Source organism: Mytilus californianus, unplaced genomic scaffold (assembly GCF_021869535.1).
Source record: "Mytilus californianus isolate M0D057914Y unplaced genomic scaffold, xbMytCali1.0.p SCAF_10, whole genome shotgun sequence".
NCBI classification, from domain to species: Eukaryota; Metazoa; Mollusca; class Bivalvia; order Mytilida; family Mytilidae; genus Mytilus; species Mytilus californianus.
This window is the reverse complement of record NW_026262582.1, coordinates 54,170,689-54,242,777: the sequence shown is the minus strand read 5'-3', so window position 1 is coordinate 54,242,777 and position 72,089 is coordinate 54,170,689. Positions and strand designations below refer to the sequence as shown.

At 32.8% G+C, this 72,089-nt stretch overlaps 2 protein-coding genes across 5 annotated transcripts in view; both read right to left on the bottom strand.

Moving 5' to 3' along the window:
• LOC127718888 (uncharacterized) overlaps nt 1-8,755 on the bottom strand; it is a 19,943-nt gene extending 11,188 nt beyond the window's left edge. The window contains exon 1 of one of the 2 annotated variants that reach the window (XM_052224952.1): nt 8,605-8,755. The gene's annotated coding sequence lies outside the window, so the exon portion shown is untranslated. The remainder of the gene's footprint in view (nt 1-8,604) is intronic. The other variant, XM_052224953.1, reaches the window with a different exon arrangement.
• Nucleotides 8,756-24,233: 15,478 nt separating this feature from the next.
• Nucleotides 24,234-64,230, bottom strand: LOC127718893 (pleckstrin homology domain-containing family A member 8-like). Of its 3 annotated transcripts, none has more exons than XR_007989996.1 (13): nt 63,916-64,230; nt 56,296-56,412; nt 55,083-55,250; nt 52,739-52,857; nt 51,543-51,719; nt 50,561-50,598; nt 49,673-50,047; nt 47,176-47,261; nt 43,700-43,758; nt 43,359-43,489; nt 37,106-37,238; nt 31,002-35,083; nt 24,234-30,840 (listed from the first exon to the last, which is right to left on the bottom strand). XR_007989996.1 is itself a non-coding variant. In XM_052224978.1 (12 exons), exons 1-12 carry the CDS (start codon nt 63,953-63,955, stop codon nt 34,886-34,888), a joined length of 1,641 nt encoding a protein of 546 aa, XP_052080938.1. In that variant the 5' UTR covers nt 63,956-64,230; the 3' UTR covers nt 24,234-34,885. The 3 variants fall into 3 exon arrangements, 1 of the variants encoding a protein (XP_052080938.1); XR_007989997.1 differs by having other exon boundaries at nt 31,162-35,083; XM_052224978.1 differs by having other exon boundaries at nt 24,234-35,083.
• Between the last annotated feature and the right edge of the window lie 7,859 nt (nt 64,231-72,089).

Below are 72,089 nucleotides of genomic sequence, written 5' to 3'. Positions count from 1 at the left end.
GGTAGGTAGGAATTTTATTTTTTTTTAGCCAACAACATAAGTTACATGTTTTAGACAAGAAAACGATATAAGATCAGGAAAAAATCTTTGAAAAAAAAAATTTTTTTGGGGTACCGTCATGACCGTAGGCTGCTTTTTCAAATTTTTAGGTGGGTAGGTAGGCAACATCAAACAATTTAAATTTTATATCTTTGGCCCTACATATATCCATGAAATTTGGCATCCCTATAACAATTATGAATCCAGTCATGGACCAACACCCAATCAGAGTGACAGTGTGAAATACTACACTGTGTTTACAAGATTGATGGAAAACAGTTTACCATTGAAATTTTGAGTGTAAAAAAGAATAAAATTACAGGAAACTTTTCTGAAATATTATGGTGGCAATAATTTATTATAATGTAAGCCAGTGAAGACTGCTGGTTTAATAATTGTTGATTTGTATAATGTTACTTTTTTTTTAATTAAAACTGTTGTTTGGTCTTTGATATATAATTAATAATTTTCCCTATACATGTACTTTCTACCAAACACATTTTTCAGAGAGAGGTTTATATATCTAGTAGATATACGTTTTGAACTTAAAAAAAGACCATTATATTCTATATTCAATATATAGGGTTTTCTAATCCTGGCTATTCTATTAGTCCCGAGTCACACATACCAAAAAAATTATCACTGAAAATCCTTATTATCTAGAAACCAAATGTATTGAAGAATTTCATACTATGTATAGCTACATTTGTATTCTTAGCAACTGCTTATGACAATCAGACTTAAAAAAATAGGTTTCCTCAATTTTTTCTACTTTCAATCACTTCTATAAGTTTTATTAAAATTGAACAATTCTTCCTCAAATTATCACTCAGAAACAACAAATTTCAACTATTTTTTCAAGTCAATTTTACTAAGGAGGTTATATGAGAAGGAGAGCGAACACTCTGCTTGAAATAAAATTAGCATCCCCAGGATAGCAATTCGATCAGAGGAAAATGATTAAAATATAAAGAAACCAACATGTTTATCACCCACTTGATAGTGCCCTGAGATGTACCAGACTGTTACCGTGAACAGTCAATGTGATTGGGGGAATCGTGAATGTCACGTGATTCTTATCAGTGACTGTGTCATTAAAATACAGGTGTAATTATAGTAATAAATCAGTTCAAATGTGTTTTTAATGTGCAATAACATTTGACGTGAAATTCAATAGTATATTGTCTAACTACGACGAAAAACGACTAAGAAATGAAAAAGTTTTGAGGATATAATGAAATTTAATAATGCAATTTCTATTCAACCCCACCTTGCTTTAAACAAAGATTTTCGCTTCTCCTCTCTGGCCCCGTCTATGTTAACTGGTAGGTTATATCATAGTAAATAGAGGAATATGCGCGATACCTTTGTTACTGTGACCTGTAGCGACCGGAGCGAATATTTGTAATTAAAACGAAGAAAAGTTTGTTTTTCATGGCGTTAGGCTGTAGATATGAGCTAAGCCGCTGAGATTTTCACTTAACAAGTTGGCTCATAGAAATGAAAAATAGCATGTTATATCCTCGAAAGTAGAGGAATATGTGAGGTATCTTTGTTACGGTGACTTGTTGCGACTGGCACATTATTTTATTTCTTTTTCTAAACAGAGAAGAAATTATCAGAGAAAAGTTTCAGTCTTTCTCAGGGTGGAATATATTATGCTTTAAAGATCAGGAAACATGAAAAATTGTTTTATGTGGTAAATTTTACTTCAATATGTATTCATCAGTTATGAAGCAAATCAGGTCTGTCAAGTATTGTCTTGCAGATGCAGAATATTTCTAGATCAAATTCTTTTTAGAGCTCCAACGCTTCGGCATCGTTAATAAATAAATCATCGATGGCTGAAATACATCAACAGTAAACATTCGGTGTGTATGTTTTAGTAGCCTGGATTCCTGGCCAAACCTCCACTTTGCATAAGTAAGTCTATATATATATATTATTGTCGAGAATTGAACCAGGTTCCCATGCTTATTTTGTAAAACCTTGGATCCCGGTCCGTTTATAAAACTTCGGGTGTTTTCATTCTTACTCGGATGTGTAATTAGGACAAAGTCTCCCTCTGCGACCGTATCAATTTCAACTAATTAACACCCACTTACAGAAAAGGCGGTAACATTTTAAGTGTAATTATCGTCTTTCATGCTCTCTCCTTCCCATGAAACCTCTGATTTTACAAAGCTGTAGCCGAGACATTTAAACTTTTGACATGAAAATCAACTCTCTATATTTTCCATTTTTAACAAACAACTTAAGCAATGTTAAGTCACCATCCAGAATCCTAAAACCAATTTTTTTCCAAATATTTCTTAAATTTGAATATTTTAGCAAGTGACCTTGATCTTTGACATATTGACCTTAAAATCGCCCTCACTTTTAATATCTTCCATCTGTACAGGTTACAATCTCATCAAGTAAGGGAAGTGTTTAATGGTTGCAATCAATTGACATTTTTAACATCTTACAATGCTAATAATTGCTGAGTATATCGATATATAGCTATATAGTCAACTCGACATTTTTGTTGATTTTTTTATAGACAATTCACTATTTCAGTAATTTTCTGGACTGTAAAAATTCATTGCATCTAGATTCTGATCAATAAACATATACAATCTTTATATATAAATGTTAGAACACTTGTAAACTTACTTAATCATTTGTAAAATATAATAACAATTAAAGAAATGTCTAAACATACATTGTACATGTATCAATTCTTCACAACATGCACAATGGGACATAATCTTCAAATCTTTCAAGACAAAACCCATGTTTGATTGCATAATTTCAATAATTCACAATTTTCCTAATTTATTCTGGGTTAGTTCTTCTGTATATTGATTTTTCTGTATTTACAGAACAGTTTGTTGCTATGGCAATCTTTAATTATGATGTTTGATGACATACGTAAGAATTCCAAATCTGGTCATTTTAAATTATAACCAAGAGCAGCTCAGGACTTTGAGCAAACCCTTGAATTCTTGGTATACATATTTATGTACATCATTGCAAGTGGTAATATTTGCAAAATAATAGTACCAATATGTATGACTGGTAGATTTTTTTGTAAAAAAAGATTTAAGACCAATTCCCAGTGATTTTGGCAAATCTGTGCAGAACTGCAGATTATTATCCTAACTAAGTGAATTTGCATGTTCCTTATTATACATGTATGTGTTGCAGGGATAAAACATTTTTGCACTAAGATTGCTGTGTATTGCCTGCATCAATGACAAGGAAAGTGTGTCCGCTGGATAAACTAGATATTTGTGTACAGGTGCATTGCATTTGCGCCACAATTAGTGCTAAAAATAATTACTTATCATGCACCATTTTTCAGGTAATCTATATGAAGATAAGTTTCAATGTAAGTTGTTTCCAAAATATGAGGCTCGTATACAAATTTTGTAGAGTACCATATTAGAATTTAGTGAGTTCACATAAATTACTTAAAGAATTTGAGTATGCATGTGTTGACATATATATTTAAGTTGAGAAGATGGACAAAATTAAATTTTGCACAAACCAAGGAAAATGTGTTTGTATTTATATGACAACATATATATATGTACAAATTATCCAGTGTACAAAAATGTATTGAAGAATAAAGACAAGTCTTGTATATAAATCAGGTAGATGGTTATCTCATTTGAGTGAGAGCGAGATTTATGCACGGAGTGTGATACAAAAAAAAATGATACGAAAACCGAGTTAATTTGATTGGCTTATCCAGCATTATGAGACAATATTACAACATTTCCAATGGCTATTCGTTAGGTCATTGATGACTTTCAAAGGTTAAGACCATGTAGATTTTGACCAACGCAACAGACATATATGTGATTTCTTCGATAATATACAAAACACTCACCCTTTTCACTAAAAATTTTCTTTTTAACAAAAGTTATAACATTATGATGCGTACAAAAAGTTTTAAAATGTCTGATGTCAAAGTTTCGGAATAGGACATATGACGTCATACTGGTATGTGTAATAGACTAGATCAACAATTCATGGAATTTTACATTTAACAAAATGAGAGTGTTGATCATATGAGAAATAGGTTTAACAACTCATGAGAATTGGATATAGCATGATATCAACTCTCTTTAGTTAATTTAAATAGTAATAATAAACTCGCCAAAGACTCGTTTATTATCATATTGAAATTAAATAACTTGAGTTGATATCAAGCGATATCCAATTCTCATTCGTTATAAAACCTATTAATATATATTAATAAACCTTGATAAAAAATTATTGACAGTGTAGTTGATTAGTCATATGTTTGTAGTGTTTATAATCCAAAGAAGTAATTATATTTTCGAAAGTTCAATACCAGCTGTTAAATGAGTTATTTATAGTGGAATTAAAATTTTAAAATTGGTGTCCTAACAAACCACAACAGTTTGATATATTCTACTTTCCTGTTGATCTGTTTTTAAAGAATAATTGAAAACATAATTAAATTCTAACAAGTTGTCATGATCTTTTTTAATTTTGTAAAAAAATGTTGATGTCCATGGCCAGGACATCATGTTAGTTGTAACATGAATTCTGATGAATGATTGTAGGCCAAGTAATGACGACATCTGTCAAGCACATATTAAAGAGCTATTAAGTATTAATTTTAAAGATGTCTCTTATTCACGAATTGGTCATAGAAACAAAACAAACTGCTGATCCCTGTACATTGTCTTAAGTGTACATGAAATCAAAATTATTCGTCAGCTGTTTTTTTTTTTATTTTCATTTTCATTCTTATTAAAAAATAACCAGAAACCCCCATTAATTTCCTTCCCTTAACCAATTCAATTGATCAACGGGTCAACTTGTAATAAATGAAAATAAAACGAATCAGCTGAGTGATTACCAAAATCCTCGTAAAATAATACCTCAAAACAATGATACAATCGCTGTTTCCTGTTTGAATTGTTTTGAATTTTAAATCCAAGGAGGTACAAAGTCGCCGTTGTATTAATTTCATTTAATCATCGGCAGGGTAAGTCCTTAGTCACTTTGAAACATCTTCATTTTTCTAGCCAGTCCCCATTTTCCTTACCTGTGCGACTTGTAAATTACAAGTTGTTTCCCTCGAAACGATTAAGATGGCAAAAACATTTCGCGCTGAAGTCAGACAGTCGGTAATGTTTAGCAATTTCCTAATTTTTAGCAATTACATTGTCATTTTGCCAGCAAGATTATGCCCTGGGATTATGTCGGAAGCCCAAAGAATATTATTAATTTAAACCTAAACCAAATAATGTTTGACAGTTTTATTGTTTCACAATTCTTACTGTTTGTAATGTGGAATGTTAGGATTATTAGTTAATAACAGATCTTTTTTTTTTAAATGAACTCTATGTACATATTCTTTAAATAATCTAACATAGTCAAAATGTGATTGCCTTAATAAGGATATATTTGATTTTTGTGACAGTCACAGATGTCGACGGATATGTTCCAATTATTGAAACTACAATCCCATCCTCTTTTCCCCGAATGTAATCTACCAATTTAGACTTATCACCAGTTTGGACTTACATGAGCAATAATGTTTTCAACTTGATAAATTCCTACATTCAAATTGCTAGATGAACCTATTATTTGAAGAAAAATAACACAAGGCATACAGTTGATAAAATTGTACATATACATGTATATATATAATTCATTTTTAAATAAATTAATTTTAACTGTTTAAACGGGGGGCGGGGTGCTAGATTGGTGACAATTTATGCAATATTACATGTATAATATAACCATAAAGACATGACATTCTCAAAGACAACCTTATAAGAACCTAGAAATATGGGCAAACAACTGGGGAATGATGTTTAAAGCAGTTGAGGTATTATGATCCGAAATCCTCAGAGGGATCTGAATCCTGACGAACAATTACACTTTGTTTAGTGTAATTGAATTCCTGAGTAAAATCTGGATCCAAGTCCCAAGGAGGATTTAAATGCTCCATGGGTATCGGATATGCAGTTTACTTGTATAGTGTTTCCTGCAGGATGTTTTGGCGTGGTATGGCACCCTGCCATGTTTTCTTGACGCCATGCCCTTTTTAGGAAAAATATTTGACGCCATGCCCCTTTTCCATCGTATTTTAGAATGCCCCGCTGTAATTTAATATTGGTTCTGCAATTCATCTTTTAGCAAGACCATTTTGAGTTATTTCCCTCGGAACAAAAATAAATATTTAAATGGTCGACATCTTATTGAATTTTGAAAATTCGTAATGTTTGAACAGTTTTGAAGCGACAGAGTACAAATACGATTAATTACTTTACTTTATTGAAAAAGCACTTTACGCCCATATGGGCCAATGGCTTACAAACATTATACATGATATACATATAATACAGTAAACAATGAAAATAAACAATACAGACACTTTCTACTATAATCCTTTCTTTAAATCCGTATATATATAAGAGATTCAAATAATATAAAGGACTCCCTGCCCTCAGTCTTAGTGACGTTTTTAAAAAGGAGCCTAATTTGTTAGTGTCCTGTTTTGTTTCTGGATTGAGGATATGTTTTAATTTATCTATATCGTTCAAGTTATTATATACATTTTCATTTAAAAATTCTTTTCTTAATTGTTCATTTATTTTACATTTAAAAAAGAAATGGAACTCATCATCTAGTACATCACAATGTATACATACTTGTAGTCTTAAATCTCTGGGAATTTTCCTGTATCTACCAGTTTCTATTAATAAACAGTGGTCACTTATGATTGAATCTAATAGGGACAACATCGATTTGTACCTCTACGAAATTAAAATGTAGACAAATTAATAGGGAACCAGGCGATCGTTTTGAGTTATAATTTTACGATGAATGGGATGGACATTACATCTGTTTGTTTATATTTTCTATTTATACTATTCCGTCGGTCGCGACATCGGATTGGGTGTGAATTTACGACGGCTTTCATACTGTTGTTATCTTAATAAATTATAGTTAAGAATGTAGCTGATATAGTTTTGAATAGTACAAAAAATCAACGTTTCAATGAAAAAAAAAACACCAAATAACACAGATAGAAAAAAGATGAAAAGCAGGAGAATATGTTTAGTAAGTCTTGAAGTTGCTATACATATCTTTGAATATCCTAAAACTATTTGTACAGTTATGAGCCAAGGTAGCTTTGATTGGTACATGTATAAACTTGGGAGATCCATAGGGTATGTATTTGGCACTTCTTTTGTGCATTTAAAAAGCAATGCATTGCATATGCTCATGGTCATGCAAAGTCCACTTTCACAACAAGACAATCAGTCTCAGTGATCCAGTATTAAAGTTTATTACTGGAGTTATTGATTGAAATGAGGCAGTTGGACAATGAACATGATCAAGATTCTATTAGCTGAGTCTAGAAGTGATAATTTTATTACAAAAAAGAAATAAGTTAACAACCTAATACATGTTATATACATATCTTAATTTCTAACCAATAAATATGAAACAATGGTATATTCCATCAAGGATGTATATATGTTAGTTATACGTCCTTGATTCCATTAAATCCCTATCTATTACAGTGCCTTTATATCTATGTAAAGAGTGCCCTAAAAGTGTAGTCCACCATGTAAAGGGTGCCCTTAAAGTGTAGCCAATGGCACTAAGAGTGCCCTCTGAGAAAAAATTACCCTCTTCTTTTCAAAAGCTGCAGGAAACACTATTGTACCACCGTGTTGCAGTCTCATGTCATTGCTCCTTGGTGGATTTCAGATCAGGATACCCGGTGTGGTGCAAGTTCCTATTGAAGAACTAGATGAATATCCAAAGAGAATTACTGCCAGGAAATTTAAAAACTACATGTACCATATGCATTTAACAAATACATTAATATAATATAATATAAGCTTTATTTAGAGTCGGCAAGGTATACAAACAAAGACAAACATAAGCTCTAATGAGCTTTTAACGACATACATGTAGTACATTATGTACATGTATAGTGGATAAACAAATGAAATACATTATAAAGTGTTTCGACATTCCAAAGGCAAAGCACCACAACTAATGTTTTGTGAGAACAATGATTTAGTGGAGCCATCTTGTAGGCAATTGTAGGGCTGGCACAGAGTGATGATAGCTTTAAAACTGATCTCTAAATGACAGATAATGTAATGTATAAATATATATACCAATCACATATGTAAAATTTCCTTCTTCAATTTACTATAAGAGATGCAGTACAAAGAACACATCTGTACGCTGATTTAAATGATAACAGTTAAAATCAATTTGAACACAAATATTTAAATCTTATCATAATTTAATAATGTATATTATTGGAGAATTTTATCGAGATTCCTTTGTCCCCGGGAAGACTAAAAATCAATACATCAAATTTTCCACTAATTTATCTCGACATTATTTGCCATCCTTTTACAATATTACGAAGTATATTCTCTTGAATATAATCTGTTTTATGAATGAATGTGTATCAGGTTATAATAAATAGAAATATGAAACTGATCATCATGATTATACCATGCGTTTTTTTTTCTTTCCAATTCCGAGTATTTTTAAACTCACCTGCGACTTACAAGAAAAAAATCTGAATCAAAACAGAACACGTTATTATGTTATTTATAGTACAGTTCTGTACTTTGTGCTGTATACATTCGGTGGATAAGTAATCACTTGTATTACATTTGTGTACATTACATCTCAGTCGACCATAAGTAGCCTCATCACAAATTCGTACTTGTTTCTTTCGCCGTTAAGTAGGTCTATGACTATTTGTTTGGCGCATTTTACGAGTTCTTGGATTGTGCTTCTCTTTATTTTTGTGATAAATTGAAATAAAATAAACTTTGGGCAAAAAATTATTACCCATCAAGAACGTGAAATGTTCAGTGTTAATGATAAAATTCATCCGCATTTGAAGAAGTGCCAAAAAGATCGTGACGTCATGCATTTATCGTACAATTTTTTTAATAAAAATAGCAATTAAAGAACAGATATGGATTATGGATAGAAAGACTCTTAATTTTCCATTTTATGCATATGCTATTGTTAATACTAAATATATCTAAATATATATTTTAATATCCAATATCACGAATAGTTAAAATAAAATAAACACATTCATCGAATAAATATGTCAGCTTTCCAAAAAGCTTGTCTTATTTAAGCATCTGCAACATGCGAGATGTGCTTGCAAGTTCTGGTATAATCAGAGACATCTTCATGGTCACTTCATGGTCACATTCTCCAAACTGAAACAGCTACAAAATATTTAGGCATAACCATCCAATCTGATCTCAAATGGAATAAACACATAAATAATATAACAGCTAATGCAAATCGACAACTTAATTTCCTAAAACGTAACCTTAAAGTTTCATCCAAACAAATTAAAGAAAGGGCATACATGTCATTAGTTAGACCTAAGCTTGAGTACAGCTCTTGCGTCTGGGACCCTCACAACAAAAACCAAATCAATCAAATTGAGATGGTCCACTGTGACGAAGAGCTGCTCGCTATACATGTAATAGATATCACAATACCAGCTCAGTCTCAAATATGCTTGATCACTTACAGTGGCCTACATTAGAATTGAGACGTATACAAACAAGACTAGTGGTATTCTATAAGATCATACATCAACACATAGCAATCTACCCTAAAGATCTTCTCGTTAAATCAGACAGTAGAACAAGATATAAACATACCAACTACTTTAAACAAATTCAAACAAATAAAGATTCTTACAAGTTCTCATTTTATCCACATACAATAGTACAATGGAACCTACTTCCTACACCAGCAATCCTTTGTACAACAGTCGAAGGCTTCAAAGAGCAGATTTCTATATCTGCTCTTTCACAAATATTCTAAAAACTGCATAACATGTACATAGTTTTACCATGAAATATACATAGGATAACAATCCACAAAAAAATTTATTAAATCACTGTTATATTTTTACTTCATTTTCTATGCACCAATGCAATGTAACGTAAAATTACTGAAAATTTATTTCTTTTAAATTGCAAATAAGCCACGCATGCAACGGCACGTAATAGTCAAAGTTGTGACTGAGTGCGGAAATATGAAGATAGATAGATATATACATATGTGTATATATGTCTCTGGTATAATTTAAGAAATTCAATTTAGACGGACTTAGATTGATTTTTAGGTGGGGTTGTCATGTGTGACAAATATATAATATATAATATATAATATCGATAATATATAATATATAATATATAATATATAATATAATAATAGTAGCTAAAATCTGAGGCCATTTTTTTAAAGCATTCTAGGTAAAGATAATTTATTCAAAATACCCTATTACTTAATTAGCACACAGATGGAAATAATGTTTGTTCATTTAGTTTTCTTGTTTTCAAAGACTGCTTTTTAACACTGATAATTACTAGTAAAACATTTCTCTGTGTCCATGCCAATCAAGTCGTGTACCACTTAACAATTCAAAATTTTAAAAAGTTTTCAAATTTTTTTTAATTTTTGATGAAAGTTTCAAAATATCAACATTCCAAATTTTTTAAAATGATTGAAATTTTGAAAATTTCACAAAATAATTAAAATTCTAAAATTCGTTTCAAATTTGATAGTATATATATTATATCAAACTTTAAAAATACTAAACTGCACTCAAGTTAACAGTACTACAGTTGGTCGATACCTTTATTTTGGCATTGCACAAGGTCATGTTTTTCTCTGACTGTTAATGACGTCTTTACACTAAATCCATTGGATGTTGGATGTGTACTGATTGATATTTTAGTCTTAGATACATGCTTTTATTTTATTAGGTTGTTATTGGCTTTGAACTAGCTGTCAGTAACTGCGAGTACTCTCAGATCTGTACTTAGTGCCCTTTTTGTTGTTAGGGGTGATGGAAGGATACATAACCTGCCACGTCTGTGTTTTTGTTTTAAGTTTTTCTGCTTTGTATCGATCTGATGAGTTTAGCCTTTTTTCAACTGATTTTTATAGTTTGTTGTAGTGTTGTGCTGTAACATCACTCTCCCAGATTAGGGGAGGTTTTGAGCGCTCACAAACATGTTTAACCTGGCCACATTCTTTATGTGCCGTTCCCAAGTCAGGAGCCTGTATTTCAGTGGTTGTCGTTGGTTCATGCATCTGTCATATTTGTTTTTCGTTAATTGTTTTGTTATAAATTAGGCCGTTAGTTTTCTTAAATGAATTATTTCATATTTTTCATGTCGGGGCCTTTTATAGACAACTATACGGTATGGATTTTTCTCATTGTTGAAGGCCGTACGTTTGCCTATAATTGCTTACATCCACTTTATTTGAACTTTGGTGGATAGTTGTCTCATTGGCAATCATACCTCATCTCCTTATTTTTATATTAACGTGTAATTTTGATCATTTCGCTTTTTTAAAGATTGACTTTTTTTTTTTTTTTTTTATCAAAAAATGAAAAATAGAAAACGGGCGAGGAGAGAACATGTGTATCTTTATCAGGTACCTGTGAAGGGAGAAACAGAATAGAAACGGAATGGATCGAAACAAAATGTAATTTGCCAAAAGGGAACGAAACCAAACGAAACAAAACGAAATAAGACGAAACAAAACGAAATAAAAATCAAGGTCAAGTTACAGTAAATGGGCTATGTCACAGATTTTGATAAAATTTTGTATCCAATTTTGGCTAGTTGAACTACAACTGAAAGTCGAAAAAATAGTGCATTCATCTTTTTTATTCTCTGAAATTTTAATGATTGAATTCTTTCAAATTATGTGAACATTTGTATAGAAAGCACATCAAATCGGCGTAAACGTTCTTAAGTTTGTCTTAAAATCATCAAATCTCCAATTTCGAATTATATTTTCGTTTTCAGGTATGGCTCTTTGGTCGGGTTGTTGTCTCTTTGACATATTCCCCATTTCCATTCTCAATTTTACTTCAACTAGCTGTATGCAAAATTTTATCAAAATCCGTGACATATAGCCCATTTACTGATCATTTACCTTAAAAAAATAGAATACAAAAGAAGAGGCTAAGTTGGTTGATATACAGGGATAAAAAAATTATAAAATTAGCCTGTAATCAAGAATTAAAGTCGATAAGTAATTTCTGCATATGGTGTTTTCATTTACTAGATAACCAAAGTGTGTCTGAATCACTGTCTAACTAATTAGTTTTTACGATTTAAAGAAACAAAAGAGAGGCGAGAAATCCCAAAGAAACAATCAAACTCACAAGTCGAAAATAAACTGACAACGCCATGGCAAAAAAAGAAAAAGACCAAAAGACAAACAACAGTATACAAAACACAACAACAAAGAAAACTTAAGATCTTAGCAACGCGAACCCCGACAAAAACCGGAGGTGATCTGAGGTAAGCAGATCCTGATCCACATGTGGCATCCGTCGTGTTGAGTCATTCAGGTGCAAACCCGGTGGTAGGTCTAATCCGGTAGGTTACATTCGGGGAAATGGAGAACGGGATTGTGGTTACTACGATTGGAACATACACGTCGTCATCTGTGAAACATATATTCCATAACGGTTAACCAACTCGTGATGACGTCCGTAAAATTTTCGAAGGGATAATTGTAACTTTACCACTTTGAAATCTTGGTTTTATAGCTTTCTTGTAAGCAGCAATCCTCTATCAAGGAAATCATGATAGGAAACGCAAGCCCGGGAATTTTGTATCAACTGGGAGATATTATGCAGTCGCTGTTGGAATGTTGCTACATAGAAAAGGAAATTTCACAATAGGGAAGCCGCAATCATCTCTTTTGAAGTAAAAGTTTTTGTTCTCAACCGACCGTCATTGTCAATTTCTAGAGGCAAGTCAAGATATATGAAGCAGACTTAACTGTATCTGATGTATCTTTCAAGTTCAATGTGATAGATGCATTCAACATAGTCACCAAACGTTGAATTCCAGTGGCGTAGCTACCTAAGGCTCGACTAGGCACATGCCTATACATACATTTGCCAATTATAATATAGAGGTTTCCGATCTAACACTTTAACATTCTACACAGAAGACAGGCGCTAGGTTTTCAATATGATGGGCATATTTTTCTAAACAATGTAAATATTAATCATATTTCATTAAACTGGTCACAGAATCTTACCTGCACACAGAATATGAATATGCGTCGATTAAAATAAAAACATTTTTTTTCTCAATTAATGTGCTGCTTAACTCTGCTTGTTATTTTCTTTAGAAATCCGTTTGGTTGCACATCTTTCTCAAACAACCATTATCATGATGACAAAATAAAATTTGAAGAATGTCTAGGGCCTTTTACGTCTTCAATCATTTGTCCACTGCTGTTATATATGTGATTATCGCAACTGTCCAACAGCGGACAACTTTGTGTGTATATGCGTGTAGTCTATTTAACATAGACAAAACTTATTTAACCCTGCCACATTCTACACATACACCTGTCATAAACAATTAATACTAGTAATAAATAATTAAAGTACAATTGAGAATGGAAACGAGGAATGCGTCAAAGAGACAATAAACCGACCAAAGAGCAGAAAACAGACCAAGGCCACCAATGGGTCTTCAACACAGCGAGAAAATCCCGCACCCGGAGGCGGGCTTCAGCTGACCCCCAAACAATAATGTATATTACTTCAGTGAAAATGGACGTCACACTAAACTCCGAAACATATAAATGAACCAAAATAAAAAAACACATACAAGAATAACAAAGGTCAGAGGTTCCTGACTTGGGACAGGCGCAAAAATGCGATGGGGTTAAACATGTTTTGTGAGATCTCAACCCTGTCCGGCCTTTAGCCAATATGACATAAACAAAAACACAGCAATACGCACAGTAAAACTCAGTTTAAGAGAAGTCCGAGTCCGATGTTAGAATAGGTAACAGAAGAAACTAAACAAAATGACAATTATCAACATAAATTAACAAAGGACTATTAGCAGTTACTAACTGCTAACATGCCAGCTCCAGACCTCAAATAAACTGATTAAAAGATTATTTCCTCGTCACATGAAAATCAAGCACAATGAAAAATTTTGTCCTGCATTTTTTTTATGTTGTAATCTCTGTCCTGCCTTTTTATTCTTCACTCTATTCAGTCCTGCCTTTTTTATTAGTTTATCCTGACTTTTTTTACATAAATTGTAATCCTGCCTTTTTTTTTGCCAAGTTGCTCATCCTGCCTTTTTTTTTACTCAAAACTCTTGTCCTGCCTTTTTTTCAAATTTCATCCTAGCCCCCCCCCTAAAAATCAAATGGTAGCTCCCTAAGTGTCGTGGGGGTATATGTTGAGTTTCCAAGTGAATTGTCAATACCTTATTCATGTATTTATGACTAAAATCAGCAAAGACCTATCGAAACAACATCTGATACAAAAATTTAACAATACTTTTAGATATTTGGATGATGTATTGGCTCTCAATAATGACAACTTCAGTATGTATACTAAAGAAATTTATCCTGTTGAACTTACTTTAAATAAAGCTAATACTAACAATGACCACTGTCCTTTCCTCGATATTGATATCTATATCATTAACGGGAAGCTTAATACAAAAATTTATGATAAAAGAGATGATTTTTTTATTTCCTATCGTTAATTATCCATTTTTAGATGGTGACGTTCCCTTGTCACCATCTTATGGTGTTTATATATCTCAACTTGTACGATTCGCTCGTGTATGTAACAACGTATTAGATTTTAGCGAGAGAAATTTATATATTACTGAAAAATTATTACACCAGGGTTTTCGATATCATAAACTAGTCAAAACATTTACTAAATTTTATCATCGGTATAAGGACATCATTCGTAAATATAACTCAACATGCAGACATCTTATACGTTCGGGTATTTCATATCCAATCTTTTATGGTAATATTCTTTACAAAGCACAAAAATGTCAGTATTCACCTCAAAAGCTAACAAAACCTTTAAACAGACTTATTAAGAAGGGATATAGTTACGATACTGTTGTCAGGTCATTAAAGATTGCATATTTTGGCTTTAATATTGATTCACTTATTGGGTCTTTGCATCGGAATTAAACATATTTATTCTAAAACCAGTTGTTGGCATGACACGGGTTATGTTCTTCTCATATATTTTATGACGGTATAATACTAAACCCCCAACAGGAGGGATTGTGCCTGATATTCATATGATGAAGACATAATCTTTCAATCAGTTTAATTGAGGTCTGGAGCTGGCATGTCAGTAACTGCTAGTAGTCTGTTGATATTTGTGTATTATTGTCATTTTGTTTATTTTCTTTTGTTTCCTATTCTGACATCGGACTCTGACTTCTCTTAAACTGAGTTTTACTGTGCGTACTGTTGTACGTTTGTTTTTTCTACATTGGCTAGAGGTATAGGGGGAGGGTTGAGATCTCAAAAAACATGTTCAACCCCGCCGCATTTTTGCGCCTGTCCCAAGTCAGGAGCCTCTGGCCTTTGTTAGTCTTGTTTCATTTTTAATTTTAGTTTCTTGTGTATAATTTGGAGTTTAGTATGGCGTCCATTATCACTGAACTAGTATGCATATTTGTTTAGGGGGCAGCTTAAGGACGCCTCCGGGTGCGGGAGTTTCTCGCTGCATTGAAGACCCATCGGTGGCCTTCGGCTGTTGTCTGCTCTATGGTCGGGTTGATGTCTCTTTGGCACATTCCCCATTTCCATTCTCAATTTTATTAAGCTGTTTATGTCTGTGATTTATGAAAACTGCCAACCGAATTAAAAGGACCATCAACAGCACGTAATTTATCTAAAACATCCAAAGAATTTTAGACACTCCAAAACTAGAGGCTCTAAAGAGCCTGTATCGCTCACCTTGGTCTATGTGCATATTCAACAAAGGACACTCTCCAACATTGAAGACAATAGATTTCATAAGAAAAATCTCTGCTTTGTTGATCTTGTTTTGCTGATCATTTAGTCTGTTTTGTTTCTCTCTATTTTTCTTTAGTTTTTGCTCAGAACACAAAAGAGGGTACAAAAATCCTTATTTAAGGGGCTGGGCAATCACTCATATAAAGAGTGACAGCCTACTACCTTTATCAGCAAAATGTGACTTGTTAGTAGATCGGACGATTTCCTCTATTTGTCTTAATCGTAGATCTTGTCTTGCTGAACAATTTTTGCCTATTTAATTTTCTATCTATCTATTATAATTTTTAAGAAATAAGACAAAAAAGCAAAATATTGTAAAAATCATCATCAAAGGGCAATAACTCTCATACGAAGTAGGCTGACGATTTCGACAATGGAACTTATTTGTTGAACTTTTCTTGCTGATCATTTTTGCAATTTAATGTTTCTCTGTATCTATTATAGTTTTCAAGATAATAGGCAATAAAATGCTCCGCTGGGCGCAGCTTGATACGACCGCAGAGGTCGAACCCTGAACAGTTGAGGCAAGTATGGACACAACATTCAAGCTTGATACAGCTCTGAATTTGGATTGTGATTAAATATTTGACACAGCATAGGTTGAATGTGGTCTAAGAACTTAAAAAATTTAATTTACCTATTCAAACCATATCATTATTATTTGCTTTTATATATAAATCAGAAATAACCAATTTAAAATGGAAAATTTTAAAGAAAAAAAGGAAAAAAGGAAAAAAAAATCCCCCCCCCAAATTTTTTGAACCCCCTTATGATTCATCACCCCAAACTCAATCCAAGCCTTCCCTTTGTAGTATGGTACCTTGCAGTACAATTTCAGAGAGATCCATACACTTGAACACAAGTTATTGTCTGGAAACTAGAAAAATGCTTGTTTTTGGCCCCCTTTTGGCCCCAAATTTCGAAACGTTTAGGGCAATTACCCCCAAACTCAAACCCAGCTTTCCCTTTGTGATATGGAACCTTGTAGTACAATTTCATAAAGATCCATACACTTACACACAAGCTATTGTCCTGAAACTAGAAAAATGCTTGTTTTTTGCCCCTTTTTGGCCCCTAATTCCTAAAATTTTGAGGCAATTATCCCCAAAATCAATCCCAGCCTTCCCTTTGTGGTATGGTACCTTGCAGTACAATTTCAGAGAGATCCATACACTTGAACACAAGTTATTGTCAAAAACTAGAAAAATGCTTATTTTTGGCCCCTTATTCCTAAACGTTTTGGGCATTTACCCCCAAACTCAATTCCAGCTTTCCGTTTATGATATGGAACCTTGTAGTACAATTTCAGAAAGATCCATACACTTACACACAAGTTATTATCATGAAACTAGAAAAATGCTTGTTTTTTGCCCCTTTTTTTGCCCCTAATTCCTAAAATTTTGAGGCAATTACCCCCAAAATCAATTCCATAATTCCCTTTGTGATATGGAACCTTGTGATACAATGTCAGAGAGATCCATACACTAACACACAAGTTATGTCTGGAAACTACAAAAATGCTTATTTTTGGCCCCTTTTTGGCCCATATTCCTTAACTGTTGGTACCATAACCCCCAAAATCAATCCCAACCTTTCTTTTGTGGTATTGAACCTCATGGTAAAATTTTATAGAGATCCATTCACTTAAACTAAAGTTAGAGTGCGAAAACCAATGTGTCTTCGGACGACGACGACGACGACGCCAACGTCATACCAATATACGACCAAAAATCTTTTTGCGGTCGTATAAAAATTTGAAATGGGACATTTAATTTCTGATTTCCAAAAATCTAACAACATGGTTAGATTCAGCATATAAAAAAAAAACACCAAAAATTTAATTCTAGTTGAAATCAAACAAAGTTTAATTTTAGACCCTTCAAACCTTAATATGGACTAATTTGAAAACAGGGCCCAAAATAAAAAAATCTAAATGCATAATAAGATTCAGCATATCATACAGCCGCAACAATTAAGTTTTTGATGAAATCAAACACAGTTTAATTTTGGACCCTTTTGATCTCAATGTAGACCAATTTAAAAATGGGACCCAATATATCCAAAAAAGTAATAAAAGGTTAGAACACCCAAACATTAAAGACTTTAAATTAATCCCATTGAAATTGGTTAAAAGATTTGTATATATTTTCAATTGAAGATTTCTTGCTATTGCGCAATACTGTGCTATTGGGCAATACTGTGCTATTGCGCAATACTGTGCAATTGAAGATTTCTTGCTATTGGGCAATACTGTGCAGTTGGAGATTTCTTGCTATTGCGCAATACTGTGCAATTGAAGATTTCTTGCTATTTCGTAATACTGTGCAATTGAAGATTTCTTGCTATTGCCCAATACAGTGCAATTGAAGATTTCTTGCTATTGCGCAATACTGTGCTATTGCTCAATACTGTGCTATTGTGCAATACTGTGCCATTGCGCATTACTGTGCAATTGAAGATTTCTTACTATTGCGCAATACTGTGCAATTGAAGATTTCTTGCTTTTGCGCAATACTGTGCTATTGCGCAATACCGTGCAATTGAAGATTTCTTGCTATTGGCCAATACTGTGCAATTGGAGATTTCTTGCTATTGCGCAATACTGTGCAATTGAAGATTTCTTGCTATTCCGCAATACTGTGCAATTGAAAATTTTTTGCTATTGCCCAATACAGTGCAATTGAAGATTTCTTGCTGTTGCGCAATACTGTGCTATTGAAAATTTCTTGCTATTTTGCAATACTGTGCAATTGAAGATTTCTTGCTATTGCGCAATACTGTGGAATTGACGATTTCTTGCCATTGCCCATTACTGTGCTATTGCGCAATACTGTGGAATTGAAGATTTCTTGCCATTGCCCATTACTGTGCTATTGCGCAATACTGTGCAATTGAAGATTTCTTGTTATTTGCGCAAAACTGTGCATCATTTGAAATTTCAAAAATTTTGAAGAAAAAAAATATGAACCCCAAAAAAAAATTCGAAAAAAAAATCCCCCAAAATGTTTTGAACCCCTTCCCCTTGGAGTAATTACCACCAAATTAATCCCAGCCTTCCCTTTGTGGTATGGAACCTTGTAGTACAATTTTAAAGAGATCCATACACTTAAACACAAGTTACTGTCTTGTTTTTTGCCCCTTTTTTGCACCTAATTCCTGAACAGTTTGGACAATTACCCCCAAACTCAAACTGGACAGTTGGTAGAGCTCAACATTCTGAACATTTTTGCCCTTGTCAGATTTTCACTATTCATAAGGGTTTTCAAAATAATAGACAAAACTTGCATTTTACCTCTATGTTCTATTTTTAGCCATGTCGGCCATGTTGGTTGGCAGGCGGGGTAATCAGTCACATATTTTAAACCAGATACCATAAGGATGATTGTGGCCAACTTTGGTTAAATTTGTCTCAGTAGTTTCAGAGGAGAAGATTTTTGTAAAAGATTACAAAAATTTACGAAAAATTGTGAAAAATTGACTTTAAAGGGCAATAACTCCTTATGGGGTCAATTGACAATTTTGGTCATTTGACTTATTTGTAGATTTTTTTTTGCTGTCTACATTTTATCTCTATCTATTATTATATTCAAGATAACCAAAAACTGCAAAATTTCCTTAAAATTACCAATTCAGGGGCAGCAACCAAACAAAGGGTTGTCTGATGCGTTTGAAAATTTCAGGGCAGATAGATCTTGACCTGATGAACATTTTTACTTCGTCTCAGATTTGCTATAAATGCTTTAGTTTCAGAGATATAAGCCAAAAACTGCATTTTACCCACATATTATTTTTTTAGCCATGGCGGCCATCTTGGTTGATGGGCGGGGTCATCAGATACAATTTTTAAACTACATACCCTAAGGATGATTTAGGCCAAGTTTGGTTTAATTTGGCCCAGTAGTTTCAGAGGAGAAGATTTTTGTCGATTACAAAAATTTACGAAAAATTGTGAAAAATTGACTTTAAAGGGCAATAACTCCTTATGGGGTCAATTGACAATTTTGGTCATGTTGACTTATTTGTAGATCTTACTTTGCTGAAATATTTTGCTGTTTACATTTTATCTCTATTTATTATAATATTCAAGATAATGACCAAAAACTGCAAAATTTCTCTAAAATTCCCAATTCAGGGGCAGCAACCCAACAATGGGTTGTCTGATGTGTCTGAAAATTTCAGGGCAGATAGATCTTGACCTCATGAACATTTTTACCGCCTGTCAGATTTGCTGTAAATGCTTTAGTTTTAGAGATATAAGCCAAAAACTGCATTTTACCCCCATGTTCTATTTTTTGCCATGGCGGCCATCTTGGTTGATGGGCGCGATCATCGGATACCTTTTTAAAACTAAATACTGTTAGGATGATTTAGGCCAAGTTTGGTTTTATTTGGCCTAGTAGTTTCAGAGGAGAAGATTTTTTAAAAAAGTTAACAGACGAAGAGGACGACAGACGTCAAGTGATGAGAAAAGCTCACTTGGCCCTTTTGGTCCAGGTGAGCTAAAAAGTTAATTCCACTATTTTCATTTCAGGGCAGATAGATCTTGACCTGATGATCATTTTTACTTCTTCTCAGATTTGCTATAAATGCTTTAGTTTCAGAGATATAAGCCAAAAACTGCATTTTACCCACATATTCTTTTTTTAGCCATGGCGGCCATCTTGGTTGATGGGCGGGGTCATCAGATACATATTTTTAAATACATACCCTAAGGATGCTATAGGCCAAGTTTGGTTTAATTTGGCGCAGTAGTTTCAAAGAAGATTTTTGTAGAAGATTACAAAAATTTACGAAAAATTGACTTAAAAGGGCAATGACTCTTTAAGGGGTCAATTGACAATTTTGGTCATGTTGAATTATTTGTAGATCTTACTTTGCTGAACAATTTTGCTGTTTACAGATTATCTCTAATTATTATAATATTCAAGATAATAACCAATAAATTGCTTCGCCGAGCGCAGCTGGATACGACCGCAGAGGTCCAACCCTGAACAGTTGGGGCAAAAAAGGACACAATATTCGCGCTTGATACAGGTCTGAATTTGGATTGTAATTCAACATTTGACACATAATAGGTTTCTGACACAGAATAACTGTAGTCAAAGAACTTAGAATTGGTTATATGATTTGAATTTATATTCAATTTTTTGCTTTTGTGCAATACACTGTCCCTTTGTGAATTGACCCCCCCCCCCCCCCCCCCCAAAAAAAAAAAATAAATAAAAAGTAACCCATTATTTTTTTGCTTTTGTGCAATACACTATGCTGTTGCATATTGACCCCCCCCCCCCTACCTTTTTTTGTAAAAAAAAAATTTGTGAAGAAATTTTGTTTAATTTCTGAAATCTGAAATGAGAAAAAAATTGCCCCCCCCCCTTTTAAAAAAAAAAAAAATTCTTTCCCTCAAGATATGGTCATAATCTCAATTCAAATTACCAATGGAGTTTTCAACCATATTTACCCATTTAAATACATCATAAAAGTCTTAAATAGATAATTTAAAAGCAGTGTAAGGGACCTGATGAACATCTTTACCCATGTCAGATTTGCTCTAAATGCTTTAGTTTCAGAGATATAAGCCAAACTGCATTTTACCCCCTAAGTTCTATTTTTAGCCATGGCAGCCATCTTGGTTGATGGGCGGGGTCATCAGATACATTTTTAAAACTAAATACCCTAAGGATGATTTAGGCCAAGTTTGGTTTAATTTGGCCCAGTAGTTTCAGAGGAGAATTTTTTTGTCGATTACAAAAATTTACGAAAAATTGTGAAAAATTGACTTTAAAGGGCAATAACTCCTTATGGGGTCAATTGACAATTTTGGTCATGTTGACTTATTTGTAGATCTTACTTTGCTGAAATATTTTGCTGTTTACATTTTATCTCTATTTATTATAATATTCAAGATAATGACCAAAAACTGCAAAATTTCTCTAAAATTCCCAATTCAGGGGCAGCAACCCAACAATGGGTTGTCTGATGTGTCTGAAAATTTCAGGGCAGATAGATCTTGACCTCATGAACATTTTTACCACCTGTCAGATTTGCTGTAAATGCTTTAGTTTTAGAGATATAAGCCAAAAACTGCATTTTACCCCCATGTTCTATTTTTTGCCATGGCGGCCATCTTGGTTGATGGGCGCGGTCATTGGATACCTTTTTTAAACTAAATACTGTTAGGATGATTTAGGCCAAGTTTGGTTTTATTTGGCCTAGTAGTTTCAGAGGAGAAGATTTTTAAAAAAAGTTAACGGACAAAGAGGACGACAGACGCCAAGTGATGAGAAAAGCTCACTTGGCCCTTTTGGTCCAGGTGAGCTAAAAAGTTAATTCCACTATTTTCATATGTCTCATTACAAAAGATTAAGATAAGTTCTTTGATAGAAGTTAAGGAACTAGTTAAAAGCACTGAAATATTAGTTGTAGAACACATACTAGAGGCCAAGATGAATTGATTTTTTACAGGTTTTTCGTGTAGTATAGGTAACCAATACATAAGTTGATTTTAGAAATTAATAATCACGTTTTATTAGTGCCTTGCAATAACCAAAGACAAACCAACCAATGGTATCATTATGTCGCCTTTTTGAAGAAAAAGCATAAACAGGAAAGAAAAAATACTCAAGGAAAAAACAATCTGTATAAGTATCATTGAATAGATATAAGAGTGCCAATGAGACAACTCTCCATCCAAGTCACAAATTGTAAAAGTAAACCATTATAAGCACATTTACTTCTTTTAGCAAGCACTACTTCTCATTAGATATGCATACTGCATTCAGACATTTGTGCATTGTTTTTATTGCCAAAAATGAAACCCAAAGTTAAAATCTGATACCACTATTTGTATCCTGTAATCATCATAATTTATCTCACATTTTTGTCTATTGATCAACCATCTCAATAATAAATGCACCAAAAATTCTGAATTAACAGTTGATAAACATCTCAGGTTCCTTTCAATAAAATCAAAACAAAACATTTTTGTTATCCATCTTTATCACAAACAAAATATTTGTCCATTTGTATTATCACAATTACAATGTTTAACATTGAATTTCTACATACATATATAGAGAGTTTATAACTCATTATAGGAATTTAACAACAACTAAATAAATACTCTATTTATGTATATATTATTTTTTCTTCTTTAAACAATAAAATAATTTAGCATCAAAGAGGTAAGACCAATTCTCCCTGTATTCATTTCTTCAGCAAGGTCATTATCAAAAAGTCCTTGAATTTCTACTAAAATTCACTTGATATTTGTACTTTGATTGCGATTTCAGGAAAATCTGCATACTGATGTATGTATAAGATATTAGAATGCGAGTTCTAAATATTGCGATACTCACCTTATCGCATTATTTGCAATAATAATAAACTGTTATCACAGAGATATGTCTCGCCTTTTTGTAATTTTGATAGTGCAAATGTTGAAATTAAAATAGTAATACTTTAACATGTAAGTTATGCAAATATTCAGTCGATGAACCATGACTGAAGGTACTTGGCTAAACAATCTCCATGGAATGAGATGTACCAATGCTAATACAACTGCATACCAAATACCATTGACTTATCATAAGTCGTTCCCTTTAAACAAACCTAAACACAAACATTAACTTGTAAACTATGTAAAAGTTTCAAAGTCAATGAACCATGATCAGGGGTGGGGCTATATAATCTCCATGGAATCGATACTTGCAAATGCCAATAAATTTGCATACCAAATATCAGACTTAACATTAGCAGTTCATCTTAAACTGATCTAATCACAAACTAATACATGTAAACTAAGCAAAAGTTTCAAATAAATAGACCATGACTGAGGGGGCGGGGCCAAATATTCTCCATGGAAATGAGATGTGCTAATGCCACTGAACACCAATTAACATCTGCCTACCACTAATGGTTCCCCTTGAACTGACCTAATCACAAACTAATACATGTTAACTTAGCAAAATTTTCAAAGTCTATAGACCATGACTAAGGGGGCGGAGCCAAATAATCTCCATGGAAATGAGATATGCCAATGCTTATACAACTGCATACCAAATATCATTAACCTTACCAATAGTGGTTCCCCATAAATTGACCTAATCACAAACTAATACATGTAAACTATGAAAAGTTTCAAAGTCAATAGACCTTGACTGAGGGGGCGGGGCCAAATAATCTCCATGGTAATGAGATGTGCCAATATAAATACAACTGCATACCAAATATCATTGACCTACCACTAGTGGTTCACCATGAACTAGACCTAATCACAAACTAATACATTGTCGACGCCGCCGCCGGAAACAGCATACCTATGTCTCGCTTTTTGTTTCCGTCAAGGCGAGACAAAAACCTGGCAATAATTTCCGAATTTACAGTATGTAAAAATTTCCAAGTCAATGAACCATAATGAGGGGGTGGGACCATATAACCTTCATGGAAATGAGACTTGCAAATGCCAATTCAACTGCATACCAAATATCATTGACTTAATATTAGTCGTTCATCTTAAACTGATCTAATCACAAACATTAACATGTATATTCCCCATTTCCATTCTCAATTTTACATAATGCAAAACATTCTAAGTCAATGAACCATGACTGTAGGGGGGAGCCAAACAAGCTCCATGGAAATGAGATGTGCCAATGCTTATATACCTGCATACCAAATATCATTGATCTACCCCTAACAGTTCCCCTTAAACTGACCTAATCACAAACTAATACATGTAAACTAAGCAAGAGTTTCAAAGTAAATAGACCATGACTGAGGGGGCGGGCCAAATATTCTCCATGGAAATGAGATGTGCTAATGCTTATAAAACTGAACACCAATTAACATCTGCCTACCACTAATGGTTCCCCTTGAACTGACCTAATCACAAACTAATACATGTTAACTTAGCAAAATTTTCAAAGTCTATAGACCATGACTAAGGGGGGCGGAGCCAAATAATCTCCATGGAAATGAGATATGCCAATGCTTATACAACTGCATACCAAATATCATTAACCTACAACTAGTGGTTCCCCATAAATTGACCTCATCACAAACTAATACATGTAAACTATGAAAAGTTTCAAAGTCAATAGACCTTGACTGAGGGGGTGGGGCCAAATAATCTTCATGGTAATGAGATGTGCCAATGTTAATACAACTGCATACCAAATATCATTGACCTACCACTAGTGGTTCACCATGAACTAGACCAAATCACAAACTAATACATTGTTGACGCCGCCGCCCTGCCGCCGCCGGAAACAGCATACCTATGTCTCGCTTTTTGACTCCGTCAAGGCGAGACAAAAACCTGACAATAATTTCCGAATTTACAGTATGTAAAAATTTCCAAGTCAATGAACCATAATGAGGGGGTGGGACCATATAACCTTCATGGAAATGAGACTTGCAAATGCCAATTCAACTGCATACCAAATATCATTGACTTAATATTAGTCGTTCATCTTAAACTGATCTAATCACAAACATTAACATGTATATTCCCCATTTCCATTCTCAATTTTACATAATACAAAACATTCAAAGTCAATGAACCATGACTGTAGGGGGGAGCCAAACAAGCTCCATGGAAATGAGATGTGCCAATGCTTATATACCTGCATACCAAATATCATTGATCTACCCCTAACAGTTCCCCTTAAACTGACCTAATCACAAACTAATACATGTAAACTAAGCAAGAGTTTCAAAGTAAATAGACCATGACTGAGGGGGCGGGCCAAATATTCTCCATGGAAATGAGATGTGCTAATGCTTATAAAACTGAACACCAATTAACATCTGCCTACCACTAATGGTTCCCCTTGAACTGACCTAATCACAAACTAATACATGTTAACTTAGCAAAATTTTCAAAGTCTATAGACCATGACTAAGGGGGGCGGAGCCAAATAATCTCCATGGAAATGAGATATGCCAATGCTTATACAACTGCATACCAAATATCATTAACCTACAACTAGTGGTTCCCCATAAATTGACCTCATCACAAACTAATACATGTAAACTATGAAAAGTTTCAAAGTCAATAGACCTTGACTGAGGGGGTGGGGCCAAATAATCTTCATGGTAATGAGATGTGCCAATGTTAATACAACTGCATACCAAATATCATTGACCTACCACTAGTGGTTCACCATGAACTAGACCAAATCACAAACTAATACATTGTTGACGCCGCCGCCCTGCCGCCACCGGAAACAGCATACCTATGTCTCGCTTTTTGACTCCGTCAAGGCGAGACAAAAACCTGACAATAATTTCCGAATTTACAGTATGTAAAAATTTCCAAGTCAATGAACCATAATGAGGGGGTGGGACCATATAACCTTCATGGAAATGAGACTTGCAAATGCCAATTCAACTGCATACCAAATATCATTGACTTAATATTAGTCGTTCATCTTAAACTGATCTAATCACAAACATTAACATGTATATTCCCCATTTCCATTCTCAATTTTACATAATGCAATGAGATGTGCCAATGCTTATTCAACTGCACACTAAAAATCAGTGACCTAACACTAACAGTTCTCCTTAAACTTACATAATCACAAACTAATACATGTAAACTAAGCAAAAGTTTCTAAGTCAATAGACCATGACTAGGGGGAGGGGCAACATAATTCGCCATGGAAATGAGATGTGCCAATGCTAATACAACTGCATACCAAATATGACTGACCTACCACTAGTGGTTCACCATAAACTTGACCTAATTAAGAACTAATACATTATTGACTCACCACTGACGCCAAAACACTGCCAAAGTCTCACTTTTTTACGTGAGACAAAAAATCATAAAATTTACAATCAATATCATCTTCAACAACAATGTCAAGTAATAAATGACATTTTCATTTCATTGATATTTGTACATGGGTTGAAAAATCCTAAAATATGTCATTCACACCATCTAATTTTTGAATTTCACTTGAGTTCATCAACTTTCCAAAACTGACTCAGTGACTTAAACAAATACAGGGGAAAGCAGCCCTACCCTTTTAACCTTTATCAATATATTATTATTTCTATTTTTAAACAATTAAATTATTTTCAAAATACACACCTCTAAGATAAATTAACCCTCAAGAATAACCATTCTTAAACATACTTGAGAATATTCTACAACATTCAAGGAGATATCTGTGTTGGACTCTTAATGTCATAAAGGAGAAGGTATGACAAGGCCACCTTTTTTTTACCCTTGAAATTGAAAATCAAAAACTATTATTATCTACGAAATAACATGCTTCAGATGTTCATAAAACATTAGGCTGTCTGACATTTGTATTAATATTTTTCAAATTTGTTTTGCGTATTGGAATAAGGGCATTCAAACTTCTTACATTTAGTGCAAAACAACAATACCTGACAAAAAAGCCTTATCTGGAGATCCTTTCATTGATAATAAGATAGAACCCAAAAGATATTTTGCTCCAAAACGTATTTCATGATTTTAATGTGTGAAAAATACCTTTTTGGGTAAAGATCTTGCTTATATATATTTCTACCAAAAACTATGCCTGAAATGGTCATTTTAGGTAAATTTGTTAAAAACATAATGATAACATAAAAAATTACCATTCTGCATTAAAGTTTTCTGTTTAAAGCAACAGTTTCTTTTATCAATAAAATTAAAACAACTTTGAAAGACTTGAATAAGTTTACTTTTTTTTCAGGGGCCAAATAATTGCTCTTATCATTCCTCCTCCTTTATTTTATGACAAGCATTCACAAACCAAATTCTATGGTGACCTCTACATGTCTAGTTTTGTCTATTTGTGTTGTTGAGATGCTGCCTCATTTAAATTTACAGAATTCTCTTTTCAAACATCATTAAACATTAACACATGAAAGTTTCTCCATTTCTTATGCAAAAATAAATTTGTACTACTGAATAAAGTTTCACATGAGTACAACAGTCGTCTGCTGCTATTCATGGTATCAAAGAATTTTAACTACCTTTAACTTTATATGTTTTTGAATCAAAATTGATAGTTCAAAATGAATTGCTTGGTGATGAAACCTTTTTAACTTTTAAGCATCATTTTTGTTTAGTTTTTACAAAACAAATGGCAATTTTTCTTCTTTTTCACAAGTTAACCTGAAGTTAACCTGAAGTTAACCTAAGACAAAGGATACAGATTCAGTTCCTAATTCTCAACATTATGTAAACTAAATGTCAGTTAAAAGTCCATTTCAAGATTATTAAAATTGCAGTTCAATCACATTTGAATTCACTCATGATAAAGGTTTATTTTAACAGTTGAATACAACTTGTAAGATCAAGGAACTCAAGTAGACATAACATTGACTTATGGCAACTCTATCAATATTGCCTCTGATGTTAAACTTAACATAATGTCATTATAGTACATCAATGCCATAAATTTAAATTTTGTAATACAATGCGTATTACCAAAAAACAATTTAGTAACTTATTTCAGTGTTATATAATTATATATTGTATAAACTTTTTAACAAATATAATAACAAAAACTAACATGTATAATAAAATTAACAGCTTCTAAAACAGAAACATTATTTTAAATCAAACAACTTGTGACCATTTAATCAGACAATTAGCAATAATACAGATACTGTATCTACTTATATTGATAAACAGTTTATTTGTTAGATTATAATGTTGATCGACTGTGTGGATGGGTGGATTACATTGTTCAGCAAAGGACAAATTTCCTTTAGGTTTGTATGCAGAATTTGTCAAACCATAAAACCAAGTGTCCAGAAGATATAATTTTTCCTCAATCCACAAAAAATTGGAATCCCCTGATAATGAATCCACAGTAAAATAAAACAGTGCACAACTGCAATCAAATTGTATTAATGGAAGGAACATCTGTGATACACAGTAAACGATTGGATAAAGCTCTGTTTCAGAGTTTAACCATATATTTTTGTAATTTAACTTTTTATGTGAAATATAAAGAAATAATGCAAAACTTCACAAATATAGTTTATATTCAAAAGGTGCCATTTCAATTAAAATATAACCAAAACTGAACACAGCTTTACAAAGCACACAAAACATTCAGAGGCATGAGGGCTATTCCATCAAAATGGGTATAGGACTTTAATATTCTCCCACAATCTATATGCTTCCTATAAGTAACTTTGCATACATCTAACAGACTTACAATCACAAATGTCTCACAAAAAATGTCTCACAACAAATGTCCCAAAATAAAACCGTACTTCCTACCCTCCCACATCCATTTTAGTGGAATAACCATAAACTGAAACGTTTTCCATTACCATCATAGCCCCAAATAATTTTTAATGTTCACATTTGTTTTCGTCTTTTATTTTCATTCATCAGACATTCACAAATAAATAACTACAGGATTTGCACAATCATATCACAAAATAACAACATAAAACAAATAAAATGCTCCGCTGGGGCGCAGCTTGATACGACCGCAGAGGTCGAACCCTGAACAGTTGGGGCAAGTATGGACACAACATTCAAGCTTGATACAGCACTGAATTTGGATTGTAATTAAATATTTGACACAGCATAGGTTTCTGACACAGAATGAAAGTGGTCTAAGAACTTAAAAATTTTCAATTTACCTATTCATACATGTGATGGACTATGAAACTCAGATCAGGAGATTGGGAAATTTTGGTCAGGAGATTAGGACTCAGATCAGGAGGTTTTTAATCGACATTAATTTTGTTGTAAATGTAACCGTGTGCTGTAAAAATGGTCTTTTAAAGTGTGTTTTCTTCAACTTTCCATCCAATTTATTATGTTTATAGTACCCTTGTACTTATAAAGTTTCTCCATCTTTATATTCTACATGTTCAATCTAACATTGTTTTTTTCCAGTATGTTCTTTAAATTTTTTACTTCATATTCTATTAAACAATCATTGCAACCAGAACATTTGTTTAGCTATCTGCAAAAAGTTTTTATTTATTTTTTTTTCTCTTGCAAATAGTTTTTATTTGCAAACTCAGAAAATCATTCTATCTGTAAAATTAGGGTCATAGTTATTATATAAATTTCAATTTAAGCCTTGAAAGGAAGTATAGAATCCTCAAATAATTTTCAAATTATTATTTTTTTATTTGTCCTAAGACATTTAAAATCATTTAATAACCATCCTTTTATGATTATTTGTTCAATTTATATTTTATTTATATTCTTTTATAAATTTTCATTATTAAAAGGAAAGTAACTTAAAACAGGATAAATCAAGGGAAGTAACCCAATAAATACACAGTTTTTGTTACACAACGGCAGTTAGCCTGAGGTAAAAATCGTTGATTACCAGTATGTTTGACACCCAAGCTGACAAGTGAAGCCATATAATTATGCATGTTAATTGATTCACAGGTAAAATATAACTTCAGGTAATGTCAGTTACACCAGATGCCTGAGATGATATGTTGGGCAGAAATTTTTCATTCATGAAAAATTTCATACACGGGATTTTTTCCTCTTCAACGGGAGGTCGGGAGGAGACCCCTGAAAACGGGATTATTGTACTCCCGTCGGGAGGTTCACATGTATGCCTATTCAAACCATATCATTATTATTTGCTTTTATATATAAATCAGAAATAACCAATTTAAAATGGAAAATGTTAAAGAAAAAAAAGGAAAAAAAAAATCCCCCCCCAATTTTTTGAACCCCCTTATGATTCATCACCCCCAAACTCAATCCCAGCTTTCCCTTTGTGGTATGGTACCTTGCAGTACAATTTCAGAGAGATTCATACACTTGAACACAAGTTATTGTCTGGAAACTAGAAAAATGCTTGTTTTTTGGCCCCAAATTCCTAAACGTTTAGGGCAATTACCCCCAAACTCAATTCCAGCTTTCCCTTTGTGATATGGAACCTTGCAGTACAATTTCATAAAGATCCATACACTTACACACAAGTTATTGTCCTGAAACCAGAAAAATGCATGTTTTTTTTGCCCTTTTATGGCCCCTAATTACTAAATTTTGAGGGAAAACCCCCAAAATCAATCCCAGCCTTCCCTTTGTGATATGGAACCTTGTAGTACAATTTCATAAAGATCCATACACTTACAAACAAGTTATTGTCATGAAACTAGAAAAATGCTTGTTTTTTGCCCTTTTTGGCCCCTAATTCCTAAAATTTGGAGGAAATTACCCCAAAAATCAATCCCAGTATTCTCTTTGTGATATGGAACCTTGTAGTACAATTTCATAAAGATCCATACACTTACAAACAAGTTATTGTCATGAAACTAGAAAAATGCTTGTTTTTTGCCCCTTTTTGGCCCCTAATTCCTAAAATTTGGAGGCAATTACCCCCAAAATCAATCCCAGCATTCCCTTTGTGATATGGAACCTTGTGGTACAATGTCAGAGAGATCCATACACTTACACACAAGTTATGTCTGGAAGTTACAAAAATGCTTATTTTTGGCCCCTTTTGGCCCCTAATTCCTTAACTGTTAGTACCATAACCCCCAAAATCAATCCCCACCTTCCTTTTGTGGTATTGAACCTTATGGTAAAATTTCATTGAGATCCATTCACTTAAACTAAAGTTAGAGTGCGAAAACTAATGTGTATTCGGACGACGACGCCGGACGACGACGACGACGACGACGACGACGACGACGCCAACGTCATACCAATATACGACCACAAAAATTTTTTTGCGGTCGTATAAAAATTAAAAAAAAACATAATGAAAAACCAAATGCGCAAGTCAGCTGATCCCATGGAAAACAGTTGCCAAATTAATAAAATTTATTTTATCATTGGACAAAGACTTAAAAATGATTAGTGTTGAAGATGGTTTCAATTCCTCTTCTTCAAGAGAAAACTATCTAAAATTTCATCTGAAGAATTTTATAATTCTTGCAATATTTGCATAAACCATGCTTACTAAGCACTACAACACTTTTTTTTAACAATTATGACAAGACAACCTTAATTTCCTGCTTTTCCTTAAGCTAATTTTTAACCAGCCTCTTTTTTTTGCCGTTGTACCTTACATTGATTGCCTAGACAGTATTTCCAATCCATGATGTATATTGTAAAATGATTCAAAACCTTTATTTGGTCCCTTTATATATGATACATGTTAAAATATGTTCTCCTCTACTTCTAAGAGTTCAAAAAAGGGAGAGCAATACAAAATATTTTCTTACTTATCTACCTTTTTTTAAATATAGAAAACTTAACCACATACTATTTGTTGGTCTACATAAATCACAATAAAACCTGACAAACACACCACATCTGGCACATTTATGGTTTAGAAACTGAAGCTTGAACATTCACTATATCTAAAACCAGAAATTCTAGAAACTTGGGAAATATCTGAAAATTTGTAATTAGTTAAGAAGTTTAGAACATATTGATTTACAATTCAAAATTGCCAAATAACTTTCAGCACTTATCTAGGGACAAACACAAACTTGTAAATGATGATTTAATAATTCTAGCAATTAGACAAAATTTTTTCATTCAGATTACAGAATTTCATGAGTAAATCAAGAGAATTGTATTATAAAAGTATGTAGAACAAAATTCTGGCGATTATAAAGCTAAGGAAATTATTGAACCAATGCATGAACCAATGCATGCATATACACATAGCTAAGTCCTATGTTCATGGTTTTTACATTATTCTGAATCCATAAGGTATAATCGACAAAAAAAATTCATTCCTAAAGTTACAAACAAAAAGCTAAATTCAAGGTTTCAGATACTCAAAGATGTAAACAGTTTCTATTCTTTTAATGTAATATTGATCGATAAGATTTCAAATGAAGAGCTTATCTTTTTCAGAAACATCTTCATTTTTAATTTTTTGCATTTTCTGCACTAGAAACAAAATATCATTGATTACTGGATGGAAATTTTGTGTTCCAATATAAACATTCATTGATATGGATATGCACCTTGTATTTCAAATGAACAGGGAACTCTCAAAACTTTGATACCAATTACATCAACACATTTCATAATTTTGTGTAAATACAAATGATTATGCAGAAATAAAGTCAAATTGCACATTAAGTAGCATCATAATGACATGATAAGGCATTATAAGATGATTTTTTTATGCAAATTCTATCTCCAAAAGTAAACTGTAAATTCATTATATTATAAATAATTGCACAATTTTCATCAACAGTTAGGACAATAATTTTCACAAATTTTGTTGATCCCATACATGAATTTTCATAGTTTTGAAGATCTGTTGGACAAATTTTAAATTATTGTCTTAAATGATGAAATGATAAACAGACAATAAGGCTATTCTAAAGAACTATAGTTTGGTATCTTTCTAACAAAGGAGGTTACTTATTCTAACTAGTCATGAAATCCTGAAGCATGTTTATACTTTTTAAAAAATTTCTAAACCTTTATAAATTATTGCTATTTCAAAGAATTGAAAACAATTTGTAAGTTTTACATCTTGAGTTACTTCCCTTGTTTAAAAAGTATTACTACAGAATCAGCTTTAAAAAATGTCTGATTTGTAGTTTTAACCATCAAAGGAACTTGTTTTAACCTTTAGTTGTTGACAAGAGATGGAATATAATTATTCATTTTTCACAAATTCATCTCTAATTATGCACTTACATTATGTAACTTTAAGGATACAAAATAGGATGGCTATATGGTAAACAATATTCCTGCCATTTAGTTTTGATTGTTTTATTTGAATTGAATGTCTAGATTCAAGAAGATATATCTAATACATAACTGATGTCTTCAGCTTTTAATTTAAAAACTATGTTAATGATTATGAGATGGTATTTTAGTACTTTATCGGCACTGTAATACTCAGTCTTCATTGATTCTATGTAAAATGGTGTTTTAAATTCAGAATGCTTTAAAATCCTTATCAAATGACATTTTAGAGTTATCCCCCTTGACTGTTTCCTAGAATTATAATCATGTAACTTATCTCCCTTTAGAGTTATCCCCATTAACTGTTTCCTAGCATTATAATGATGTAACTTATCTCTCTTTAGAGCTATTCCCCTTAACTGTTTCCTAGAATTATAATCATGTAACGTATCTCCCTTTAGAGCTATCTCCCTTAACTATTTCTTAGAATTATAATCATGTAACTTATCTCCCTTTAGAGTTATCCCCATTAACTGTTTCCTAGAATTACAATCATGTAACTTATCTCCCTTTAGTGCTATCCCGATTAACTGTTCCTAGAATTATAATCATGTAACTTATCTCCCTTTAGAGTTATCCCCATTAACTGTTTCCTATAATTATAATCATGTAATTTATCTCCCTTTACAGTTATCCCCATTAACTGTTTCCTAGAATTATAATCATGTAACTTATCTCCCTTTAGAGTTATCCCCATTAACTGTTTCCTAGCATTATAATCATGTAACTTATCTCCCTTTAGAGCTATCCCCATTAACTGTTCCTAGAATTATAATCATGTAACTTATCTCCCTTTAGAGTTTTCCCTATTAATTGTTTCCTAGAATTATAATCATGTAACTTATCTCTCTTGAGAGCTTTCCCTATTAATTGTTTCCTAGAATTATAATCATGTAAATTATCTCCCTTTAGAGCTTTCCCTATTTATTGTTTCTTAGAATTATAATCATGTAACTTATCTCCCTTTAGAGTTATACCCCTTAATTGTTTTCTAGAATTATAATCATGTAACTTATCTCTCTTGAGAGCTATCCCAATTAACTGTTTCCTAGAATTATAATCATGTAACTTATCTCCCTTTAGAGTTATACCCCTTAATTGTTTTGCATGACATAGAATCATTGGAATTTAAATCATGTAATTTATCTCCTTTTAGAGTTATTCTTCCTTATTTGTATTGCACTGCACAGTATCATTGGGAATTTAACTCATGGAACTTATATCCCTTTCAAGTTATTGCCCCTTAATTGTTTTTCATTACACAGTATCATCGGAATTTAAATCATGCAATTTATAAAAATCATTGAGAATTTTGATGACAACATCCATAGCTGTAATATACTGTTCTATATCAGACATCAATGACTGTTGATACAATGTTCCAGTATCTTCCTCTCCTGGTACAGACAAATTGGATATGAACACATCTCTGTAAGGCAAAGCCTTGGCAGCAACCTATAAGTAAAACAGATAAATATATTGCTACATCACTACTGAAAGTGCTGTATAACAAATATAATTCAAGCTACTTTTTTGTCGACATATGCACTGTATGGTCCAAAAACCATTGGAAATTGGTCTGTTTTCATTGAGTTTAGAGGAAAATCAAAACGAGTAGGGGCAATAAGGTCCTTATTTGGCCAAAATATTAGTGCAAATTGAAAAGTTACCATACATATTCTTAAATTTGTAACTACACTTACGCACAAGGTGTTCAGAAATTAAAAACAAATTTCAAATTTGACAACTAACCATGGCAACAAATCACAACAAAACTTGCATATTTCTTGATTTTCCTTGTTTAACTTTTAAGCATATATTAGTTTGGAAAAGTATGTGCAAAGCCAAGAAACAACTTTATATTTGATGAGATTATGTCAATAGTTATAATAAAGCTTCTCTTAAATTATTTTGTTGTTTCTTGGCTGCACATGATGTTTCCACATTGGAAATAACAATGGAAAACTGCATAAATTCTGCAGTTTTATTCGTTTTCATGAAAAAAGTCCATATTATGACATAACTGAGAATTCATAGCATCAAAAATCTTAAATAATTCATTTATATTTCTTGATTTTATGCGTTTCCAAACATTTTGTGCAATGTGAAATAGTTCTAAAAAACTTTATTTTCTTGGGCCAAAACCAGGCTTTGGTGATGCTGATGCTAAAATTTTCAACAAAGAGACACATTTCCTATCTAGTCATTTGTTTTAGCTAAGATCCATTACTGTGGATTCATTTTTATTTGTGGTATACCAATTTTCGTAGGTTTCGTGGGTCACAGCGAACTACGAATTTAAGAATTCAACGAAATAATCCAGAGAAATGAGTATGGAGTCGGATGTTTATTTCCGGTTATGTTATGCAGTTCTAGTAGAGTGTTGACTAACGATAAGCATTGTGACATAACACGTGTTTTTATTGAAAGATGATACAAGTATTTTGATTAAATCAATAATAAACATATCGAATATCAGTGATAATTTACTTTTTTAAAATTGATTAAAACTCTTCATGGAAAATAACATTTTGATTAAATCAATAATAAACATATCGAATATCAGTGATAATTTACTTTTTTATATTGATTAAAACTCTTCATGGAAAATAACTGCAAGTTGTTAATTACCGTGTCATAGTTTGGTTTACTGGTGATTAAAAATCAATAGGATTAAGTACGGGATATGGATATTGCCCGTAGGTAATATTGTTTATAACAGGAACATTTATTTTCACACCTTTTACTTATATGACTGTTTATTATATAGTGATTAGGGAAATGAGCTTTAAATCATAGAGTTTTGAATGCCTTATAAAATTCCGACAAGAATTTATAAATTGTAAAAAAAACAAATAATTAGTTGTCTCTGTCCATTATTGTAATAGAAGTTTTCAATGAACACTTTAACCTAGAATGACCAAGCGAGGATTTTGACAATTCAAAACTTTTTCAATGCATTCCTTATTTTTTGTTTGTTTTATTATTGATCACACCTAAGAGGTTATATGATCTCCTAAATAAATCAAAAAGAAATCCACGAATTACGTATCTTAATTTTTAAAATTTTTTTTTGTAATCAGCGATCCACGAATTTACGTATACCATGAAACGTCTTTTTTTCTCTATCCTCGAAAATTGATACCCACGAAAATAAATGAATCCGCAGTATAATAATGGTCAATAAATCCTTATTTGAAATTTCAGCTGAAATATTGAAACCTACTTCTGTGATGTAGTTGGGATTTATCTTTGTGGTTTCCAGTTTTGAGAAATAAATGTTCTGAAAAGGTTATTTTTCCTTAGATAATACATTTCTTAGATAATATCTTAAAATCAAAGGCAAGATCAAACCCCAAAAAAATTTCTTTATCAGCATTCAAATACTTTAGAGCACTTGAATAAATAAAAAATTTCATAAATCAAATGGTCAGTCTGCGTATGCTTAATTCTACTCCTGGGGATATATATACATACAGCAAAGACTCCACGTACAACCCAACCATGAAAATTCCTTAATGTTTTACTGTAGGCACTGGTCACAGCTTGTGATAAGTCAGGCTCTCCTCGTATAATCTCATACAGGAACTCTCGGATAAACTCCAAACCTCTGAAAGTTAAGTATTCTTGTTTAGAATATAAAATAGTTAAAGCAACATTGAGCATGCAACATCTAAAGCTTAGAAAAATAATATTGTAAAACAATGCATAAAAATAAAAGGAGATGTGGGGCATAAGTCAATGAGACAGCAACCCAATGACAAAAATAAAAAAATATTCACAGTTCCCAACAGCAGACAGGTGTCCACACAATGTGTCAAGCACAAAACAAACCTGAGGCAAAAAAGTGTATAGCAAGCATTCTGAGAGTATTGCATGGCAATTCATAGTCCACTACAGGTTAAAATATACAACCGCAAAATTTTTGGGGTCGTATAAAAATCATTGTACTGAAACAAAATGACAAAAAAAGTGCAGAAAACTGATTACTTGCATGTATTTCTAAGTCCAAGGACTATAAATCTGCAAAAAAATCATCTGAACAGAACAAAATTTTAAACTGATCTATAACTGGTCATGGTTAAAAAACTATAACAAATATCAAATTAATATCTTTGAAGCATAACCAAAAATAAGTGTTTTAAGTCTGAGGACTATGACTCTGCAAAAAAATCATCTGAACAGAACAAAATTCAAACTTTATCTGTAACTTGTCATGTTAAAACTATACACCAAATATCAAATCAATATCTTCAAGCATGATAAAAAAAAGTGTGGAAAACTGATTATTTGCATGAATTTTCTAAGTCCAATGACCCATAACTCTATACAAAATCATCAGACTGGAACAAAATTCGAACTTGATCTGTACCTGGTCATGATGAAACTATATACCAAATATCAAATCAATATCTTCAAGCACAAAGAAAAAATTGTGGAAAACTGATCTGCTGGACTGACGACAGACGGACAGATGGACAGAGTGCAAACCTAAAGTTCCCTTCGGCTTTGCCAGTAAGAGACTACAAAAATCCACCATCAACACTCAATTTTCCGAAAAACATTTTTTTATTTTATTTGATTTCTTAGTATACCACCAAGCCAACATACAAGGGACCATATATATATATATGTATATTAAATGACTGAAAAATAGCCAACGATAAATCTTACGGGGCGATGGATCATATAAATATGATACAGTACACTACAAAATATAATATATAACCAGTCTAAAAGGGTACAACATCACCAAAAAATGACAATAAACGAACAAATGTAACTATAAATATTTCGGATAACAGATATCCTTCATCAGTATGAGCACGATGTAAAATGAATCAGATCAATCTATTCTGATTATTAAACTATAGCAATCTTGAATTCTATACAATAAAAAAAGTGAAACAGTTTCACGCGAACATCATATGTAGAGACCAAGGGTCCGGAAACGGTCATATTTGCCAGTCATGTCCTAAGATGAAACTATTTGTCCTAAACGAGTAATTGGGATTTAGGACAAATTTTATTTTTTTACAGATGTAATTTCGGTCATTTCTTTGACTCAATGTTTGAAATCGGATTTCTTAATCGCCATTTTGCACTTGTGATCACTTGTTTTTGTTTATAATCCCTTTCCTGTAATAAAACTGCCACTACAGTAGTTTGATAATCCTGTGGGCCCTCCTAATATCTATATCAATGCCTCCGAGAAACATTGGCTAATGATCGGTAATCACTTTTTACCTGTGGTTTTAATTCACACCTGACAGTGATCACAAGCTCAGAATAATACCTTTAAAACATTAAAGTTCCCTGACAAGTGTATTCATTATTTATTTACTTTTCATCAAAGACAGTCATCAATTCTGATTTAAAAATTAAATCTAAATTTACGTAGAAAAAGTATTTTTTCATGAGTAACACATGTGCTTTATTTACTATGTAATACGCATGCGTGAAATTGTCTTCAGCAACTTTAATATTTAATCGTAAAATGCAAATTGATTTCATGCCAAATTAAACGAGTGCAACTATTATCTGTTATATTCAAACACTTTTAAAGGTAATAAAATAAAAAAGCCATAAAAAGCCGATGATTTCCTGTCAATTTGATAAACAAAACAAATCCCGGAAATGAATCCGGAATTATTCGTACTTTAAAATATCGCAAACTTCCGGTTTTAATTTTGTCAAATCGAAAGAAACGTAAGCAATGTCTGAGAAATTAACCATTTTGAGTCATTAAAATCATTTCAATTTTAGACTGTTGCCTTCCCTAAACTGTCCATCATGGTAATGGTAAGACATTTACTTAGTAAATGCGATAATGAAACAGCAATACAAGTTCGTCATGTTCGTTGATGCTATGAATATAGTCAAGTCGATGTTGACAATTTGAAAAGGGGCACCAACTTTTCAAACATCTCAAAATGACCGAAATTGTCTGGAAAAATTTCCGGATCCTTGGTAGAGACCCTAATAAACTTTTAAAATTTCCAAAAAACGACTCAAAAACATGCCTAAAATGAAAATAGTAATTAGAGATATGAACTGGCACAACTCTAAAATTCCAAAATGACGTCAGTTAAGATGTTACAACAACTGCGTGTAAATACATTCCCAAAAAAAAAAAAAAAAAAAAAAAAAACAGCACTGATCGATATAAGCTGGTCAAATATGTCAAACAGAGGCTTTTATCATCCCAAATAAATAGTAGTTTTATAATGAAAAGAAAAAATAATAGTAAATTTGGGATAGGGTTAAAAAAATGGACGTGGATGCGTACTTGTAAATCCCTACTAAATGAAAAGAACCCTGGTATTTAAACTAGTAAAATTCAAAAAATTCCAAAAGAATCCTTAAAACTGTAAGGGTCAAGTAAGGAAGCCGGAGTAACTGGAAACAAATGATGTCAGGAAAATGAGTGATGGTAGGGAAAATGAGTGACTCATTCTATGTTTTTTCATTTATCTGGGGAAACTGTCCTTAGCTTTCTTATCCAAAACCTTTCCCAAGCAAGTCTTTCGGCCCTTGACCAACCCTCGTTGTGGTCTATGATTGTGATTGTAAGGTTTTTGAGATTGGCTTGGGCGTGCACCTGTGATCTCAAATGACGACTTACGGGGAGGTTGGGCTTGCAGGTGTAGTCACTTCGATGACCATTCATGCGTTTGTTGAATGGCTGTTCTGTCTCGCCAATATACTGCATGCCACATCGACACTGAAGAAGGTATACAACATTCTGTGTTTTGCAAGTTTCATTACAAAATATAGTGTACACAGACCCAGTGGAGTGGCAAGTAAATGTTTGAGTATTCAGTATTTATTGGCAAGTCAGACATCGTCTGTTACCACTTGACTTGCACCATCCTGCAGTTGAACAGCTTTTATTAGAAGAGACGTCAGCTTTCACAAATAAGTCTTTCAGACTTGCTGGTCTCAGAAAAGCTAAGACAGGAGTATTGGGAAAGATCTTGGACAAATTTGGGTGCTTGGCAATAGTTTGCCAATTGGCATGGATCAAACGTGAAAGGTTAGTAAAGGCGGGATTGTATGTTAAAACAAACGGAACTATTTTGCTGCGCCTCTTCTGTTTGTACTGCAAAAGGTCATTGCGGCTGTTGTTATTAGCATGCGCAAATCCCTTATCTATGTCCAATTTCTTATAACCTCGTTTGGTCAAAAAACCGTGAAGTTCCTTTAACCGTTTAGTGACAGCCTCCTCAGAGGAGCAAATCCGCTTTACTCTGAGAGCTTGACTGTACGGGATACTTTTTGTACAGTGTTTGGGGTGACAGCTTTGGGGAGAAAGGTATTGATATTTATCTGTAGGTTTACAGTAGAGATCTGTTGATATGACACCGTCCTTAATAGATGTAGTAGTGTCTAAGAAAGATATTTTGGAGTTGGAAATTTCATATGTAAATTTAATTGACTGGTGTGCGTTGTTTGCATGTCTGATAAAATCATCCAATTTTTGTTGGGATTCAATCCATTTCATGTCAACATCATCGATGAAACGGAACCAAGACAGAGGTTTGGATAAAGATGTTGAAATAATTTGTTTCTCTAATTTTCCCATGAAAATATTGGCGTATGACGGTGCCATTTTCGTCCCCATCGCTGTCCCGTTTATCTGAAGGTAATGTTCACCATTAAAGGTGAAATTGTTGCATTTCAGAACCAGAGTGAGCAGCTGGACTAAACATTCGGTAGGTGGTTCTAAGGTGTTGCGAGAGTCCCATATTTCCTTACACGATTGTATTCCGTCATCATGAGGTATGTTGGTATACAATGAGGTGACGTCTAAAGTGACAAGGAGGGTTTCCGAGGAAAAGGGTTCATGGATTCCATTTTACGAAGATAATCTTTTGTGTCTTGAATGTGAGAAGGAAGATTTTCTACATGAGATCTTAAATGAAAGTCTACAAATTCCGAGATTTTCTCAGTCAGGTGGCCGTTTGCGGATACAATGGGTCTACCAGGGTTGTTAACCTTGTGTATTTTGGGAAGAAGATACAATCGACCAGGCTTTGCGTTCTCTGGTTTTAAATATCCGATTGTATCCTCATCTATGTGACCGTCATCGTGCATGGTTTGTAACGCAGTAATAATTTTGGAACTAAACTCAGAAGTAGGGTCATAGTCAAGCTTCTTATTAAATCTCTCATCAGAGAGCTGAAGCTCTGCTTCCGCGATGTAGTTAGCTTTGTCCATTATCACAACGGCACTTCCCTTGTCTGCTGGTTTTATCACAATATCATCTCGGTTTCTCAGCGATTGTATGGCTTTTTTCTCGTCAGAAGAGGTGTTATAAAATGACGAGTACTTGTTGCTAGCTAGATGAACAACAACCGATTTGATTTTGTCGATAACATCTTCCAGTGTAGCAGATTTACTAGGTTTTGGAATCCATGAACTCTTCTTTTTAAAATGCGGAATTCTGATTTCTTCCTCCGAGTCAGACGTGTCTGAGTCTTCCTCATTATCCTTGTTACCAAAATATTCTTTGATTCTGAGGGTTCTGGCAAAGTTATTAAGGTCATCTTCCAGTTTCATATTATCTATGTTACTGGGAGTGGGGCAAAAATACCTTCTTCAGTGTCGATGTGGCATGCAGTATATTGGCAAGACAGAACAGCCATTCAACAAACGCATGAATGGTCATCGAAGTGACTACACCTGCAAGCCCGACCTCCCCGTAAGTCGTCATTTGAGATCACCTGGGCATGCCCAAGCCGATCTCAAAAACCTTACAATCACAATCATAGACCACAACAAGGGTTGGTCAAGGGCCGAAAGACTTGCTTGGGAAAGGTTTTGGATAAGAAAGCTAAGGACAGTTTCCCCAGAGGGCATAAATGAAAAAACATAGAATGAGTCACTCATTTTCCCTACCATCACTCATTTTCCTGACATCATTTTATATATATATAAAACAAACAAACGACAAATGAAAAGCAACAAGAAAGCTGTTAATACAAAAAGGGAAAGAGTCATTCATTCAGTAAAACTAAGTATTGTGCAATACAATCTTCCATCAAATATAAAGTTTACCAGATAATCACAAAGACATGGGAAGCTGAAAAAAGAGACATCACTGAAATGTAATGCTCTGGCAATAAACATAATCTTGTATATTTGATTAAAAAGTATTTTGTATTATATAACGTTGCTGCTTAATGATACCAGCCAGCATGTAGAAAATCTAATCGAAAATACTTACAATTTGTATTGAAATTTCTATTTTATCCCTCATGGCTGTTTTAAACCTAAATTCAATTTCTATTTTATCCCTCAAGGCTGTTTAAAACCTAAATTCAATTTCTATTTTATCCCTCATGGCTGTTTTAAACTAAAATTCAATTTCTATTTTATCCCTCATGGCTGTTTTAAACTAAAATTCAATTTCTATTTTATCCCTCATGGCTGTTTTAAACTAAAATTCAATTTCTATTTTATCCCTCATGGCTGTTTTAAACTAAAATTCAATTATTTAAATTACAAAACCTTAACCTAATCAAATATTTTTTTAATCTCTATTATTATCTTACAAAGTGACAGATCCAGTGTTGCCAATTGGATGTATAGAGGTGGCCCCCTGTAAAATTTTGTCTAAAAAAGGAGGAGAGGCCAGAGCAGTCAAAAATAAGAAAATTGACTACAAAACACATCAGGTCTTGATCCAAGCAATCCCCATAGATCTGCCCCAGTATTAAAAACTGACCTTTTCATCCAAAGTAACGCCATTGTGGCTGAATTAGAGAGAAGATGTTGTTTCTTGTTGAGTTCTGATAGCACTATTTTCTGCAGTGTAGTAAATCCTGCTGTATTGGTCGAATATTTCTGATGAATTTTCTAGAGGAGAAAAAAAAAAAAATTTTAATATTTTTTTGATATGAATATTATGACAGACCATTTAGATTATAGAATTAACATGTTTACCTCTGGACTGAAGGTATATAATATAATTAATCTCCAGATTATGAGAAAGTAAAATAAGCAGTTTTTATATGGAATCTTGAAACAAATTTATGTCTTTTTCACATATATTGTAAGAGGATTTACCCTAATGTTGCCTTGGAAATCCATCTTCACTGGAGCAAAGGCTGTAGCATTAAACTTATCTACAAAATACAAATTTAAGTATAAGTGTCATGAAATATAATATATACATTTTCCACTAAAAGGTTAATACATGTTTATACACTTAACAGAGTCATTTACCCATTGCATTTTCATAATGAGGAGTTAAAAGGAGTGTAAATCATGTTATCTAAAAAGGTTGTGCAAACACATTGGAATATCACCATGACTACTAAGGATGTTTGGATTCATACACCTTACAATTCTATCAAAAGTTTGTAATATATCTATAAAAGCAAATGTGATTAATTGTGAGATATGCTAATATTGTTGAATTTTAGTCTCTACACTAAACAAATTTTTTTTGGGTAAAGATTGTATGAAATGCAATCAAAACCCTGTGGTACTGACTTGATATCGATATCTTCCAAGGTTTATCACTACCTTTGATAGTTCAAACAAAATAGTGCAGTGAAGTGATCATTCTTTAGATCATATCCTGTCAATGTTATGCAATTTTTTTAATGACATGTTATACTTAGATTTTCAAGATACAATATGATGTGTATTTGAATTACCATACTTGTCAAGAAAACTTTTTTTTATTAAAATTTACCACTATGTAGCATCACCACCGAATAAAAGTACCCCATAAGTGGTGGAAAAAACAAATGTGAAGTCAGGCAAAGTCAAATTCTTCTTATTTTCATTATATACCATGTTTTGCTGACAAGTAATGTTCTGTGATGCTGATTCATAATAATGTAGCTACTATTTAGGGCTGATAATGATCCTTAATTGGCTTTCTCTCTCTTCAAATCATCAGAATCAGATAAGGGAGGAACCATTTAAAGAAGTATGTGACCAGTTAAAACATGCTTATCTATCATTTGTCTATCAACTATTCACGTACAATGTATTTTGAAATAAACTAGTGTTTTCTAAGAAATTCATGTAAATAAAGATGAAAAAATTGTACAGCGAATAGTTTTTACTGTACAGGGAATAGAATAGATACTTTTTGCTAACATTGTTTCTTTGCTTCAGGGGTACCTATATCAGGTGGTGATGCTACACAGTGATAACATAAGCAATACATGGCATATGAATCTGTTATGAAAACAGGTTCAACTACAAATGTACAATCATGAACAAAGGAAAATAACTCCAACTCAAATTTATAATTCACCTAGCTGGATATAATTCAAAGTTTTATTCTAAAAAAAAAAAATGCTAATTGAAAGCAATCTTTAACCTTCAGTGCTCACAAGCACTTTGATTATCATAATTAAAACTTTATACAGGAGATTGTCTCGACAGAAAGAATTATTGCTTACAAAGATCTGTCAAAACAAACTTAAGGTCAGGTTACAGTAAATGGGCTATGTCACAGATTTTGTTAAACTTTTGCATGCAACTTTTGCGTATTGAACTTTAGTTTAACTGAAAATCGAAAAAATAATCCATTTATCTCTTTATTTTCTAAAATATTACTGATTAAATTCTTTCATAATAGGTTATCATTTGTATAGAAAGCACATAAAATCACAGAAAAATGTTCTTAAATTTGTCTTAATACCATCAAATTTCCAATTTTTAATCATAGATTTTTCTTTAAAAAAAAATATGTTGTTGGCACATAAATTTCTGTTTTAATGATACAAAATGATAATAGGACCACAAACTTCCTTTTAAAAGTATACATCATTCAAAATGGTGTTCTAGGTGAAGGAATACAACAAATAGTCGAAATAATGGTAACGTCTTTGTAGGCCGTAAAAGGTCGATTTTTGATGTTTTTCACTGCCAACCAAGTAACAGATTAGTTGATACACCAAAAAGGAAGTCAGTGACCATTTGATTATTTAATATCATTAAAATATATGGATTTTATTGTCATAAACAATTTATTATATAACAGATAATTTGCTGTTGGAGTTTCCTTAAGCCTGTGCAATGCTTCCATCAGTATCCAAGTGGAGGTCCATGAAACTCATTTCCATTGTTCAAATACCAAAGTTTTTATGAACTACAACAAATTTTCACAGACAGATACAGATGGTGACCAATATCAATATCATCATGGATGGCTGATATAGAACTATTGCCATTGATTGTATTACATATAAAACTTACTTGCATTTACTACTTACATATATAATAATTATAGATTATTACATGGCATTTTCCATATTGGCCCTGGTATCAGCCCTAGACTCCCATATCAAGCCAGAGGGCTTTAGCCCGAGGGCTTGATATGGGTCGTGGGCTGATACCACGGACCATATGGAAAATGACATGTAATAATCTATTTATCACATATTTTCAAGCAAGAGAAAAAAGATAGTATATACCAAATTATGTTTGATATTTTCAACAAAAATTCAAAAAAACATTTAACGAAAAAAATTTTAAAAATGTATCACAGTGAGTTAACAAGGTTCGTATCCCAGTGAGTAAACAAAGTTTTGTGAAAAGTTTAACAAATAATTAACAATAAATATATAAATTCCCAGAATTGAAAATATTAAACGACTTTAAAAAGTGTTACATTTCCAATTAATGCTGACGAAGAATACACCATATTGCTACTATGATTTGGAAATATGTTCCGCTTGAACTTTCGATGTCATACAACAATCGCTTTTTCATTGTGACGTCATATATTTTCTAAATTCTTTATGACGTCCAAATTTTACGGGAACTTTTGTGATTTCCACTGTTGATTTTTTACATTTTTTCTACTACAGCAGATTCGTAAATTTCTAAATTTCTTTTCATTGTGTTCTCATTTTTTATTTCTTGTATTACATAGATCGTCATTTGATCTGTGAGAAACCTCTCCTGATCGTCTAACTGCTTCGGATGACAACTTGTTTACAAATAGTTTTTGATTGACAGGTTACCGGAAGTTAAACTCGGGGGCTCGATATGGATTTCAAGGGCTGATATCGATATTGGCCCCGAGGGCTGATAACCAACCTTGACTTCCGGCTATTATTGGCCATGCAAAAACGTACATATCAGTACAAAATATGTGATAAATAAAGATATCACAGAGTAAATCACCTATAATCACCAGCATCATCTGTCATCACAAAAAGTTATATTACTGAATCACCTAGTTCTGTAGATCCATAACTTAATCTTAGTCTTACCATTGGAGATCTGACATTTGATTCATCAACATATAATACTGTAAATTCCGAATTTGTTTAGTGCACTTATTATTTTGATTGTTGAATAATAAAACAAAAATGTGATTAAAAGTTATACAATTTCAGGAAAGGCTGCATTCTAATAATGCTATCCAAATTTAAAATGCAAACTTTTATTTTTGTGAAACCAATCACAATAATTTCTTAATTTACAGTAATATATCCTTTATTCATTTTAAAGCATTCCTTTTTGTATTATTTAGTTTCAAACTCTCCACACAATATACTAAAAAAACTTACCAAACAAAGGTAAAATAGACTTTGCTGCCAGAAGGAATTCTTCTACTGGAATGCTTCCATCAGTATCCAAGTGGAGGTCCATGAAACTAAAAAAACAGTGGATACAATAGCCAGATAAACATGTACACCTTACAATCATTATATATAGCCAATATAGTTGACCATTTGTTTATAGTATCTGAGTGGATACAACAGCCAGATAAACATGTACACCTTACAATCATTATATATACCGGTAGCCAATATAGTTGACCATTTGTTTATAGTATCTGAGTGGATACAACAGCCAGATAAACATGTACACCTTACAATCATTATATATAGCCAATATAGTTGACCATTTGTTTATAGTATCTGAGAAATGAAACCTAGTCAGGAAAACTTCCCACTGATCACTGGACCAGGGCTTCTAAAACGGTCATATTGTCAGGACAAGTCTGACCATTTATATTTTGGACTTGTTGTGCCGAGCCTGAACCAGGGCTTCTAAAACGGTCATCATTGTCAGGACAAGTCTGACCAATTATATTCTGGACTTGTTGTGCCGAGCCTTAACCAGGGCTTCTAAAACGGTCATCATTGTCAGGACAAGTCTGACCAATTATATTCTGGACTTGTTGTGCCGAGCCTTAACCAGGGCTTCTAAAACGGTCATCATTGTCAGGACAAGTCTGACCAATTATATTCTGAACTTGTTGTGCCGAGCCTGAACCAGGGCTTCTAAAACAGTCATATTGTCAGGACAAGTCTGACCAATTATGTTCTTGGACTTGTTGTGCCGAGCCTGAACCAGCGCTTCTTAAACGGTCATATTGTCAGGACAAGTCTGACCAATTATGTTCTGGACTTGTTGTGCCGAGCCTGAACCAGATCTTCTAAAACGGTCATATTGTCAGGACAAGTCTGACCAATAATATTCTGGACTTGTTGTGCCGAGCCTGAACCAGGGCTTCTAAAACGGTCATATTGTCAGGACAAATCTGACAAATCATATTCTGGACTTGTTGTGCCGAGCCTGAACCGGACATATAACATGGGTTTGCCATTTTAACATTATTCAGAAGAAAAATTGAAGTTTATGCAATCTTTTTGATCTGACTCTTTGCTTTAAACAGTCATACATTTCCGGTCATAAAAGTGACATGATGAATAAGTACTTTAAAAATAAGCCCTACTTTAATACCCCTCATCATGCTCATTACAATAAAGGTTAATTAGTTGGCTGAACCAAGTTGTTTCATTTGATGCAGGGTGTGCGCATGTGCACAGGCGTGAGATATAATTATGCATCCAAATTCTTCAAAATACTAAATATTTCATTGATACCTTTATCTTACGTTTATTTTCAAGTATTTTCTTGAAGAAATATCGTGGAAAGACCTACTTAAACTCAATTTCTTTGTAAACGTACACAGATTTTATGTATCTGTCTCTGGTCCGTGTTTTACCATTGTGAAGTCAACATACGGTATTAGGAAAATGTGCTTTTTAAAAATGAAAGTAAAGGTTTTGACAGTGAGATTTTGTATTAATAAAGAGTCTAAGGCAAATATTAGTATGCTGATGTTGCACACTTCCTATGATGCACTGTCTATCTAACAGTTTACGTCAGAACATCAAATTTATATCAAAAGTCTTTAGTTAAATATTGTTCTAGATATGACGCCCAAATAATTACCATGATTGTCTTTTGTTACTAAGTCTAAAGGGATTAAAATTGGGATAAGAATAAAATGTCCAGCTTGTCTGCAGAGAACCATGAATAAAGGTCAAGCAACTCCTGTTTAAAGGACATTTATACCTTGCAATGAATCTAGGTACAGTTATAACTGAAAAAAATCATGATAAAAAACTATACAGGTTTTTTGTAAGGAGATGCTGAACTATGGAAACTTTGGCAATTGCACTGCGCAAATGCGAGGGAAAATTGTGATTAAAAGTGTGTAAACACTCGTGCACTGGAAGATAAAAGAAACAATTTAATACATCAAATCATTTAGCTGTTATGACAAAAATTATTTAACTGTTGTGACAAAGTTTAATTAAAAAATAGAAACGCATGGGAATATACTTAATAAAAAGACAAATAAACATCGCTATTGCATGTTGATCATCTCACTCATATATCATGTGCTTCACAAGTCTGTGTTGATTGTTTATTTAGGTCACATTCCACAAACTTCCGCAATAAAAAACGAAAGTTAATTAGCAGAGTAAGTTTTCACTGAATGAATTATTTTTTGTTTATTATATGTTATGGATTCGTATTACTTGTAAAAAATTGTGCCCAGAGGACTTAGTTTAGTATTTATATATGCAATTGTTCAATAATTTCCATAACATATTATAATTTCAAGAAACTCTGTTCATATGACATTTACTGAACAGAGTTGTTCTATTACACAATAAAATTTTGACTGCCATTTACATATTCAACTAAGCTATTACAAATATTTTTCATGCAAATTTTTTTCTTAAAATAGTTTTTTTCTTTTACCTTGTATCCATTGTGGAGAAAAAAGTAGGAATTTTAGCATCAATAGCATCCTTGAAATCCTCTTCACTGTTGACACTGGAACTTGACATTGATTCAACATTGTTTAAATTTGTGTCTTGTTTTAACCGGTCTATTGATGAAATTTTTTCTGGTATATTATCATGTTGTAAAGAATGGTCCTTTTGATCTACGCTAACAGAATTATTATGAGATGAATTTAGTGATACATTAATTGAATTGGATTTATCTCCAGATATGTCTATTTCTGCTATGGAATGATTTGTAAGTGATGATTCTGATGTGGTCCTTTGTCTGGATGAGTTATGGTCCTTTGTTGAAGGGGAATCACTTCCTGCACGAGCTCTTGGTGATGTCCTTATAAGATAAATTTAGTGATATGTTGCTAAATAATTTATTATGGCTATGAAGCAATCTTTAATAATACTTTTTATAAAATATTCATGAATATGTGTCTGCAGTATACACACAAGTCAATTTAGATTTCAGTTAAAAAGCAAATTTGCAAATGATATGGAATATAATTTTATTCATTTGTGTAGACCATACTTAAGGAAACCTCTAAAGATTCTTCTGACAATTCGTGTATTTATCTGAACCCTGATTAGCTAATGAATGATTTTTCCATACATAATTCATGAAAAAAATGAAAGCTAGAAGATATGTATAAAGTGACCTATTTCATGAAAATGAATTCTATCAACTTTATATGTTTCACTACTTTTAAAAAAAATTTCAGAAAAAAATCAGTTTGTTTTATATATTCTTATGTCTATTTACTTCAAATAATATAAACTTGAAATGGTTCTGTAACCTGTCTATTTTCTCTTAAATACAATTTCATTTCCCTATACATAATATTTTACTTACGAATCATGAGAAACTGTTCTATGCAGTCCAGGCTTTATCTGAAAATGCAAAACATTTCTTTCTTAAATGCATATACAATTTTTCACTCATTTAAGTAAATTTAAAGGGGCATTAGCTGTGAAATTCATGTTCACCACTTTTGCTGGTTTTCCTCTTTCTGCTGTAACTAGCTCAATAAAATGTACCACTAAAACCTTTTCTGTTTCTGTTTCAATTTATCAATGAATGCATTACCTATATTACAGCAGCTTTTTAACACTGAATGCCTCAACAAAGAAACAAATTTATCTCTGACATTTTTCTCCAACGAGCAGGACAAAATTTCTAAATATTTCCACATTTTTGTATTGAGATTTAATATATAGCAAGTTTTGACACACACACGTTTATATATATACACATACAATAAATCATAAAGATTACTTGAATGAAGTACTGAAACAAGTTAAAAAAATTCTAGTGCAAAGGGAAATAACTCTGGAAAGAAATCACTGGGTGTGAAAATACCAACATGCAGATACATTGGATTCAAGTTATAGTAGTTCTTGAGAAAAATGCAACAAAAAATTAATAGGACAGACAGAAGTAAAACAGTATCCCCATGTTGCTTTGGTAAGGGGGAATACATTTTTTTTTTTAAATTTGCAAGGAAATTTGTTAACACTTACATAATCTCAGTTCTAAAGCTAAACTGATGAAAGACATGCCAGTCAAAAACAGGTGATGTACTTATTTAGATTTTTCATTACTATCTTCATTAATACACTCTTAATGGACAGACAGAGGTAAATCAGTATCCACAACCTCCTTTTGGAAAAATGGGGGGGGGGGGGGGAATAAAAAAAAAATAGAAATTCAAACTTCCAAGTCAAATCCTTCGATGAAATATTTCTATGGTCATTTAAATACTTGGCTCTCTAAATACATAATAGACCTATATTCAAAGTAAAAAACACTGAAGAACCTATCTTAAATAACTTACCTTTTTTTTTGGAATGTGTAAAGGTAGAGATGGTAATGATTTAGTGGAATGGATTGGAGAACTCAGTATTCCCGACTCCATCCCCACCCCAGCTTTTGCTAATGCCATGCATTCTTCCAATGTCTGTATAAATGTGTCACATGTTGGTCCCAAAAGTGAGCTGGCTTCTTCCAACTTCTAAAATACAGAAAATATAACAAATGAAACCTTATGAGAGTTCAGCTAAAGTAATACAAGTCCCCATTTTTCTCTATTCATTGTTTTGCCCATTATTCTCTACTATGTAAACCCTGTCAAGACTCTCTGATATCAATGTTTCAAGCTTATATGGATATTAGGGACGACATCAAAAGATCAATGTAGGATAAAAAACTTAAATCAAATAATTTGGGGGTGGGGGGGTTAAAATTGCTGCAAGTTTTGTTTATCCAAAATAGATTTTACATATATCCATATTGGTCAATCAATTTTATCCAAATTAAGTTAAGAGTGGGGGTCATTAGGTGAATTAAGTTTTTTATCCTACATTGAACTTTTGATGTCGTCCCTTATGTGAACACCAAAAAGATATTCTGTATTACATAAATATAATATAGCCTAGCACAAGTTGTACAAAAGCTTGAACATTTGTTGCTTTGTATTGATTAATTGATTGATTGATTGGTGTTTAATGCCACTTTCAGCACTATTGAGCTATTTTGTGGTGGTCAGTTTTTATTTGTGGATGTTGCTTTGTAATCTACTGATATAAATAGTTAATATTGATAACGAGTAAATTGTTTTTTTTTTTTATTTCTAACTGTTTTAACTGCCTTGTTGATTTTGCAGTAGAATGCTGGTCTCCAGTGCAGAAGGTTGTAGGTTTTGTTCCCAACCAGGTCAAACCAGAGACTTGAAAATTAGTTTTCACTGCTTCTCCACTAAGAAGGTAACATTTAGAAGTAGCTGAAGAGTAAAGACTGATAGGCTTAGAGTCAGAATAATGTATAGGGGTAGGGTGAAATATCTTCCCGCCAAATGTTACCTTGAAACTAGCACATTGAAAAACCAGCTAAACATGTTGGTCTGATACAAAGCAGGATTCATATTTATATCACATCAACATGTTCTCATCCTGATATGCATGTAATATTTGCCACTGGACATTACATATCAATCCTTCCATCAATTTTCATTTTTCTGTTTCTATGACCTACCTGAATGTCTTGTTTTTCTTGTATTGTACTCTTAACTGAATGAACTTGTTGCATTAACAAATCACAATATAATCGTAATTCTGATTTCTTTGTTCTTAATAAATCTGGTGAAACATCTCCTAAAATATAGAGAAAAAATATGCAGTAATATTTATAAAAATAAATTAACACAACTTTGTAAATCAAAACATACACATGGCATCGATTACGCTCCTTATCAAAAAAGTTTTTAAAAATGTTTCAATATGATGTTATTCCATTTGTTTGTTCATGTTTGTTGTAAGCCATTGGCACATATGGGCATAAAGTGTATTTCAATAAAGTAAAGTAAGCAAGTTCAAATCCATTTTATATTAAAACATGCGGAACAACACATTGAGGACTAATGATAAATATATTGTAACGGAAATTATCAATTAAATTTCCACAAAAATGTTCAAACTTCATAGTTTGTGTGAAAAAAAACAAGTTGAACTGTGACATTTTGCTATCCAAATTGATACCACTGCTATAAATTTTCAGTAAAAAGGAACTAAATGAACAATAGTTCCAAAATATAAATGTGACCAAAATTTCATGGAACAAAGTGAACCAACTTCCCGTTCCACCCAATTCTTGACATGGGTATAAAAAAACAAATATTGGAAAATCAAAATAATTCTGCCTTAACTCTCAATTTTTGTTACTAGTTTCCCATACTATCATTTAATTTTAGAATGATCTGAAATACAAAGTATATATCAGTGTTGTCAAATTGAACATTTTTACCTAATGTGGATTAATTTATTTTCATCGTCACCAATTTTTGTGGATTGAGGAAAAATTATACTTTTGTAAATGTTTGATTCCATGGTTTTGCAAGTCTGCATACAAGCCTATACAATATTTGTACTTTGCTGAATATTTAAATTCTTGGTTTGCCTTTACCCACAAAATCCACAAAAATAATAATGAATTAACAGGAATTGCTTATTCTGATAATTTTTGTACTGATTAAACTGTTCATTAGTATTAAATTGATGTTCAAAGACAAAATATCTGCAGCTATAGAAATGCATGTTATATGATACTGTTTTGATGTTTATTGTGACACCCTACCCAAGATCTACATTGTTTATGTCTACACGATAAGATCAGTATACTAGTACACCAAATTTGCATTTCATTTGATATATGGCCAAGCCAAGTAAGTGGATGATGACATTTTTACATTAACGTCCACACTATATATTAAGCTAAAGTGAAAAAATAAACTAATATGTGGTATGGGTTTTGCTCATTGTTGAAACCCTTTGCCCAATAGTTGCTATCTTCTATGTCCTTTGGTCTCTTGTGGAAGGTTGTCTCATTGGCAATCATACCACATCTTAATTTTATATAAATCCTTTACTTTGATCAGCTAACAACAGTTAAATGTTTGATCTGTTTTACACATTTATAGCATACCCTGTAAACTATGTTTACTTAAGATGTTGCCCCTAGCTGATAGACAAGATGATTGTGTGCCAATTAAATATGTAAAAATAAAATGTTTACATTGTTAACTAAGTACCGGTAATCATTACATGGACAATTGATTGCATTACAAAATAAAAAAGTGATAATTTTTAAAATTCATGAATGTGTTTTGTGTACTATTGTTTGTCTGTTTGTCTTTTTCTTTTTTAGCCATGGCATTGTCAGTTTATTTTTGACTAATGAGTTTGAATGTCCCTTTGGTATCTTTCGCCTCTCTTTTTCAATACACATTTATGGATGTTACACAAGCAACAATGAAGTAATTAATACATTTATATCTTTTTAATCTCATTTTAGACAATTCATCAATAAACTGGTTTACCATTGACAACACTAGTATATTTGTATGCTAATGGAAATGTCAGCCATTCAAGTTCATGGGTACTCAAACAATACACCTTATTGCTATTTGTCTGCCATTAATGGACATTACAGAAGTTTCCGTAAACTTTAGATGTCACAAGAGAAAATGTCTGACGCCACAAACGAAAAGCCATTGTTGTATATATGATGTCAACATTTCAATTGTCCCAAATTCCTGGGTCAAGTGTCGCAGATCCACAAACAGCGATAAGGTCTATAATACTTAATACTTTGGAAAATAAAAGACATATACAAATTATTTATAACTTTGTAATATATAATGAGTGTCACAACTCACAAAATGTTTCATTAAAATGATTCAGTTTTATTAAATTCATTGTCTACATTCTACTATTACGACTATAAACAGGGTTTTCAACGGTAATCATTGTGCTGCTCCAGTACAAAAATAACACAAAATAGTACACTAGCCAATATGAAAATTGTATCTCTTAAATATTACCTCTATTAACAACAGTATCATCAGGTTTTCTCGCATTTTTTTGAGAAGCTTTAGCAGATCCTAATGCCACAAGCCACTGTTGCCGCTCCTGTGATGTGGCAGCTCTAACATAGAAATGTTGTTCTCCAGGAATTATGAGATCTAGTCGACAATGATCTGTTTGGTGAACTTTAAAATAAAAATGTAAAAATATATAAAATTTATATAGGTATCACATCTAACACAAACTGCATTTGATTGTACTTTGAAGGGAAATGTCTACTTCAGTGATAATTCTCATTTAGTGAGTAACATTATGGGTGCCACTAGTGGAGCAGTATCTGATCACCCTTCCTGAGAATCTGAGATCACCCCCAGTATCTGATCACCCTTCCTGATAATCTTAGATCACCCCCAGTATCTGCTTACCCTTCCTGAGAATCTTAAGATCACCCCCAGTATCTGCTTACCCTTCCTGAGAATCTTAGATCACCCCCAGTATCTGATCACCCTTCCTGAGAATCTTAGATCACCCTCAGTATCTGATCACCCTTCCTGATAATCTTAGATCACCCCCAGTATCTGCTTACCCTTCCTGAGAATCTTAGATCACCTCCAGTATCTGCTTACCCTTCCTGAGAATCTTAGATCACCCCAGTATCTGCTTACCCTTCCTGTTATCTTAGATCACCCCCAGTATCTGATCACCCTTCCTGAGAATCTTAGATCACCCCCAGTATCTGCTTACCCTTCCTGAGAATCTTGATCACCCCCAGTATCTGATCACCCTTCCTGAGAATCTTAGATCACCCCCAGTATCTGCTTACCCTTCCTGAGAATCTGAGATCACCCCCAGTATCTGCTTACCCTTCCTGAGAATCTGAGATCACCCCCAGTATCTGCTTACCCTTCCTGAGAATCTGAGATCACCCCCAGTTGGTGGGGTTTGTGAACGTTGCTATTCTAAAATTAAAATTGATATTTTAATGCTTCTATGCTGAGAATATGATACATGCATTTAGAATTAAGAGCAACAATTGATGCTCTCAAGTGTGATGCCTAGCTAGATTTTGTATCTGACACTGTTTGTTAGCCTAGTTTAAAGTTGACTTTATATTCATAAATACATCACAAAAATTTTCGTGTCCAGAAAATGGTTGAAAGATTTTGAGCTAGACAGTAACATCCACCCATCTTCTGTTGTCATTATTTTATTCAAACATTGCAAATATACCTCTTATATCACAGGTGGCCATTCTTATAGATCCTTTACATCCATTCACCATTTCTTCTTGTGATTTGTAATAGGATAAAATGTCATTACTGAGAACAAACCATCGTGGCTGCCAACCTACAAAGATAAAATGTCGTTACTGAGAACAAACCATCAAGGGTGCCAACCTACAAATATAAAATGTCATTACTAAGAACAAACCATTGAGGCTGCCAAACTACAAAGATAAAATGTCATTACTAAGAACAAACCATCAAGGGTGCCAACCTACAAATATAAAATGTCATTACTGAGAACAAACCATTGAGGCTGCAAACCTACATATATAAAATGTCATTACTGAGAACAAACCATCAAGGGTGCCAACCTTCATATATAAAATGTCATTACTGAGAACAAACCATCAAGGGTGCCAACCTACATATATAAAATGTCATTACTGAGAACAAACCATCTAGGCTGTCAACCTACAAATATAAAATGTCATTACTGAGAGTGTAATAGTATATTAATTATCAGTGTTAAAGAGTTTAAACACCTTTGGTTTGTAATTCAGGTATTACATATGCTCATCAAGTTCAGGTAAGGAGGTAATAATCTGGCAAAAATTGTATACATTAGAGCGATCATATAGTTAATGTTTCCAAGGGGCATAACTCTTTTAAAAATAATTGATCGGCACTGATTTTTTAACTTGTCCAAGACATTGCTGATATAAACCTATGATATAAGTTTCATTAAAATCTGTCAAGAATTGAACACAAGAGAGCGCTAAAGATGCAATTTTCCATAAAAATAATGTTTCCAAGGGGCTTAACTATTTTAAAAATAATTGATCAGTACTGATTTTCGAACTCTTCCAAGACATTGCTAATATAAACCTATGATATAAGTTTCATAAAAATCTGGCAAGAATTGTACAAATGAGAGTGCTAACGATGCAATTTTCAATATAATTAATGTTTCAAAGCGGCATAACTCATTAAAAAATTATTGATCAGCACTTATTTTCGAACTCATCCAAGACATTGCTGAATTAAACCTATGATATAAGTTTCATAAAAATCTGGCAAGAATTGTACACATAAGAGCGCTAACAAGACCGGACAGATGCCTAACGCGTTGCACGGGGGACAAAAATGGAAGCCATTGTAGGGATGATGCTATGTCAATTTAGCCCTTGAAAACCGATAAATTCATCCACATAGCATCATTACCATCCTTATATGCCAGTTGTATTTTAAAAGACAAATTTATGTATCTTCTTGTTTTTAAGTAAATATAAGAAGATGAGGTATGAGTGCCAATGAGACAACTCTCCATCCAAGTCACAATTAGTAAAAGTATTAAGCACCGTTTAATGTACTTTAAGGCCTTTAGTTAAACTTAAAACTACTGTCTGATCGGTTGTCAGGAGGAATTTTTTAAAATAAATATTATGTGGAACGGCAGCCTAAAAATTTTCAGAGGTTGAAAACAAATTACCGTAGATAATACACACAAAAAATGGAATTTTTTTTTGAAGTAATGCATTTTTAAGATCCACTTGTAAAGTCTGTCATCAAGGGTTTTTAGTAAAAATTAGTTCAACACACCAACTCTGTTGTTATGACTCATTAGAAAGACATTTCACTTGACCCATATCTTTCATTTTTTAGTACTGTGAGTTTTTAAAGCTATTCTATCAACCTGTAGCCTAAATATATAAAAATATTAGAATCTGAAACGAGATGATATATCAAATATTTTTGCTTTATACATTTTCTAGACAAAACAGTCAACTCCAACACACCTGAACATGAAAAGGTGTACTTGACTTTCCTTTTTTGATGAAACTATTGCCCATTTTTAGGATTTTTTCCAAATAAACTATCACCGGGGGAAGAAATGCAAATTAATGTTTTAAAAAGATCAATCTCTTATCTTTCTGTGTATTTTTTATACGTGGAATTTATGCTTATGCACAAATTAAATTCTCCGTGGGGCATAGCTTGATACGACTGCAGAGGTCCAACCCTGAACAGTTGGACAAAGTGTGGACACTACATTCAAACTTGATAGTTCTGAATTTGGATTTTGATTGAATATTTGACACAGCATAGGTTTCTGACACAGAATTATTCTGACACCTATGAGAATAAATGTGTCAAAGAACTGAAAAATCTGAAATTGGACTTATACCTATTTTGGTCCAATATCCAAAATCTTTGACCTTTTGGACCTCATTGTGGACCAATTTGATAGCGGGGCCCAAAATCCAATATCTAAATACACCGTTAGATTCAGGATATCAAAGATCCCCATATATTCAATTTTGGTTGAAATCAAACAAAGTTTAATTTTGGACCCTGATTTAGACCAACTTCAATTTAAATCCCAACCACCATTTTATGGTATGGAACCTTGTAGTACAATTCCATAGAGATCCATAGACTTAAACCCCCTAATTCCTAAACGGTTTGGGTCATAACCCCCAAAATCAATCCCAACCTTCCTTTTGAGGTATGGAACTTTGTGGTACAATTTCATAGAGATCCATAAACTTATACACAAGTTATTGTCCTGAAACAAGAAAAATGCTTGTTTTGGCCCCTAATTCCTAAACGGTTTGGGTCATAACCCCAAAATCAATCCCAACCTTCTTTTTGAGGTATGCCGAAACCTTGTGGTACAATTTCATAGATATCCATAAACTTATACACAAGTTATTGTCCTGAAACAAGAAAAATGTTTGTTTTTGGCCCCTAATTCCTAAACAGTAAGGACAAAAATTCCCAAAATCAATCCCAACCTTCCTTTTGTGATATGCTACCTAGTGGTACAATTTCATAGAGATCCATACACTTGTACTTAAGTTATTGTCTGGAAACCAAATGTTTTGGGACAATGAGGACTATGCTGACAACGTCATAACATTATACGACTGCAAAAATTTTTCACTCGTATAAAAAGATCCACATGTATTTACACTTACCACAATCGACTGTTTTGTGATATTATTCTTTAATTCAAGCTCCATATCAAAATTATGTAAAACCATGTATATAAGATGCATAAAATCCTAAATTATGCACCTACATTATTCTTTTAAAGCCCATAGAAACAGATGTAAACAATTGAAATATACCTGCTTGGCCTTTTTTACCTTCTCTAATAAAGATTTCCATTTCTTTTGTTTAATTTCAACTTGATATCAGCCTGACAATCATTCCATACTTCAAATATACATGTAGTAAGCATTTTGACAAAGTTCCATAACAGTAAGATAATAATTTTTTTTTTCATTTTCAAAAAAGCAATATGCATGTACGGTACATATAAATAAGAAGATGTGGTATGAGTGCCAATGAGACAACTCTCCATCCAAGTCACAATGTATAATAAAATGCTCCACAGGGCGTAGCTTGATACGACCGCAGAGGTCAAACCCTGAACAGTTGGGGCAAGTATGGACACAACATTCAAGCTTGATACAGCTCTGAATTTGGATTGTGATTAAATATTTGACACAGCATAGGTTTCTGACACAGAATGAATGTGGTCTAAGAACTTAAAAATTATAAATTGGACATTCACCTATTATGGTCCAATATTCAAAATCCAAATACATGGTTAGATTCAGCATATCAAAGAACCCCAAGAATTCAATTTTTGATGAAATCAAACAAAGTTTAATTTTGGACCCTTTTGACCTCAATGTGGACAAAGTTGATAATGGGGCCCAAAAATCAAAAATCTAAATACATGGTTAGATTCAGCATATCAAAGAACCCCATATATTCAATTTTTGTTGAAATCAAACAAAGTTTAATTTTGGACCCCGATTTGGACCAACTTGAAAACTGGGCCCATAATCAAAAATCTAAATACATGTTTAGATTCAGCATATCAAAGAACCCTAAGAATTCAATTTTTGTTAAAATCAAACTAAGTTTAATTTTGGACCCTTTGGACCTTAATGTAGACCAATTTGAAAACGGAACCAAAAATTAAGAATCTAAATACACGGTTAGATTCGGCATATCAAAGAACCCCAATAATTCAATTTTTGATGAAATCAATCATTAAGTTTAATTTTGGACCCTTTGGACCTCAATGTGGACCAATTTAAAAACGGGGCCCAAAATCCAAAAACTTAATACACGGTTAGAATCAGCATATTAAAGAACCGCAAGAATTCAAGAATAAAACCCCATTGAAATTGGTCAAGAAATAAGCAATTTATACGAAGTATCTTCTTTTGCACAATACTGTGCAATTGAATATTTCTTGCTATTGCGCAATACTGTACAATTGACAATTTCTTGCTATTGCGCAATATTGTGCTATTGGATATTTCTTGCTATTGCATAATACTGTGCAATTGAAGATTTCTTGCTATTGCGCAATACTGTACAATTGAAGATTTCTTGCTATTGTGCAATACTGTGCAATTGAAAATTTCTTGCTATTGCACAATACTTATTATATAATAATTTACACATCCTGTTTGGTGTGTATCTCCTACCATATCATTATTATTTGCTTTTAAATATAAAACAGAAATAACCAACTTAAAATGGAAAATTTTAAAAGAAAAAAAAAAAGGAAAAAAAAAAAAAATCCCCCCCCCCCAAATTTTTTTAACCCCCTTATGATTCATCACCCCCAAACTCAATCCCAGCCTTCCCTTTGTGGTATGGTACCTTGCAGAACAATTTCAGAGAGATCCATACACTTGAACACAAGTTATTGTCTGGAAACTAGAAAAATGCTTATTTTTTGCCCCTTTTTGGCCCCTTATTCCTAAACGGTTTGGGCAATTACCCCCAAACTCAATTCCAGCTTTCCCTTTGTGATATGGAACCTTGTAGTACAATTTCAGAAAGATCCATACACTTACACACAAGTTATTATTACGAAACTAGAAAAATGCTTGTTTTTTGCCCCTTTTTTGGCCCCTAATTCCTAATATTTTGAGGCAATTACCCCCAAAATCAATACCAGCATTCCCTGTGTGATATTGAACCTTGTGGTACAATGTCAGAGAGATCCATACACTAACACACAAGTTATGTCTGGAAGTTACAAAAATGCTTATTTTAGGCCCCTTTTTGGCCCCTAATTCCTTAACTGTTGGTACCATAACCCCCAAAATCAATCCCAACCTTCCGTTTGTGGTATTGAACCTTATGGTAAAATTTCATAGAGATCCATTTCACTTAAACTAAAGTTAGAGTGCGAAAACCAATGTGTCTTCGGATGACGCCGGACGACGACGACGCCAACGTCATACCAATATACGACCGCAAAATTTTTTTGCGGTCGTATAAAAAGTTAACAATTATAGGTCAAAGTACGGCCTTCAACACGGAGCCTTGGCTCAAACCGAACAGCAAGATGTAAAGGGCCCCAAAATGAATAGTGTAAAACAATTCAAACAGGAAAACCAACAATCTAATCTATATAAAAAACAAGAAACGAGAAACACCTATGAAATACACCAGCAAACGACAACCACTGAACAACAGGCTGCTGACTTAGGACAGGTGAATAAAAATGCAGGCGCCAACCTTCACCCTAACCTGAGACAGTAGTGTAACATTACAACATAAAAAGACTCACTATAAAATATCAATTGAAATGGCTTAACTTGATCAAAAAGACATTTAAACAAAAACAAGTAAACATACACTGAACGAATAAGTTTGATCTATGACACAATATACATGTAAATACAATATTAAAACTTAGGTGCCTATATAACAAAAACGTTACAGGTAGTAATAAAAAAAATGTAGGAATAGTGTCAAAAAGACAACTCTAACCTGGGACAAAATGGTGTTAAATAAAATAACGTACACAGGTAAATTTAAATATAATAATTTTGTTGTCAGGTTGTTAGTACGGAAGTAAGCATTTTTAACAAAATAAATAAATTTGTTGTTCAATGTGCGAGTACAGAAGTGAAAATTTATTGTCATACTAAATACTTATCAAAGGTGGTACATATTAAATATAGTGAGACGAGATATAACACAAAATAAGTAAACATTGAATACAGAAATACAGTAAAAATTGTGTCAACAGGTCAAATTAACACGAAAGTACAATCTGAGAGTACTCACAGTTACTGAAAGCTAGTTCAAAGCCAAAAACAGTTAACAATAATTTTATCCCTCTTTAGAAGGGTAATCACTCTATGCAGGCATTATCACCATATAGTGGGTTTGTTCCCAACCTGATAAATTATGGCAGTGTCTGCGCGTACCCGCATGCGGGTACGAATAGTCAAATTGCCATTCATAGGCTACGCGTACCCACATCCGGTTTTATGATAAATGCCATCGGATCGGGAATGAAACGTGAAATATATACGGAATTTGTCGCAATTAGTGAAAAAATTGATTTAAACTACTCAGAACTTTTATAAATATTTATATATAGCATGTATAGGTAAGTGAACAGTTTTTCTCAGTTAATAAATATTCTTAAAATGGAAGAGAGTGGTATACATGTGGGGAAGACATTTCAAAGTTATCATGAATTGGAACAATTTGTTCAGAACTATCAGTCGATTAATTTTCAATACAATTGTATAAAAGAAACTTTTCCTGTATTCACGGTGGCAAAAAATTCCAAACATGTTCGACAGGGAAAAGACCTAATACAAGGTATTTGTTTTAAATTGTAGTTTTAAATCGAATTAACCTACACGATCAGGACTCTTTGGCCTTTGATTGTTGTTTGGACTGGCAACATTTGAAATGTGCAGGGTTGAAATATGTGCCAAAACAATCATATTGGACATGTAAAATTTGTTCTAAATCTTAATTAGTTACATGAATCTTTTATAATTGGTTTAATTTGACATTATTACTTGCTTCTTTAATTTTTATATAGACACCCAAGCTTTAATTTTAGTCGTTTAAGATATTTTAAAATTTCAGTTTCTGTTTTACATTTTACTAAAAGATTATTTTTAAATCTCATATGGGTATTTTTCAAAATCAGTAAAATTTTATTCTTTAAATTTGCATTTACATTTTATAATAGTACCAGTATTAATTTTTATCATGTTTTTCTTGTACAGTTTCATTTTCCATAGTGTGCATTTAATTTGCAATGTTTATTATGTATCATTATCCAAAATACAATTTGAAAATAATCTTCACTCATTCTACACGAAATCCCCCATAATATCGATAATTTCAGTATATATTTCAGGTTTCATTCCCGATCCGATGGCATTTTATTATAAAACCTGATGTGGGTACGCGTAGCCTATGAATGGCAACTGACTATTCGTACCCGCATGCGGGTACGCACAGACACTGCCATAAACTATAAACCTGACCCTGCAGGATTAGCATCCCTAAATCTCGCATTCTGGGACTTTTGTCGCAGGCAAAACAAAATCATATCTGGGCCCAGAACAAAACTTCAACTTTAATGTATCCATATTAAACAGGGACATAACCTGAATAAAATTTACATGCATCATTCTCTAAGTTAACTGTTAATTATGTGCCTTGTAACCATTTATTTTTACCCTGTATGATGAAAAGGGGATTCTACCTCTCGCCAAAGTGGAATCGCATGACTTGAATGGTTTACTATTTCAATGAACTGTTTATTTACCTGAGAAGTAATTTGTCCATTTCAAAAGAACACCCTCCATGCTGGACGGTTACTGTGCGTTGTTGTCCGGATCTTCCTTGTCGGTTTTTCCAACTGTCACGTCAGCATTATGTCGGATATGACAGGGAAAAACTACAATTCTACTTCATTTAAAATAACACTTTCTAACTGACAAGTTGTTTTTATCAAATATTAAAAATCAATTATACGCCGGTCATAAGGAATTGACCATGCAAAAAACACGCCACCTCAACAATAACAAATATTGGGCCTTCGCCTTAGATCAGACTTCCTGTTCTGTTCTGTTCGGTTCTGTTTTAGACTTGGTTCTGGCAAGATTGTTCTTCCCTAAAATATTCAGCAATAATATCAGTTTACCCAAAAAGTTATAAATGATGACGCACCACAACGAACTTAATGAAACGTTTTTTTTTTATTTTTAAAACAACAACCCAGAGAAAAAAATAAGTCTGAAATATACTTTTCAGCATTCTACATAATAGAACCCAATCAGTTAATAAGAACGTTCGAGGAGAAAAACGACAGTGTTTATTAACAAAATATTGTATAAAACAATTGTATAATACGTCTCTGGTCACAGCTGCATTACAAAATTACTGGAGAAATATGTTTACAACCATTCTCCGGGACTGTGACAGGTGTATACTCGTGTCCGATGGTCCAGCAAACGTACCGTGACTATGTTCACCTTTACGGAATAAAAAGCATAAAGTGTAGGAAATCACTCAATTAAGCAACACCCGTGAATCGTATGTTCTACCTAAATATAGAACTTGGACTAATCAACTTCACGATTTCATGAAAATATCTGTTGTCTTATCCATAGCAGATATGCTTTTTTTTTAATTAGAAACAAAACTACATTTTATTCTGGTAAGGGAAACCACTTTCAGTTCTTCCTGCTTTTCCAAAAGGGTCACAGTTTACTTTATACTTTATGAAGATTCAAATGATTACAAATGAAATAATATACCATGCTTGTTTTTGCTCATCTATTCAGAGGAAGGCGGGTTGGAGGTTGGGGAGGGGGGATTTTCCCTAATTTTTCTGAATTGAATTTCTTAACTGTTTTCTGACTCGGGGTCTCGATTTGGGGCCGGGAGGGGTCCTTCGATTCTGTATTCTTTAACTGTTTTAGCCATTTTTATCTATTCTTTATACATTTTGCCCAGTATTCTCTATTCTTTATATTTCAGCATCCAATTATTCTCTATTCTTTTTTTTTTTTGGCCTATTTTTCTCTATTCTGCCATTTATTCTGCACTTTTTGCCCATTATTCTCTATTCTGTTAACCCCATACAAACCCTCTTTTGTTGCATTTTGGGGTAAACAATGAGTGTTAATAAAACCTTAGTGTCATGCTAAATGTTAGCTTTTTAGTTTTAGTCATTTTAACCTTTGACCAATCATATATGGGACTGGTAATGGGAAACCCTTTTAAGTTGTAGTGTAGTGGTAGCGTGCTTGCCTTGAGCGCAAAAGGTCGTGAGTTCAATCCTTATCCGACTTGAAAATTTGTATTTGTTGCTTCTCAGCTAGGCACCCGGCATTTAAGAGCAAACTATGGCAAGCCGTTGTGAAATTTATTCCCTATTTAGTGATATTAAAAAATAATTTATCAATTACTATTAATATATATAATTAAAACAAATCATTTTTTAATATCAAAAAATATTTTTTTAATATTGATGAATCGAGTTTTTATATTAAAAATTCTTTTCATTTTCTAATATTAACAAATATTTTTTAATATTAATAAATGATTTTTTAATATTTATAAATAGGGAATAAATTCCACAACGGCTTGCCACAGCAAACACTATATATATGTATACATGGTCAGTTAGGAGTCAGAATAATGTGTCAGGGTTGGTTGAGATGTCTTTCTGTGGACTATTTCCTAGTGAAATAGCACGTTAAACATCTGGCTCAGAGTGTCGGTGTGGTACACAGCAGGATTCATATTAGTTTAACATTAACATGTTCTCGTTCTAATATGCATGTAATATTTGCCACAGGACGATTAATACCAATTCGTCATCAAAATATTAAGTAACATCCATTATTGATATTTCTATCATGGGATAAGCACATAACATTGCAGATCCATTTTTTGTGAGAAATTTATTCATCCGTTTAATTTCGACCAGTGGAAGAACGCTTAAAGATGAATTAAAAAAAACTACCAATAATAATCAAGCCAGAAAAAAAATGCTTTTCATTTAATAATACAAAAAAATGTATTGGTATTGCAGAATATTAAAATTCACAAAATATATTCAATTCCAAATCGTCAGCCACATTTTCATGTGTCTGTCCCAAGTCAGTAAACTAGTCAGTGGTTCGAGTTTTTACTTTTTTTGTCATCTTAGAAATTCGGTGCATATGGTAGATATCTGTATCGTACGCTCCCTGTTAAGTATTCACAACATTTTAGACTCTTTTTGACATATTGTATAGACAACCTGTATGTTGAAGACGAATAATTTGGGGTTTTTTTTGTGTGTCTTTGGGTTGCTTTCTACTAAGGGTAAGCCCGAAAAACTTATCTGTAACAAATGATAATGCCTTTTGGCACATTAATATCAGCCACTTATATATCTTTATTTATGAATTGCTTTCATAAAGCAACGTTTTAAACAGCGTAAGAAAAACACGATTGGTCGCCTTTTCATATTGTAATAGTGCATAAATACACAGTTAGAGAAAAGAAGATATACGCAAACTGATTCATATTTACAAAAAATGTTAAAGTGGTCATTATAGCAAATATTATCTTCGTCTTTGTAATTTTTAGTAATACAAGAATTAAGATAGAACTAGTTTGCTTTATTAACAACGTTACCATACAATAATGGTTGTGGAATAGCATAACTTTAATCTAAGTGGAACTAAATTCGCATTATTCTCTTGTTCGTAAACCACATCCAGACCCTAAATCGTCTAATGAAAAAACTCAGGCCAGGGATCTGAGATATCGATCTATACAGCAGTGTAAGAGGAAGAATCCAATGTTAACACTACTGGAGAAGCAGTTAAAGCGATTACACCCAGATAGAATATTACAGAATAAACGGCTCTTTTTAGAGTCACAAAATCATTTAAAAAAAGGTCTGAATATTGTCGACATAAAAACATACAATCACTAAAGGAGATTTTTTTTTTCATTTTCCTCTTCTTTTATTTTTGCTTATTTCTAGTTTTCTTCTGACTTATGTAGAGCGTACAAGGACGTCTGCGCTAATTTACAAAAATTGTGTGTGTGTTAACTCTTTTATTTTTCACTCAACACCCAGAAAGCACTTTGAGGCAAGTGCGTGTGTGCGTTTCTGGTAAATTCTGTTTTTCTTCACTCAGAAAATACCCCAAAAGCAAGTGTTAAAATAGACACATGTAGAATTAACGATTTATTTTATGACACAATGGCTTCAATATGCATGAAATGTTTGCTACTAGACGTTAAGTAAAAAACAATCAAATCCATCCACTAGATGTGATGCAATCAATCCGTTATATTTACCAAAACAGGCACTGCTATCAGGTTTATACAACATCTTTTCAGCCACCAGTGCACACGGAAAATGAAGTTCTGCATGGACAAAAAGAGATGCGAGACGGATTTATAAAAGTTTTTTTCCAAACTTGTTTCCGAATCCCATATTTGAATTTCATGTAACATTGTACTATTTCATTGTTATAATTTTTCATTTTTAAACTAAAAAGAGATGCGAGGTATACGTCAATGAAACATATAAAATTGACTTCCAGTTATATGTTCAACTGAAGTATACGTTTTTGTGTTAGTTATCTTTATTTTTTTTTTTTTTTATCACAAACCGTATGAGTGCATAATGGCATTAGAATTTTGAATTGAAAGTATTAGGGAACAGACACATTCGATTTTTCTTAATTCATACTGTAAACGTGACAGGTACACCATTTAATGGGTTTTACGTTCTCCAACTCTTATATATAGGGCTTTTTACGTTGTATACGAGTACTGTACGGAATCATTTTTTTTTTCTACTTAATTGATAGTAGTTTAAGAATTTCATGTGACGTAGTATCCTGGCCGTAAAAAAACAAATGTGAGTTATGAAGTTGTAATTAGAAGATGTATTGTCGGGATTATATGTTAAATACATTTAACATCGAAATCCTACACTTTTGAGTCGCAAATATGAGTTACGAAGTTGCAAATGTGAGTTAAGAAGTTGTAAGTAGAAATTTATGTTCGGTTTTAGATGTTTAGATGAATTTTATATTGAATTATATATTTTTAAGTCGTAAATATGAGTTAAGAAATCGCTAATTTGAGTTGTGAAGCTGTAGATAGAAGTTGTATTGTCGGTATTACACGTGAAAATGAATTTATCATCGTCTCATTTTTAAGTCGTTAATATTAGTTATGAAATCGTAATGTGGGTTGAAAAGACGTAAATACGAATTATATTATGGACTCAATATATATCAATTCGTTAACGATTGTAAATGTTAGTTACAAAACCGTAAATATGAGTGAGAACACTGTAAAAAAAGTTGAAATTTCATAAATGAATTATAAAATCTTTATTAACTTTCAAAAGGTTGCTATACCTGTAAAAAAAATTAAGAGAATAGTGAAAGCCCTACATTTTAAAAAAATGATCGGCGCTCAAGTAATTCTGCAAACTGCAGGATGACGAATTGTAGGATTTTTTCGGGGAGAATTGCAGGATTAGAAATATTTGATAGCTTGACACTAGTGTCTGAATTTATTTTAATCATTGATAAGATAAATAACTATAATAGATTTGAGAATGGAAACGTGGAATGTGTCAAAGAGACAACAATCCGACCAAAGACCAGAAAACAGCCCAAGGCCACAAATGGGTCTTCAACTTAGCGAGAAAATCGCGCAGCCGGAGGCGGGCTTCATATGACCACTTGACATAAATGTATCCTACGTCAGCGAAATGGACGCCACGCTAAACTCCGAAACATATAAATGAACCAAAATTTAAAAAAACCCACAAGACTTGGAACAGGCGCAAACATGCGGCGGGGTTTAACATGTTTGTGAGATCTCAACCCTCCCCTTTACCTCTAGTCAATGTGAAATAAACCCATCATTCACTGGTTAACTGGCAATGTATATTCACGCATGGTACGACAAAACTGTTAAAACTGTGCCATTGTTTTCATGTATATTTAAATTTTGCAACCTGCAAATTTAAATCATCTTTACTTATGAATAACTGGTCTTCCAGTATGTAATAGATTGAAATAGGAAGAACTGTTTTGTCAGAAAATCATTAGAGGTAGGTTTCTTAGACATCTATTTATTTTTATGTACACAATAGGTATAGAGTGTCCGTTTGAAATCGTGTTTTTAGAATGATTTGGTCGTTTTTTCTTCTTCTTTTTTGAGTGTGACGTTTAAAAAACACGAAACCAATGCATGAAACCAGTTTAATAGTGCTGTATTAACACGAACAGTTCATAAAAAGAATCGTTTATTTAAATTGTTGTTTGCCAAAACTTATAAATCATACGGACATACGTATATTTGGATAGATCGAACAAGATAGTATATCGAACAAGATAGTATATCGAAGTAAAGAGATAAACAAAATACATATTGCATCAATAATATATTTGACTTCTTATATATTATTGGCCTTTACCAACCTTCCATGCCAGGATAGCTAGCTGAAAATACACACGGATATATATTATATGCACATGGTTGTTGTATGAAATGTTAAAAAAATACTTATTTTATGTGAATGCAGCGTCGTATTCCGCTTCAATTGATTTATTTTGCTAAGAGGTTATATAAATCAATCATCATTATGTTCTAAATATAATATTTGTATATAGAAGACTCTAAGACAACTTTTTAAATACCGTAAAGTAGCATTTAAGCACACAAAAAAAATGACTAACGCAAACAGAACTTCAACAACTTACACACAAATACATATGAACTAGAATTAGACCACCTTGAGATCACAAATACCTCACCTACAACATATCTCTTGAACGGTAAATGCCACTGTTTTAATAGATCTTGAGCTGTATATATTGTGTTAATATTCAAAAAGATTCTATCAAGTAAAAAAGACATTTACTGAAACAAAACAAAATACATTGTTTAAAAAAAAAAATTAAAGTTGCATTAGCTGTCAACTCACCTTCTCATATTTAATTTAGAACATACTCAAACGTATATCCATATTGCAAAAAGTCTAAAATAAACAACTAACAATGCATGGACTCGATAATATAAATCAGCATTTTGTGTGTATTTTAGTCTAGACACCATCTAATTAATCATCGAGATGACCTCCGAAGGCTGTAATCGGTCATATTACCCGATACAAACATAAATATAGATAGATAGCAAGCACGTGCAATTGGATTTTACTAGGTCTGTTTGATTTCATGTTATAGGTTACACAAGAGTGCACACGCTGAAATATCTCGCCTGATTTACCTGTGATTGAATTCATGTTGAAAGTCTGAAATATGAAGGTTTTACTACAAGTATCACATCAACAAAATTAATGTCAATAATCCATGAAAATAAAGTCACAGCCAGATGAACCATGCTAGACAGACATGTACATCTAACAATCATTCCAAACACCAAATATAGTGATCCTATCGCTTACTGTACCTGAGACACAGATCAAACCACAAAATCTCAACATTGACCAATGAACTATGATCATGAGGTCAAGGAATTATGAACCCTGTCAGACAGACATGTACACCTTGCAATCATTCCATACACCAAATATAGTTGACCTGTTGTTAATAGTAGCTGATAAACTGACATTGCCACAAAAACCTATTATTGACCAATGAATCCTGAAAATGAGGCCAAGGTCATATGAAACCTGTAAGACAGACATGTACATCTTACAATTATTCCATACACCAAATATACTTGACCTATTTCTTATAGTATCTGAGAAATAAACCAAACCACAATAAAATGCTTCGCTGAGCGCAGCATAATACGACCGCAGAGGTCGAACCCTGAACAGTTGGGGCAAATTTGGACACAATATTCAAGCTTGATACTGTCTGAATTTGGATTGTGATCAAATTTTAGACATAATATAGGTTTCTGACACAAAATAAATGTGGTCAAAGATCTTATAAATCCATTGCGCAGTACTGTGCAATTGAAGATTTCTTCTTGAAATTTTTCAAAAATTCGAAATTTTAAAAATTTTGAAAAAAAAATATGAACCCCTTAAAAAATTGGAAAAACAATTCCCCTCCCCCAACTTTTTGAAACCCCCCTTAGGGTAATAACCCCAAAACTCAATCCCAGCCTTTCTTTTGTAGTATGGAACCTTGTAGTATAATTTCAGAGAGATCCATACACTTTCACACAAGTTATTGTCTGGAAACTAGAAAACTGCTTGTTTTTGGCCCCTTTTTGGCCCTTAATTCCTAAACTGTTGGCCCCATAACCCCTAAAATGTATCCCAACCTTCTGCTTGTGATATTAAACATTGTGGTACAATTTCAGAGCAATCGAAATACTTATACACAAGTTATTATTCTGAAACTAGAAAAATGCTTGTTTTGGGCCCCTTTTAAGGGGCCCCTAATTCCCAAACGGTTGGGACCATCATCCTTAAAATCAATCCCAACCTTCCTTTTGTGGTATTAGGCCTTCTTAAAAAATTTCATAGAGATCCATTCACTTAAACTTAAGTTATTGTCCGGAAACCAATGCGTCTTCGGAGGACGACGCAGACGACGACAACATAATCGAGGTCAAGGTCAGATGAATCTGCCAGTCGGACATGTACACCTTGCAATCATTCCATACACAAAAAATAGTTGACCTACTGTTTATAATATCTGAGATCTTGACCACCTAATTTTAACCTTAAATGAGGTCGAGCTCAGGTGAACCCTACCTTACAGACATATAGAGCTAGAAGGAACCCATATACCAAATATAGTTAAGTTATCCAATTACTCATAATAAGAGAGGATTTCACTTAAAAAAACTATTTTTTTCAAGCAGTCACTGAACCATGAAAATAAGGTAAAGGTCAATGGACATATGACTGACGGAAACTTCGTGACATAAGGTATCACCATACAAGGTATGAAGTATACAGATGTTCTAGCTTCTGAAATC

What these genes read in the sequence shown, in the direction of transcription:
- LOC127718893 (XM_052224978.1), bottom strand. Translation starts at nt 63,955, where the DNA reads ATGGAGGGTGTTCTTTTGAAATGGACAAATTACTTCTCAG. An exon ending in TTCTCCACAATGGATACAAG is followed by an intron (nt 47,262 to 49,672) that starts GTAAAAGAAAAA and finishes CTGTTTTTTTAG; the next exon opens with TTTCATGGACCTCCACTTGG. An exon ending in TTGTACGTGGAGTCTTTGCT is followed by an intron (nt 35,084 to 37,105) that starts GTATGTATATAT and finishes TTTTACTTATAG; the next exon opens with GTTGCTGCCAAGGCTTTGCC.